The sequence below is a fragment of the Corvus cornix genome, chromosome 22 (assembly GCF_000738735.6).
Source record: "Corvus cornix cornix isolate S_Up_H32 chromosome 22, ASM73873v5, whole genome shotgun sequence".
Taxonomy (NCBI): domain Eukaryota; kingdom Metazoa; phylum Chordata; class Aves; order Passeriformes; family Corvidae; genus Corvus; species Corvus cornix.
The window spans coordinates 1-63087 of record NC_046351.1 but is presented as its reverse complement, the minus strand read 5'-3'; the positions used below and the strand labels follow the sequence as shown (position 1 = coordinate 63087).

Below are 63087 nucleotides of genomic sequence, written 5' to 3'. Positions count from 1 at the left end.
TCCATTGCCTGATATTTCATTGGTGTATTGTGTATGCTCAGTCCATTTATATCCCTCTGAGACAAATAAGTGGTATTTGAACTAAAGTGAAAGTGTGACTATGCTTAGGAAGGGAAAGAAAATATAGGCATCTGCATGAGCTTAAGATAGGGGTTACTTTCTCCCCTGAGGTTACAAGAAAGTTGCCCTTAACTCCACAGATGCTCAGGGGCCTGGGATAGTTTCTAAATCACTTATTAGTCTGACTTACTATACCAGCAGGGTAAATCCTAAACTCATTTGTTTTCTTCTGCTGACATCTGTGGCAATTTTGCACACAGAATGAATACAGAGCATACCTCTTAGACTTTCACTCCACATAAAGTGTCAGGATCCAGGAGCTGAAATGCAGTTTCTAATTTTAATGGAAAGTTGTATGTGGAATGAATAGAAAGTATTGCTTTACAATTTTACAGGTTAATTTCTTCCTAGCCTCTTTGTAGATATACAAGGGGGTTTAGTTTTAATTTTAATAGGGAAAAAACCCATAAGAGTGTCTTTCTGTTAGAGTCATGAGTACTTCTCAGTAATGAACAAAATCTCTGATTTTAATAGGCATATTGAGCAGTCATGGTCCACTTGATATAAAAGTTTTTTAAAATGTGACCTTATATAAAAGGATGTATTATCTTTGAATTAATCTTGCAAAAGAGTAAATGAAAGAAGAATGTCAAATTCTATAGAAATATGTAAGCATAAAAGAACATACAAAACTCTTCCTTTTTTCCTAATCAATTGAGTAGCATGCTTATTAACAATTATGAAACATTCTAGTACTTATCAATTAATATAATATTTATTGTTATTCATAAAAAACAAGCAACAATGCAAAAAGGAGCTTCAGAGTTTAAAATATTTCTGCCTGAATCACTTAATATATTGGCTCCTGATTGTTGAGGCAGTGCCTAAAATCCTGTTATAGAGTTGCCATAATATAATCATCCTCTGTGGCCTATTACTGACTTTCTCTAGCATCATGGCCCTATTGGCTTTGGTAATGCTAGGAAGTGGTTTACCACATGAATTTTTGTCTGTCATAGTAGATAATTTTAATAACTCTTTTTATAGTGTATACTTCTGTGATAGAGAAGCAGACACCATGTGGAAGCCACCAAATTTTCTGTTGTTCAATGCAAATTATCCACTGGAAGAGAATGCAGCACAGTAAAACCAACCTTAAACCTGCAGTGGAACTATTTAATAAGATTTGCCTCTTTATACAGTTGAGAAGACCTAGTATAACTGACAATTCACAAGTCATTCAAGGCTCTGTAACAATATACACTGGAACATATTGTAGGCATTCAAGCGTAGTTGAAAACTTTTTCAAGTTAATGAAACTGTTTAGAAAAGACTGAAAAAAAAAACCAAAAAAAGGGGTGACAGCCAAATAATTCTCTAAAAAGCTAGGTACAGTGTGTTGAATACAGGAGATTTCTTTTTCCAACCTGAACTGTGAAAAGGTATGTTGTTTTGAAGATAAAGCATAAATTTTCATAGAACGTGACTTTTCATTATGTTTTTATTATGTAAAAATAGAACATCTTGAGTTTATGGGCTTAAAATGCATGAAAAAAAAAATGTTAGCAGCCCACACTCATGTTTCTGAACATCGGGAAAGCCCTGAAACATTCACCTATTGCTCTTAGAAATGCATTTATATTTTAATAATTTTTAAGTAATCTATTTCTTATTTTGTTTGTAGTTAGTATAATGGACTTATGTTCTTTTCTCTCATAGGCATATGCTGTAATTTATAGATAGGGTCACACCAAATTAGACTGATAGTCACTGCTAAAGAGCAAATGAAATAACAATTCATTTCTGGAAAATGAATAAAATGTCAGTGTCTCGGTTTTGAAAGACAGGTGTCTGCTAAGGAAGGCAGAGGCCCCCCTTGAAGTGGCAGATATAACCCCTTTTCCCTCCAAGTTATTATATTTTGAAATCAAGGGCCTTTAGGCAAAGATGTGGAAAACAGGAATAACAGTTCTTTACTCTCTCTCTATATATATGTATATAACCAGTCAAACAAAACAACAACAACTATGGCAGTAACAGCAAACAATCACAAACCCAGTGCCAGCCTTCTCGGCTGTCAGGCCCTTTCCCCTCGGGTGCAGTTCCGCTCGCAGCCGGCAGGGGCGCTGGCGGCTCCCGGTGAGCAGGGCAGGTGCGATGGTTCCCCCGCGGCTGCAGGGGGCGCTCCGGAGCGAGCTCGGGGAGCACGCGGCACCGGTGCCCTGGGATCCCGGGAAGGGATGGAACAAAGGCTTCACAAACCGCTGGGCAGCCGATCCCGGACTCTCAGGAACAGCAGGCTGGAACGGCAGGCTGGAACGGCAGGCTGGAACGGCAGGCTAGAACGGCAGGCTGGAGTGGCAGGGACGAACGCAAATCCCGGGTGGCAGACGAGATGTATCCAGATGGGAAAAACCCACGGAGGCCCAGGCAGGCAGGGCGAGCAGGGCTACAGCGTAGCGAAAGCTCGAAGCAGCAGCGGAGCAGGGCAGCCACAGCCCGGTCTCCAGCAGGGCAGGGAAAGTGGCTTTTGGGGTCCCGGCATTGTTTCCAGCAGGAAGAAAGAACGGCCAAAAAGAAAGAAGCAGCAGCTCCTTTCTCTGCAGCTTCTCTCTCCGGACGCTCAGAGCGAACTGACCCCACACCCAGGTGTAGACAAAGGAGTAGCCAGGCCCGCCCCACTCCCCTTTTTGTCTTTCTTAAGTACAGCTATTTGTCCCCTAGCAACATGCATATGGGAGAAAATTCCTTTAACAGGAAAAAAAACTAAGACTAAACTAAAACCCCAACACAGGCCAAGCGGGTGAAGCCCCTGTGGTACGGTGGGCGATGGTCCAAATACAAGTATGGGGAGGCCTGGCAGATTGATTACATCACACTGCCTCAAACCCGCCAAGGCAAGCGCTGTGTGCTCACAATGGTAGAAGCCACCACAGGATGGCTGGAGACCTACCCTGTGCCTCACGCTACTGCCCGGAACACCATCCTGGGCCTGGAAAAGCAAGTCCTTTGGAGGCATGGCACCCCTGAGAGAATTGAATCTGACAATGGGACTCATTTTAAGAACAGCCTTATAAACACCTGGGCTAGAGAACATGACATTGAGTGGGTGTACCACATCCCTTACCATGCACCAGCTGCAGGCAAAGTGGAACGGTGCCATGGATTGTTGAAAACCACCTTGAAGGTACTAGGTGGGAGAACTTTCAAAAATTGGGAGCAGCATCTGGCAAAGGCCACCTGGTTAGTTAACACCTGAGGTTCCACCAATAGAGCTGGTCCAGCCCAATCTGAATCCCTGCATACAACAGATGGAGATAAGGTCCCAGTAGTGCATGTCAGAGGTCTGATAGGAAAGACTGTGGGGATAAATTCTGCCTCGAGTACAGACAAACCCATCCGTGGGGTTGTCTTTGCTCAGGGACCTGGTTGCACATGGTGGGTAATGCAGAAAGATGGAACAACACCTTGTGTACCACAGGAGGATCTGATTGTTGGGTGAAAACCATCTGTAATGTGGAATGCCTGGGTACCACTGCTTGCTGAGGGTCACTGTCACTGGTCGTACATAGCTGTATATATATATATATATATATATGTATATGTATTGATGTGTGTGTGTAGAGTTAGAATATCTTAGTTTGGGCATTGAGCCAATGATATGGGATAAGGGGTGGAATGTCTTGGGGTGACTTTGTGATGTGTATCCCGTATCACTGCCCTATGCCCAGAAATTAACTTTGTGCCTTTCTATGCCTCTAAACTGAGCCTGAGAGAGGGAAGGAAAAACTGAGCAAAACTTTTTCAAGCAGTTTGCAGCTTGTTCAGGGTCACACAGAGATAGGGACTTTCTTTTTCCCAGCTGCAGCAGGGGAGGGAGGAGGCACCCAGCTTGCTGCTTCCCTGGTCAGCTTTTGGCCAGTTCTTCAGCTTCTTTTTCTCCAAAGGGAGACTGAGAGCTGAATTTTTTTTCCTTCCCTGGAATTTTGGATTTTCTCTCTTTTCTGATGGACTGCTTCAATATCAGAGCACATCGGGAGGACTTTCCACCGAGCACAGAGGGCCTGGCCCTGGGCCAAGCCCCAGCTCCGAGGAGACCAAAGGAAGGACTCTAACATTTTCTCAGGTTTTTCCTCCACACTGAAAGATTTTATTATTTAGCATTATTTTCCTTTTCCCGTGTGTTTGTTAAATAAATAGTTTTTATGTCCTTCTCTTTCCTTTGAGGAAAACTTATTTTTTCCCAAACCAGGTTCGGGGGAGGGGTGGTTGTGCCTTCTCTCAGAGGATATCTTTCTAAATTTGGCCAAACCGGCACATATGCAAAGGAACCAAACTTACAAAAGTGTGAAGAACTCGTGACCTGTTGTCCATCTTGGGGTCCCTCTTGGCAGTAGCCTCTGGCTACCCTGGGTGTACCTTTGAAGGCCTTTCAAATAAATACCTACCTTTATTCCCTTATGCTGGTCTAGTCTGTTTTTAGGTGGCCTCTCAAGGCATCAGCAGGGGCTGCGATCCCACACTTGTGGAGACCAGAACTGCCCCCAGGATCCCAACACTGCCTGACAGCGCTCCGGACACCGGGATGGCCGCGCGTCCGAGTCTCGGCCACTGTGCTGCTGCTTCCTTTGCTCGTAGACGCACCCAGAGGCCACTGGTAAGCCCGGATGGTCTCTGGTTCTGCCCTCTTCCTGATCCCGTGCAGGGATGGAGCACTGCTGGGCTTTCAGGAAGCTGCTCTTGAAAACTTCCAGCATTCCAAGCTCCTTTGCCCTCCGTGGAGGCTTGCCACGGAATCCCTCACAGCTGCCTCCGGAGCATCCTCCTGTTGGCTGTTCTAAAATCCAGGGCCTTCAGGGTGCTCAGCAAGACCTCTGACTCCACAGTGTTGTGGAACTGGACCTTCAGGACAGGGACCTTTCCAGCCTGAGCTGCCCTCGTTCCTCTGTGTCTCTGCATAAAACACGGCACGGTGTGGATACAAAAATGCTGCTAGCAAGGATTTTCTGGCTGTTTTCTAAGCCTGTGAGAGACTTTTCTCTCTCACAGAAGAGGTAGCAGAGTTATGTAAACAACCAAGCCACCTGCACCCTATAAAAGTCTTGTTTATAGTACAGTAGAAAATATTTTGACAATGGATGCTTTAGGATTTTAGCCAATCACCCCAAGGGGTGGCTGATCCTTTGTCCAATTAGACTATGAAGAAAAAAGTTTATAAAAGAGTTTGTAAAATAATTAAATTAATCAATCTTGCTGCACAGTTCCTGCCTGCTGGATCTTCTCTCTTCCTCCCTACGGCTGCGGGACACGGTGATATACCCTAGGGTTGCAGTAATAGCACGGAAGAGAGAGGCAGGAGGGGCCTGTGTGTCCCAGGGCTCAGGTTTTGGGCCGCTTCAGCACCACAGAGATGCAGGTCAAGTGAAGAAGCCAAACTGTTTATTAATAGGAGGCGAAGCGAAGGGATGAGCTGGGAGGAAAAAAGGGGATGGGCAGGGTCTGAGGGCTGGAGGGATGGAGCTGTCAAAAGGGAGGGAGAGGGCAGGAGCTATGGGAGCTTTCCACAGGCTCAGCTGTGACCAGCATCAGCTGTGCCTGGAGGTCCAGCTGCTCTACTCCAGTCTCCAGATGGTCTCATCTTCCAGGATATCTGGAGGTCTTAAAGGGACTCTGGTTCTGAGCCAGCAGATGAACGTAGTTCAGCAGCTCTTTTGTTGAATATTTTCTGAACTACGATGTTTGTCTGGGAAGGGCTGTCATCTCTCCTCAGGGCTTGAAGGGCTGGAAGAGACAGGAACAGAGGCACGGTCAGAGCCTGGATCTGCGGGAATCCAAGCAGACCTTCCTGCCAGGGCCATCTCACCCAGCTGCTGCCATGGCCAGAAGACAGCAGGGGCCAAGGAGATCAGCCAGAAGGTGCTGGCCGTGAAGCTCCCCACCGTGTCCCTGAAACCTCTCTGTGCTCTGCCCACGTCACCCCGAGTCCACACATGGAGCAAAGCCCCCACAGCCAGGGCAGGGATTGCAGCTCCCGAGCCAGGCATTGCAGCTCGCCCCCGCCAGCCGCCGCTGCCAGCCCGCTGCCCTCACTCACCCTCACTGAGGAGCTGGAGCTCTTCCTTGTGCCCCCTCAAGAACACCCTGGCAGCCCCTGGGAGCACAGAGGCGGTCACGGCCCCGCGGCACAGCTCCCTCGCAGCGGCGCTGCCAGCCCCGTGGCCACCCGCTCTCCTGCCCCGGCAGGGCTCAGCCCGGGCCCTTGCCGCATCCTGACGCCCGAGGGCACGGCTGCGAGAGGGCGGCAGCGGCCCCGAGGGCAGGCGGGGCTCCACGGCCCCGGGCCCGGATCCCGCTGCCGGGGCAGCAGCCGGGGCTGGGGCCGAGCTGCGGCGGGGCGGGGAGGGGCCCCGGGCTCGTGGCTCACCCATGAACCTGACGGCCGCCTCTCGCAGGGACTCCTGCGGGCTCTCCACGAACGGCAGCGCCTGGTGCAGGCGCTCGGCCGCTCGGCTCCTGTCCTCTGCCAGCTGCAGAGAGCGCCAGGAGGGAAGGGTTGGCGCGGGCTCAGCCCCTCGGCCGGGCTCTCTGCGCCCAGCCCTGGCCTCCCCTGCCCGCACGGCCCCGAGGCCCGGCCAGCAGCCGCTGGCGCCGGGCTCTGGAGGGGGCCGAGGGCCGGCTGCTGCCCGGGGAGCCGCGGTGCCGCCCCGCGCCACAGCCCAGCGGGGCCGGGGCTCCATCGGCACCCGGCTCGGGGCCACAGGAGCCTGGAGAAGAGCCCGGGGAAGGGAGCAGCGTGTGGGGCGCAGGCTGGCACCCCTGGTGCAGCACAGCTGCCAGCCCCACGCACTGGGCACCAGGGGCAGGGGACTTCTCCAGGCTCAGCTTAGGCTTCCAGGCGGTCCTTACCAGGCACTCGGCAAACTTCGACAGCTGCTCCTTCTTCACCAGCTGCCCAAGATTTCTCCTCTTCAGGAACTTGGCCGCACAAATCAGCGTTTCCCGAGAAGCCTGGAGAGCAGCAGAGACACGGAGATGGCACCACAGCCCAGGGCACAGGACCCGCGTCCCTGTGCCAAGGCCAGGAGAAGGCTGCAGCCTGCGAGGCCCCAGGGCAGGAGGCAGCTGAGCCCCCTCCCAGGAGGACACATCAGCCCACAAGTCCTCACCTCTGCCACGTTCCGGTTCTCATCATGGCAGTGGAATAAAAGTGGGAGTAGGCTCTGGCACACAATTGTCTTAAGGGGCTTTTTTCCCTCGTCCACTACCAACTCCATCACCTTGCAGAAGAGGTGAATGGAGAGCATCTGCACATTGCTGTTGTCCTGGAGTAAAGGAAAAAACCTCAGCAGCAACTTCTCCAGCCCATGTGGGCAACGGCCTAAAATCCAGGCACAAGTGTTGCAGCACCAGTGCCTATGGGTGGGGGCACAGAGCCTTACATTTTCAAAGAGTGGCAGGAGCGCCTCAGCCAGTTTCGGGGCAGTGGTGCTGGATACCAGGATGTCTTTGTTCTCCAGCACATTCATGAACACAGAGAGGGACATCCTGACCACCTCTCCATCTGCATCGCCCAGCAGCTCCACAAGCCGTTGAGACAGGCTGCCCATTCTTCTGGCCTGTGTGGAACACAAGGCTGTGCTGTGAAGCCATGAACGGCTGCACTGCCTACACCACCCTGGCCCTGCAAGCCCACCCTGCTGCCGCAGGGCCCAGAGGCCAAAGGCCTGTCCCGAAGCACTGGGGCAGCTGAGCCGGGAGGCAGGAGAGCTGGGAGCAGCTGCCTCAGCTCCTGAAGCCCAGCCAAGCCCATGTGACTGCTTTCCCCAGCGCAGCTTCAGCCGCTGCCGCCTTCTCACCATGGCGGGATCCTTGCTGAGCACCACGAGGCCTCTGAGTGCCAGGCGACATCTCTGCCTGCACTCGCTCAGCAGGTACCTGGACATCATCTCCAGGACACTGTCACCACATTCCCTCAAGTCCAGGCACTCGAGGACCTGAAAGGCACAGGGCAGTGACAGGGGAGCCGGCCGGCAGGAGCCCGGAACCGCCCAGGGCTGGGCCCAGGCAGCAGCGCAGGGCGCGGGCACGTCCCAGGCAGCTGCGGCTACGAGAGGGCAGAGAGGCGGGAGGCAGCTCAGCGAGGCAGCGCTGGCCGTCAGGCTCACCTCCACAAGGAAAGCCAGGAAGGGCAGATCCCAGCATGGCTCCTCCCTGCTGAGTGGTTTGAGCAGGTGGAATGCAATGCGGGAGCAGAAGGGGATCAAGACCTGGCGCATCTCTCTGGTAGGGGGAAAAAGGCACCAAGACCCTGAGGCAGGGGGCAAACCTCTCCCAGGACTGACTCACACAGGTCTGGTCTTCCCCACCACGTTGCAAGGGGATCTGGGTGCTCTGGGAGGCAGCTCCTTCTGGGCACCCTCCCCTTCCAGCCTTTTCCAGTCCGCTTGGCCATCCCTCGGTGACGAGGCCCCACAGGGACTGTGTGGGGCACCTCGGGCACAGGGCACAAGTGCCGGGGGCAGTGGGGAGAAGGGGGTCTCACCTGGCCAGCAGACCCACTGCATAGTGCTGGGTGTCAGCACACAGCAGCGTGTCCCAGCCACGCTTGCGCTCCATAGCCACCACCTCATTGTCACAGCGCAGTCGACAGAGCAGAGCCTTCATGGCCTGCACTGCAAACCTGTGTGCAGAGCAAAGCCCAGGTCACACTGGGAGCACTGGCGCTGGCCACAAGGGCATGGGAAGGACAGGAGGACTGGGACCTGTTGGGGTTGGTGGGAAGGCGGTGTTCCTCCCGGCATGCTCTCCAGAAGTGATCAACTTCCTCTGGCACCTGCTGTGTGGTGATGACAACTTGGAAGAGCAGAGTCACAAACAGGCGGGCTGAATAAAGGATCATGCCTCGTGGCACCGAGGCACCTGGACAATCACCCACAGCCCCAGAGTTGCCTGCAAAAGAAGCAGCCCGAGACAGCTCTCAGTGCCGAGCTGTCCATGTGGCAGGGCCCGAGGGGAGACGCAGGGGGAGCACCGGGCCTGGTGCCCCCTGAGCCTGCCCTAGCCCAGGTTTCAGCCCAGCACCTGAGGCAAGGAGATGCAGTGGGGGAAGGATGGAGAGCTGGTGAGGATGTGACCTCAGGGTGAGTAAAGGCCAGTTCCAGAAACTCACAGCCAGGGCAAAGACATCTGTATCATCCCCATCAGAGGTGGACGTGCTATGCAGTGGCCATTCCTGCATCACACAGAGCAGCGTTGGCAACACCTTCTCCACTGCTGGTCCCAATGATCCTATGATTCTCCACATCATTGTAGCAGCTCTGTGGATCGGAGCTCTGAGTCAGGGGCGTCTCAGTCACAGTACCATGCCCTGTGCAGCTGTGGGGGCCCAGGTGACAGAGCCCCGGTGCCCTGAGGGGCAGGGAGGGAGCATGGCAGCAGGCTCAGGAAACAGAGGGGCCCGAGGGTCCTGCAGCTCTCCGCCTGTCTGGCAGACCCCATTGGACAGGCGGCACAGGGCGATGGGCCCTAAGGGCTGGTGAGCCCCGAGCTCTCAAGGCAGCTGGGCCCCGTACCTGTCGCACGATGGGGCACAGCGCAGGAGGGTCAGCACCACATCAGCGGGGTGCTCTTCAGCCAGCCTCAGAAGGTTAAAGCCCAGCCTGGCGCCCACAGTGACATGGGACCCGAGACTCTGGTGAATGTTCCTCACCATGGCTGGCACCTGGAGGAGGCATGGGGAAGACTTGGAGCACTGTCCAAGGGAGCAACTTCCCCAGCTGCCCCCAAGAAATGCTTCCCTTCTCGACTCACTGTTCTGGTCTCAAAGGCTGAGGGGGCCCAGAAGCCGTGGCTTGAGGGGGCACACGATCCTTGGAGTCTCCAGCCCTGGCCCCAGGCTGCTTACCTGCTGCTGAGAAGAATCAGCACTCTCTTGAAATAACCCAGTTCAGGAGCATGAATCCCAGTGGGAATGGGCGTAGTGTCAGTATTTGGGATGCCCTGAGTCTCTCCGGTGTCGGTGTTTGTGATGGCCATCCTCAGTCACTGCCCTGTCAGTCTTCACCGTGTGATCATTCATTGGACTGTCAGAGTCTTCTGAGGGTGCAGTGATATCTGTGCTGACATCAGGCTCTGCCTGGAGCTCGGTCAGCCCAGAGTCAGGCTCAGCTGTGCCCTCAGTTGCTGTGGTGCTGGTCTTTCCACGCCGAATGCATGAACTTCCGGAACATCTGCAGGAGAACAAAGGACAGGGAAGGGAGGGCTGTTCCAAGGGGTGCTCCAGGCGCGGTGCTCGGCTGAGCAGCGACAGCAGGCCCAGCCCAGGTGGGGATGGCTGCAGGTACCTGCACTGTTCTCCGGAAGCGGCCGTGGGCACGGTCCTGCTCTTGTGTCCGGTCCGGGGCTGCATCTGGCAAAGAGCGAGCGCAGCCAGAGCTGAGGGGCTGCAGGAGAGGCCGGAGAACGCAGCCCAGCCCTGCGCTCCCCAGGCAGGGACAGCCCCGGGATGCCCAGGGGATGGAGCACGGCTGCTGCGGGGGTCTGGCCCGGCCCCTCTTCCATCCTATCCATGGGCCTGTTCTCCAGGGATGCGATGGGATGGGATGGATGGGTGGGATGGATGGGATGGGATGGGATGGGATGGGATGGGATGGGATGGGATGGGATGGGATGGGATGGCGCCAAGCTGGCTGCCGCCATCAGCCCTGTGGCCCAGCTCTGTCACTCACCGTCCTGCCGTGGCTGGAACTGCTCCAGCTCTTCGGGCTGTTGTGCTGGGGCAGCTCCAGGGCCTTTTTTCCCCCTGAACACTTTGAACAGGCGACGGAATCTGCCCGCCATGCCACAGTCTGGCCTCGAGGGCACCTTCAAGAGAGATTCCTTGGGAAAGCTCTGAGTGAACAAGTCCTGCACTTGTGCCTTGAAGGCACCAGCAGCAGAGAAGCCTCCGGAAGGCTACAGGACAGCAAGTCCTGCAGCCTGGTCTCAGAGGGCTCCTGCCACAAGGACAGGAGACTCCTCGTCAAGGATTGTGGTCAGCAAAGCCAACGGTCTGGCCTTGAGGGCACCGGCCACAGGGATGGCAGATGCCTCAGAAAAGCTCCAGGGCACCAAGTCCCACGGTCTGCCCTCGAGGGCACCTGCAAAAGAGAAGCCTCGAGAAGGCCACAGGTCACCAAGTCCTGTGGTCTGGCCTCGAGGTCACCTGCAGGAATAACGCCTCGGAAAAGCTCCAGGTCAGCGAGGAACGAGTGCGCTGTGCGGGGGCTCCTCACGGCACCGCTCTGTCCCGTCCTGTCCCGTCGCGTGCTCCGAGCACTGTGGCGTGGCCGCGTCGCCGCCAGCCCCTATGTCAGCACGTGTCACAAAGGGCCCTGGGACACCCTGTCCCGTTCCACCCCACGGTGACCATGCTGCACCGTGTCACAAAGGGCCCTTGCACACGCTGCCACCTGCCCTGGGGCCACCCCCAGCCCACCCCAAGTGGCCCAGGTTGGAAGGAATGCCTTGCCCCAAGTGTCTAAGAGAGCCCAACAGGAACTTTAGCATCGGCTCCAGCCATAAGCAAACGCTCCCCTGCTCTGCGGGCTCGGGGCAGCACCAGGAGCCCCCACGGCTGCCGCCGCAGCTGCCACGGGAAGGGCTCGGGGTCTTCCACAGAAGCTGGCACGGCCTCCTTGGGACACGTCCCGGCCGGTGGCCATCCTAAAGCCGGGGCTGTGACACAGACAAGGAACGTGTGGGCCAGGGCGCGAATGCTGCTCTGAGCCCTGGGGCCCGGGGAGCGCTGAAATCAGCAGGTGTGGCAGAGTCCCCTCCGAAGCAGACCTGCCACCCCCGAGCCCTGGCAGCACCGGTGCCCATCTCCTGCCCCAGAGACCTGTGCCCCCGGGGGCTTCTCTGCCAGAGGGCAGCCAAAGCCAAGGTGCATTGGGGTCTGTGCTCCTTCCTACAGGGGGCTGTTGGCAGGAGCACCTGGAGTGACTGGGGGCAGCACTTGGTATCCAACAGGAGATGCTGCTCCTTCCTGGAGTGAATTTTTTCATGGAAGGGGTTAGCAGTAGCACCAGAACAGCATCAGCTGCAGAGTTTCACAGGACAAAGAGATTCTACAGAGACACTGTGACGTCTCCTTGTGCTTTTCTGTCTTTCTTGCATTCTGGAAATGAAAGAATCGGCCCAGCCTCTGATATTCAACATTCCCGTTGCTGCGTGTCTGGCTGTGGCAGCTCACGTCCAAACACAACTGCGTCCCTGCTGAGCAGGGCAGTGGACGGCCACAAACAGGGAGGTTCCCCAGGGAACATCAAGGGAGCCACCTGGGGAAGCGCAGAGGATAGGGATAGCTGTGGGAGGAGAAGCTGTTCTGTGTCTCTGATGATGGTGCCAGCACCCTGAAGGAGCAGCCAAGACAGGCGCTGGAAGCACACAGGTCCCACCCTTTCCTGCTGTCACAGGGACTCGGGACACACTTGTTGCCACAGGTCCAGCAGACGTGATGCAGGAACAATGGAGGGCCAGGCATTGGTAGGGAATGGCCTCCAGCAAGAGCAAAGCAGGATCCTCTGGCAGCAAAGCCTGAGCTTGTGAACCGGGCCATCTCCTCTGCACACAGCAAAGTGCTTCCCTCCGCCCCTGAACGTCTGCCAGCACTCCCTGCTTTCCTTCAGTGCCGGCTGCATCTTCCTTTGTTCCAAGCAAGTCCAGGATTTAGTTTGGAAGCTCATGTACGTGTCTTTAGGGGGCCTGCATGGAGGAGAGGGATGGCACCTGCAGTGCAGGGCTTGTGTCCATCAGAGTCTCTCTCTCACGATGGCACCAATGCCGCTGCCTTGGGACGCCTGACTGTGGAAGGCGAGTCTGCCCTCAAGCACGGCCACTGAAGTCAGTCAGGGGCACAGGCTGCAGCTGAAGCTGCCAAGCGTCGCTGTGAGGCTGGCAAGGCAAGAGGAAGCCATTGTGGCCAATTCTGCTGGAGCCTTTTGCCAAGCCACGTGCAGCTGTGCCCACAGCGTCGCCCCGTTTGGCGTCCCGGCTGGTGCGGATGCCTTGTTGAGCTGGTGCCGGCACTGGGGCTCCTGCTGTTCCTGTGCACACTCTGCTGCTGTTTCTGTGGCGTCCAGAGCTGTTTTGGCAGCAGCGACTCGGCAGCCCTGCTCGAGGAGACATCGCCGCCCTCCCCATGGTGGCAGCAGCTGTGCGGGCCCAGAGCTCTGTGTCAGGGGGGCCTCGGTCACAGCTCCGTGGCCTGGGCAGCCGCGGGGGCCCGGGCTGGCCGCCAGCCCTGCCTCTGCCCACGGCCCCTTCTTGGCAGCAGCCAGGGGCCGTGCCCCAGCAGGGCCCCCTGCCCTCCTGGTCCCCAGCCAGCCCAGCCTCAGCACCTCGGGGTGGTCCCCACCCTCGTGCTGAGGCCCGGCCGTGAGGGCTTCTGCCGCAGGCCTGGGAGATGCTCGGGGGAAGCGCCAGAGCAGCGGGCGGCAGGAACGAGGCGGCTGCCTGGAGGCTGCTTATGGCCTCTGACAGCCACTTCCTCGGGCCTTCCCACCACCCCAGCCCCTCAGGGGCCTCCTGTTGTTCTGCCAAGGGGCAGAGGCGATTTAAAGGACACAGACAGCACTGGAAAGAATGCTCTTATTTTACTGTGAAATTAAGGAACCGCAAATGTAAAACAATACATTCAGTAAAACTAGGGGCTTGGCTTTAGCAACAAGCAAAAATAAGCAAGGTAATGCACCTAATTATTACTATCCAAGAGAAAGGAGAGGGATTTAGAAAGATGCATCACCAATTGCCTAAATACCTTACCATCATCCAGATCTGCAGTCCCTGGGGAGCCCCGTTTCGCAGCAAGGAGCTGGAGAACCCTTCCCGTCAATTGGGAAAATCCTATGGGTGCATCTACCCGTATGTGAGGCCTCCAAATTTGCCCCAAACGTGGGTCCAGCTTTTATAGGCCCAAATCAGGAAGTCCAAGTGACCTGATTGTGTTTTTAGCCCGGAAACACCTGGATCTGATGGCACACTTTGCAACCAGCAGGGGCCACAGCTTGGCCAGTGCCCAGGCCTTGCCTGGGAGGGTTTCCCCTCAAACACCCTGCAAACAAACCTTTATTCATGTCAGCTGGGGAAAGCTTCTTAAATTATCCATTTCTTGCAGATAACTGTACACGGTTATGGGAAAGTTTCTAAAGCAGCCCGTTTGGCATTAAACAGCTAGCATAAGCATCTTTGTCATCTGTTTTTAGCTAAATAATACTGATGGTGTTAGTCACAGATTGGCCAGGGTTCATCTGTAGGTCAGCTCCGGCTGAGGCCTGCTGCTCAGGCCTCAGCACATCAGTCGCTCCTCTGACTTACAGGATGAATCATGGTTGTCACGCTGCCTCTGCAGTTGTTGCATGTAGGGTTGGTTGATCTTGAGGCGTAGCTGCGAGCTGCCTTCCCTGTACTCTGTGCTGGATGAGTCGTACAATACAAGGAACGAAACAAGGAATAAACAAGAAGGTAGCAGCTGCACAAAGGGAAAGGAGAAAGGGCCCCTTTGAGCCACAGACTCCCTGGCAGCCACAAGAATATATCTGGTTCCCAACATTCCCATATCTGGGTTGGTACATGGGCTAATTTTCTCATCTCCCTAGTTGTCTGTTTTCCTACTTTTCCATTGTCATCAATTTGTAAGCGACAGTTGGATTCATTTTCTTTCCTGCAAACTCCTCCTTCTTCTGCGGCAGTCTAAAACCACGCGATGCTGGAAAATCGCATTCCGCGTTTGCGTGGATTGGTCGGCCATAAGGTCAGGGGCGGCAGCCGTCTGGTTAGTTATTATCTCCGAGACAGCTTGCAGTCTTATTATCCAATTCAGATTATAGGCAGGTTCTCTGGCCCCTGACACCAACTGGCTAGGGCTCCATGGAGCCGGTCCATAATGTTGTGTAACTCTCTCAGGTGGCCGTTCATCATGTCCCCATCTTTGGGAGCTTCCCTTACTTAGGGAGGTGTCAAGAGACCATGTTTCTCTGACCAAATCATGATATGCTTTGACTCTGAGCCCCGTCCCCTGACTTTGTGTCCATGTCCCTGATGGGCCTATTGTTAAGGATGTGCAGTGCATCAGTGAGATGGCTTCTCCACCAGGACAGGTGTCCATCTCCCAGGTTTCTCACTGCTCTTTCAATAGCCCATTCATTTGCTCAGGTAATCCCACAGCTTGGGGATAATATGGTATGTGAAAACCCCACTGAATGTTTTTCTGCTCAGCGTACTGCTGAATGAATTTGTTCTGGAAATGAGACCCATTATCTGTTTGACTCGGTAATGGCATTCCGTAATACAGAATTATTGTGTCTATAGTACAGATGGTGCTATGCTGAGTGGCCTTCTCACAAGGATGGGCAATCAAATACCCAGGATATGTGTCTACGGCAGATATATTTACACCCTCGGTCCTGGGGTAAAGGTCCAATGTAATCCATTTGCCAAGTTGGTCCGGGCAATTTTCCTCTCCCCAGCGGTCCTTTTACAATGTTTGGCACCGGGCGTTTGTACATATGTTGGCACACGGGGCATTGAGCAATTCTAGTTCTACTCATATCGAGTGACATGGCAATGCCACGCTCTTGAGCCCACCTGTAAGTGGCTTTTTGTCCAAGGTGCACACATTTTTGGTGCGCACATTTTGCCAAGCCTTTGTGATCCTCCTTTGGAGGGAACTCTGGTCTGGCTTGGGAAATCTTTGCCCGGTTGCCTGCAACAGAGTTATAAAGTCGCTCTAAAGTGTCTGTGTTACTATGGGCATCAACATGAATCACAGTCACATCAGTTCTTTGTACCATTTCCCAAAGATCACTCCACAGTTCCTTTCCCCAGACCTCTTTGGAGTAGATTTTCCAGGCTCTGCCTACCCATGTCGGTAGCCACGGAGAGAACCCATTTAGCTACCGACCAAGAAGCAGTATAGGAAAGGCATTCTCCTAGATCTTCTTGTTTTAAAGCCATATCAGTTGCACAGAATTCAGCATATTGACTGCTTTTCCCCTCTCTGGTCATTTCTAAAAACTTTTCTGAATGAGGATGGTCAGCTACTGCTTTCCAAAACCTTTTCCCTCCTATATATTTAGCTGACCCATCCATAAACCAAGCATGTTCTTTTTCCTGTGGCGTTAGTTGATCTGAAGGCTTTTCCCACTTCCCTGGAGATTCCCTCTCAGCTGGGAAGTTGGCACTCACCTCTTGGTCCCTCCCGGGGGCAGCTGCTATTGGCTCATGAAGAGTGGCTATCTGCCCCGTTCCCAGCTTGGCCCTATCCCGAATATACCACTTCCACTTTACAATACCACACTCCGGAGCGTGCCCAATCCAATGGGCTTTCGGGGACCTTCTGACCCACTGCACAATAGGAATTTCCGGATGAAGAGCCACTTCATATCCTATGGTTAAGTTGTTCTGTTTCCATCAGTGCCCAATAACATGCCAATAACTGTTTCTCAAAAGGTGTGTAGTTGTTTCCTGCTTCTGGCAACTTCCTCCCCCAAAACCCCGGGGGAACCTTTTTCTTCCCCTGTTTCTGCCAGAGGCTCCCATCAGCATGTGACCCATTTACAGGTACATTTAACTCAACTTCTCCCTTTTGCATAGGCCATAGATCTAAAGGCCTTTTTGGCTAATAGCCTCTGGCTAATTCAAAGGCAGCCTGCTGCTCACTTCCCCATTCCAATTGCCTATTTCCCCTGGTTACTTTATGCAAAGGGGTTGAGATTTGTCTCAGATGCAGAATACGTTGTCTCCAAAAGACGAATAATCCAATAAATCTTGGTGCCTCCTTTTTATTTTGTGGCACTGCAAACTCTAAAATTTTCTGTCGGGCTTTGGGGAAGATTTCCCGATGCCCGCATTGCCACTGAATTCCCAAAAATTTCACTTGAATTTTGGTAGGGTTAATTTCCCAGTCTTTCTGTTTCCTATGATCCACAACTAATTCAAGGACTTGTTGCACTTCCTCCTCATTGCTGCCCTGGACCAAGATGTCATCTATATAATGAATGAGTTGCGTATGAGGAGTCAGTTTGATTTCATCCAAGTGCTCGGCCGCTGTTTGATGACAAATTGTTGGGCCGTGCACACATGCCTGGGGCAATGTGCTGAGTGCGCAGTGTCGTCCCTGCCACGTGAAGGCAAAGTGACGCCCCTGCTCCTCAGCAATGGGTACTGCAAAGAAAGCATCAGCCAAATCAATTACTGCATGCCAGGTTCTTCCAGAGTGTTCCTGGATTTTTTCTATTAAAGTAACAATATCTGGTACAGCTGCTGCAAGAGGTGGCTGTGTTTATTTGATTCTCTAAAGTCCACGGTCGTTCTCCATGACCTGTCACTTTTCTTGGCAGGCCAGACGGGGTTATTCCAAGCCATTCTAGTGGGTTTTAAAACATCCACTAAGTCTTTAATTGCCGGTGAAATGTCTTCATGCCCCCCGGGATTTGGTATTGCTTCACGGTTACCAATTTAGTTGTGGCAGGAATCTGCACAGGGGGCATTTTCACCTGCCTGACTAAAACTGGCCGGGCACTGATATAAGGCTTTGTCCCAAACTGATACAAACCGTTGGATAAATTTAAAGCCAGTCCCTTTAAGATACCAATCCCAACTATATATTCAGGGACCAGGACAATCATAACTGAATGCAATCATCTGGGGAGGTTCCCTAGTTTCATTTTGATTTGTGTTTGCACAGCTTCAATTTGTTTCCCCCCACCAAACCTGTAAGAATCACTGGTTGTCCTTTAAATTTCTTGGGATTCCCATAAATGTAAAGAGGCCTCCGCTCTGCTGTCAATCCAGGCTTTTACAGTTTGTGAGGACCAGTTTTTCCAAAGTATCTGAAGCTCCACAGGAGGCCGCCAGTCCTTTTGTGCTGATTGCACGGGAGCTTGGCCCTTATCTCATTCTTGTTTAACATGCTGAACTATTTCCCTAGTGTCTTTCCAGGGATACAGGTCAGAATAGGGTCCCCAGCCCTCCCTCTCCCCCGGAACAGCCGACCCGCTCGCGGTGGGCCCTCCGCAAGCAGATGTGAAGAAGTCCCGTTGAGGCTCCGGGGGTGCCATAGGCCGAGTTGTTCCCCTATTTTTTGCTTTAGCATTCTGCACTTTCTTGCTAGGTTTGTGCAATCCTCTCTGTTTCTGTGTCTTCCATAAATCAGGAGCTGGGATCCCATCAATTTTATCGTGAGACACGCTGAGGAGATTGACAGTTGGACTGACAATCTCTCCAAGAGCAAGGAGGACTGTATTGCACTGATATCCCTGCGATCAAGGGTATTGGCTTGCATTGAGATGCACTGGAGCCCAAATAGCAACGAATAACAAAAAAATGCAGGTGCCAATATGGTCCTTGTCAGTTTTGCTGAGCTTACTGCCTGCTGTTTCTGCTTGGCCTGTCAGTCAGCCGAGAACCAACATGTGAGTTACCCTGGCCAATGCGACAGGGCAAGATACTCTGTGCTTAGCCACTGCTACTCCTGACAATCCTCTTTCTACCTGCCTTGTTGGCTTGCCAATAGATGACTGGCCAAAGCCTAAGGCAGTTAACAAACTTTTACAATCACACAATCACGCTGATGCTTGAGATCAGTGGGTTTCATACCTTCCCTGGGCAACTCTTGAGCCGCAGGAAATAGAGCTTTTAGGATCTGTGAAAATAGGCCTTTGTGCTAAATTTATTTACTCTGGATCTGATCAATCCAAAGTATGGGATGTTTCTCCTAACCAACCCATATTTGCAGAGGAAATTGCCTGGTGCAATTCCAGTTCACCACATATTTCACACTCTACTACTGTTCATCTGGCTTTGCCTCCAGGGATGTTTTTTATTTGCAGAGACCGAGCATGGGCTGCGATTCCATCACACATCAAGGGACGTCCTTGCAGCTTAGGACGACTCTCACTGTTAACACCTAACACATAGCTATGATTTTACAGCATAAACTACGAAGAGGAAAATGCAGCACCCGTGCGTTTGCCCCTGATTGTGATGACAACACCAAATTTTGGCCACCAGGTGCTCGATGGGCTGTTTCCTTCCTTTCTCCACAAATAGCATCTGCTAAAGCACTGGGACTGTTAAACAAGTTAGGATGTTGGCTAGCTTGGCAGGCTAACGCTACTTCCCTTGCTTTAGCCGGATTATGAACAGGTGTTGGTTCAGTAAGGCACGCTACACTGTAAAATAGAGCTGCTGTTGATTTTTTGTTGCTAGCACATGGACATAGATGTGAGGATTTTGATAGAACATGTTGTATGAATTTGTCTGATCATTCAAAATCTATTCATGCCCACATTAAAGAATTACAAACAAGCGTGTCAAAATTGCATGAAGAATCAGAATCTGATTGGCTCAACAGTTTGTTTGGCAATTGGCAAATTGCAAGATAGATCAAAAATCTGCTTAAAATTAGATGCCTGGCCCTATTGGTTATTTTTTGCATCCTGCTCATTGTGCCATGTTTATTGTCTTTTTTGCAAAAGTATAGGAGAAAGGTTCACGAAGGATGTCTGGACTTCAGGCAGCTCTCTTGAAAGCTGTTTATTGCATAGGCAAAGTTACAGCATTTCAGGGAGTGGGTATCCAGAGCCAGCCCTACAGCTGCCAGCTCCAGCTGTAGGCATACCTGAAGCCGCTTGCTGTTCACGTTACAAAGCATTTTATACTTTTCTTTGCTGAGTATCTTAATACATAACAACCAATAAGCACCATACACAATACCGTTACATTTGCCTATAGCCTATCATAGTTACTACCATCACCATATTATAGTCATTATTATCCAATCACAGGAGTAAGTAAGTTACAATTTAAGCTTACAATGGAAAATTCTCAGACCTCTCTTCTTCTTCCTGCATCGACATTTCTTGTTTGACTGCGATATCTCTCTTGTTGGTAAAAACATGTTTTCTATTGACTTATGCTCTTCTTGAGACTTATTTACTTGGTGAAAAACATGTCTTTGTTTGTAGTCACATACCTTTGTCCTAATCATAAAAATCTCCTTCCAACTCATCTCCAACATTTGCCTTCTCAGTTATTCAGTGGTCAGTGTTTCAGCAAAACCGCTTTTATCAAAACTTGCTTTCATTTCTCTCTCATCCTGAGTTTCTACATTCAGAGATCTTTCTGCCAAGCCTACATATCTGTGAAACGTTCTTACCAAACTTTCATCCTCCCCAACACTCTGTGCCAGGAGCCCGGCCCAGCTCAGCAGCACAGCAGCAGCACAAGGACTTTAATGACCCTCTCGGGGCTTTGGTGTTGTTCACATCAGACTCAGTCCCTCAGAGTGTCTTCAAAAAACTTCTCAAGAACTCAAAGTCAGATTCAAAGTCCAAAGTTTCTTTAACTTTTAATGGGTCCCAGTGAGGGACACGACTCACGTGAAAGTGTCCCCAGGTTCCAGTGAGAGCAGAACTCTGGAGGCAGTGATGGCAGGTGGGGACAAGCAAGGGAAAGGTGTCTCTGGTGCTGAGCAAAGCTGGCTGTGTTCCATGAGTGCAAAGGGCCAAGGCCTGAGCCCCAGCCCCTGGCAAGGCAGATCCTGTCCCTCCCTCAGTGCTCAGGGCTCTTCCCGGGGCACTGGGATGTGGGGATGGGCAGTGCCCAGGGCAGCACCATGGGGTGGCCCCTGCCAGGCTGCTGGGCAGGGACAAGGAGGCCCTGAGGCCCCAGGGCTGCAGGGGTCACTTGTCTCCTCCTGGCCTCAGGGCCAGGGCCAGCAGCCGTGGCCAAAGGGCTGCACAAGTTGGCTCTGTCAGGGCCTTGCAGCTGCTGCCCATCCCTCTGCCCTCTGCAGCCCAGGCTGTCCCACGGTGTCCCTGCCCTGCGCCTCTGTCCCTGCAGGCTGTCCTCATCCCCCCGGCTGCCCCACCTGGCTGGCCCCTTCCTTTGCTGGCAGCTCTGTGTCCTGCCTGCCTCTGCCTTGGCACACAAAGCCTTGGGCTGCTCCAGACTCCTTCTGGGGGACACGTTGCACCCCAGCCCTGCCCTGGGAGGGAAATTCCTTTCTCCTGGTGTCCACTCTGGGCCTCCCCAGCTGCCCTTCACATTCATTTTCTCTTTCTCTGGCTGTTCTCTACAGTGCCAGAAGGATCCACCATCTCTGAAACCTCCCTTCAGTCCCTCCCAGGGCTCTCCTCTGCTCTCCTCAGTCTCCACTCCACTGAGCACAGAGCTCCTTTGTCCCTATACAGTGGTGTCCTGGGGTGACTTGATGATGTGTATCCCATGTCGCTGCTCTATGCCCAGAAATTAACTTTGTGCCTTTCTATGCCTCTAAACTGAGCAAAACTTTTTCAAAGCAGATTGCAGCTTGTTCAAGGCCACACAGAGATAGCTGTTTCTTCCCAGCTGCCGCAGGGGAGCGAGGAGGCACCCAGCTTGCTGCTTTCCAGTCAGCTTTTGGGTAGTTTTTCAGTTTCCTTTTCTCCGGAGAGAGACTGAGAGTTGAACTTTGCTTTTCCTTCCCTGGAATTTTGGATTTTCTCCCTCTTCTACTGGACTGCTTTCAACCTCAGAGCACATCAGGAAGACTTTCCACTGGGCACAGAGGGCCTGGCCCTGGGCCAAGCCCCAGCTCCGAGGAGACCAAAGGGAGGACTCTAACACTTTTTCCCAGGTTTTTTCTCCACAGCGAGAGATTTTATTATTTAGCATCATTTCCCTTTTCCTGTGTGTTTGGTAGATAAATAGTTTTTATCTCCTTCATTTTCCTTTGAGGAAAATTTATTTTTTCCTGAACCTGGTGGGGGAGGGGTGGTTGTGCCTTCTCTCAGGTGATGTATTTCTAAATTTGGCCAAACCGGAACAAATGGTCAGGTGCTCAAGGCCGAGAGCACCCGGACAAGAGGGACGGTTCTTTTCCCCAGGAAGGAAACCACAGAAGCCCAGTATTGAAAGATGAAAGGCGGCCACCAGAGGCCAAGGCCAGCCAGACCTGTTTGCCTTGGCAGCTTTTGTCTGGCAGCAATCCTTGGATAGATGGAATTTTGGAGGCCAAATTGCAATTTTGGCCATGGGCAGCTGGAGGAGAAGGATGGTTCTGTTCCACAGGAAGAAAAGCACAGCCCCAGTGTTTCAAAGGCAGCTGAGAGCTGGCCCTCAGGAAGCCAAGGGAAGCTGGACTTGTCAGTCCTGGCAGATTTTGCCTGGGAGCTTTACTTGGATATATGGAATTTTGGAGGTGGATTCCCAGTTTTGGCCATGGACACCTGGACTTGAAAGATGTTTTTTTCCATGGAAAGAACAGCACAGCCCACAGTGTTTCAAAGGCAGATGAGGGTGGCCCCCAAGAGGCCAAGGCCAGCCAGAGCTGTCTGCTCTGCCAGGTTTGTCTGGGAGCAGCCCTTGGATATTGGGAATTTGGGAGGTGGAATCCCAGTTTTGGCCATGGGCGCCTTGTCAGGAAGGATGGTTTTTTTCCATATGAAAGAAAAGCACAAAGTCCAAGTGTTTTGGAAGAAGATGAGAGGTGGTCAACCATGGGCGAGGGCAGCCAGACCTGTCTCTCATGGCAGCTTTGGTCTGGGAGCCATCCTTGGATATCTGGAATTTTGGAGGTGGATTCTCAATATTGGCCATGGATGCCCGGACATAAAAGATGTTTAATTCCATGGGAAGATGAGAGGTGGTCCCTGGGAGGCCAAGCCAGGCAGAGCTGTCTGTCCTGGAAGGTTTCATCTGGGAACAATCCTTGGATATACAGAAATTTGGAGGTGGAATCCCAGTTTTGGCCATGGGCACCTGGACGGGAATGATGGTTCTTTTCCACTGTAGGGAAAGGGTGGAGTGTTTCTCTTGGGACGGACACGACACACACAAACCCCACCAACAACCCCAGGCAAAAGGCTGTTGTAGTGGATTGGGCTTGTAACCAGGCAGAAACACCAATTTAGTGTAGTGGTTTGGTCCAAAATACTCATTACTGTTTATCTGCCGTGAGATAAGAATTAGGAGAAATGCAAAGCAGGTACCAAACTTGAAAGAATATAAAGAAGTTTATTACCAGACCTAAAAGAGGGGAATAAAAAATTATGCCATACCTTCAGAACTCTCCTCCTCCCCCCACCTTCCTCCCTTCTCCCACTGACAATGTAAAAAGACAACCCTTGAGATGTTCAGTCTGTTTACCACTTCCATAATAACCTTGTTCCATCCATTTAGAAAGAAGAGTCTCTCACTCGTGCTATGAAAACATTATCACAACGAAACAGCTGCCCACTTCCAAATATTGTTCAGTCCATTCAGGAAGAGGAGTCTCTCTGCTCGCATGGGAGTCCCTTCCCCCGACTTGAAGCTTTTCCCGCAACTGCTTTCGAGGGTCCACTCTTGAAGTTTTTGGGGTACAATTTTAAGGTTGAGCCGTTCAGAAACAAAAACAGAGGCCCTTCTCCTTCCCTGGGAGCAAAGGGTCTTCATCTTTAGGACTATCTCTGGGAGCATCTCTAGGAACTGAGGTTTCTCCTTTCCCATTTGGAGCCAAAGTCCTCATCTGGTTCATCTCTAGGAACTGAGGTTTCTCCTTTCCCATTTGGAGCCAAAGTCCTCATCTGGTCCATCTCTCCCTGTCCAAACTTCTCATGAAATTACAGCTGCATCAGCATCTGCCTATCTCAGCGCAGGTGCTTTTGCTTACAAGTTGAACACTCCACCCCCCATATCTTCATGGAATTACAACGGGATACTCTGATATACCATAGCTTCACAACAGAATTTCAGCTTTAAGCATCTCCTCTCTCTCTTCCCTCAGGTTTTCAGCTCTTCACAGCAATAAAAGGGTTAATCTCACCTCAGCCTTGCAGCTTTGCAGCTGGAATGTTGAATGTTGCTTATCGAAGTGGAGAGGGGGAAGAGCCGAGCCGCTCTGGCTGCCCACGGCAAAGCAGTGGGGGGGGGTTCCATGGATAGAACAGGTCCATCAGCTCCAGGGTGGCCGTGGCCCAGCCCGGCCTGGCCCGAGCAGGGCCTGGCCAGGCCCACTGGTCCCCACACGGGGCCCGCAGCCACCTGTCCCAGCACCGGAAATGAGAGAGAGCTGTGGGGGGTTTGTCTATTCTTAAGTGTGGATCACAGAGGCAGTCACAATTTTAAGTGGCTTAAAGAATTGTCCATATTCAAACTGGCCAGCTGATAGGTCCTGTCAGGTCCGAGAGGAAGCTGTAAGCACCCCTTAGGACATCCCTTCCGGGACTATGCTTGCTAACCTATGACAGGTGGCTACCTTCAAAATGCGTTCGCCCTGACCTACAGCACCAGGGGCAGAACAGGCAACCTCCAAATGATGACCAGAACACCAACCATCCAAATGGCGACCAGAATGTAGATCATCAGCCTAATGACCCTTCTGATGATGACCAAGATGTCGACCATCAGGCAGATGGTACTTCGACAAGCAGAGACTGGGATGGTCCCGCCACAAGCAGAGACTGAACTTTAAATTTCTTGTTACGGAGTCAGATAGTTAAAGCCTAAAAGACATATTTAGAATTCATAACTAATGTAGATTTCTATTTAGGATTAATAGTAGAGTTGTTATCTTAAAAAACAAAAAGGGGGAATTGTAGGTACAAAAATGCTGCTAGCGAGGATTTCCTTGCTATTTTCTAAGTCCGTGAGAGACTTTTCTCTCTCAAAGAAGAGGCAGCAGAGTATGTAAACAAGCAAACAACTGCAGCCTTGAAAAGTCTTGTTTATCGTATAGTAGAAAAATATTTTGACAATGGATGTTTTAGGATTTTAGCCAATGACCCCAAGGGGTGGCTGATCCTTTGTGAAATTAGACAATGAAGAAAAAAACCTATAAAAGTTTGTAAAATAATTAAATAAATCAACCTTGCTGCACAATTCCTACCTGATGGATCTTCTCTCCTCCTCCCCCTATAGCTGCGGGACACGGTGATATAGGCTAGGGGCCCAGACCTGCGGAAACAGCCCTGGGGCTGGGGGTCTTGCACAGAAAAAAAGGAAATGCAGCTGCTGAGGCATTGCGAGGCTAAAGAGCATCTCCATGGCCTGAGCAGGAGTCACTGAGCAGGCTTTGGTGGCATCGCTGCAGGGGCCACTCATGTCCAACCCCCCCCTCTGCTGGTGACAGCTTTGCTCTTGGGGACACTGCTCTGCCCCAGCCCAGCAACACGAGCAGGGCCCAGTGCTGGGACTGGCACCAGTGGGACCCCCTGTGCACAGGGACCCCCAGCCCGGGCGGCCGTGCGGCACCCCAGGAGCACCAAGATCTGCAGCACTTTGCTCAGCTGTCCTTTCCAGAAACGGAAACCATCTCCTTCCCGAGAGAATTCAACCTCTACCCAAGATCATTTTCTACACGCTGCTGATCAGAAATGTTCCTCTGGACTTCCTCCACCACAAACATGCCCACAGCCCTGGAAGAGATACCAGGGCATCATTAAAGCCTCCACAAACACTGCACAGGCACCCAGGATCATCAGCTTTCCTTCTTTGGCATTCAGGCTCCTGCACTGCTCCTGTTCATGTCCTCCTCCTCTCTCCATAACTGTGGGAAGCGCAGAGCTCCCAGGCAATGCCAAGGCCAGTGCCTTCCATGGGTTGTTGGACACCGCCATGGCTGCTGCCCCTGTTGTTCCCAGGGAAGCTGCTGAGTGCCAGCAGGGACCATGAAGTTGCTGAGGGCACTGGAGCACCTCCCTTGTGGGGAAAGGCTGAGGAAGCTGGGGCTCCTGAGGCTGGAGAAGAGAAGCTTGTGTGGAGACCTCAGAGCCCCTTCCCAGTGTGTGAAGGGGCTACAGGGAAGCGGGAGAGCGACTCTTCCTCAGGAACTGTAGTGACAGCACAAGGAGTAATGGGATGAAAATGAAAGAGACTTGGAATAGATTTGATGACGGGAAGAAGTTCTTTACTGCCAGGGTGGTGGTCCCTGGCACGGGCTGTGCAGAGAGGCTGTGGACGCCCCATCCCTGGGAACATCCAAGGCCAGGCTGGACAAGCTCCGCAGCAACCTGCCCAGGTGGGAGGTTGTTCAGGTTGGAAGCAGATGATCTTTAGGGTCCCTTCCAAGCCAAAGCATTGAGGATTTGATCATTCTATGATCCCCATGTCCCACCGTGGAGTGGCCCTGAAACTTCTGTGACATCACAGACTGTTCCAGATGGAACATGCAGGACCTGGAAACGAATGCAGTGGACAATCCACCCGCTGCCAGTGGTCAGTTCTCACTCTCTCTTCGCTACATCTGTCGGTGCTGAGCTGTTCCTGCTGCCTGGACTTCTCCTGCCTGCACTGAAGCACCAATCGCAGCAGGATGTCCACTCCTGTCCCAGCAAAGGTACAGTGCCATTCCAGGGAGGTGGACACCCCCTGACCGAGTGGGTGGACTGCAGCCCTGTGGGGATGGTGTGGGACAGGGACCCCACTGAGAGGTTGTGCTCCCTGATGCAGCGTGCCAGAGACAGCGTAGAGGACGTGGAAGTGGACATGGGGGTGGATAGGGAAGAAATGATGGAGGTGGATGTGGAAGAGTCTATTGAGGATATGGGGGTTGATGTGGAGGACGACATCGAGGATATGGAGGTTGATGTGGAGGATGAAATTGAGGACATGGAGGTTGATGTGGAGGACGACATCGAGGACATGGACGTTGATGTGGAGGATGAAATTGAGGATATGGAGGTTGATGTGGAGGACGACATCGAGGATATGGAGGTTGATGTGGAGGATGAAATTGAGGACATGGACGTTGATGTGGAGGACGACATCGAGGATATGGAGGTTGATGTGGAGGATGAAATTGAGGATATGGAGGTTGATGTGGAGGACGACATCGAGGATATGGAGGTTGATGTGGAGGATGAAATTGAGGACATGGACATTGCTGTGGAGGACAGCATCGAAGACATGGACATTGATGTGAAGGACAACATCAAGGATGTGGAGGTCAATGAGAAAGAGAAGGAGCAGCCCATGATCCTGGGATGAAGATGGACCCTCCAGCAGCAGGACTGGCAGATGTTTGCCATGCACTGCCCACAGGCAGAGTGGGTCCCCTGCCGCCAGGCTGGGGCTGGGCTGGCCGGCCCCGCTGGCACACGCCAGCCCTATGCCAGTGCTTGGGGCCCAGCTGCCAGCCCCAGCCAGGCTCAGTGCTCAGGGGAGTCCTGCTCTGCCAGCGTGTGCCAGCCTGGGGACACAGGGAACAGCCCGCAGTGACCATGCTGCTTCCTTTTTACCAGGACTGACAGGGCCTATGGCCACAGCTCTGTAAATACGTTCTGAATGTTAGAGGTTTTCTGTAAATATGTTTTAAAGATTGTTAACTCGATAGGCTCCCATGTAAATGCGTTCTATAGATTGTTGCTGTTAGAAGGATGTTCCTAATGAAAGATGTTGTGTTGCTGATGGTCTCTTAAACTTTGTTTATTTTTAAAACCCCACTTGTCTTTGCAATTCCTTTGAGCCCTGGCAGCCTTTGAGAATTGTTGTGGCTTCTACTTGCTCCAGGTTCCCAGGGCTGGAGGTCCCTGGGGGTGCTGGCACGGCCGCCCTGGGGCTGGGGGTCTTGCACAGAAAAAAAGGAAATGCAGCTGCTGAGGCATTGCGAGGCTAAAGAGCATCTCCATGGCCTGAGCAGGAGTCACTGAGCAGGCTTTGGTGGCATCGCTGCAGGGGCCACTCATGTCCAACCCCCCCCTCTGCTGGTGACAGCTTTGCTCTTGGGGACACTGCTCTGCCCCAGCCCAGCAACACGAGCAGGGCCCAGTGCTGGGACTGGCACCAGTGGGACCCCCTGTGCACAGGGACCCCCAGCCCGGGGCGGCCGTGCCGGCACCCCCAGGAGCACCAAGATCTGGCAGCACTTTGCTCAGCTGTCCTTTCCAGAAACGGAACCATCTCCTTCCCGAGAGAATTCAACCTCTACCCAAGATCATTTTCTACACGCTGCTGATCAGAAATGTTCCTCTGGACTTCCTCCACCACAAACATGCCCACAGCCCTGGAAGAGATACCAGGGGCATCATTAAAGCCTCCACAAACACTGCACAGGCACCCAGGATCATCAGCTTTCCTTCTTTGGCATTCAGGCTCCCTGCACTGCTCCTGTTCATGTCCTCCTCCTCTCTCCATAACTGTGGGAAGCGCAGAGCTCCCAGGCAATGCCAAGGCCAGTGCCTTCCATGGGTTGTTGGACACCGCCATGGCTGCTGCCCCTGTTGTTCCCAGGGAAGCTGCTGAGTGCCAGCAGGGACCATGAAGTTGCTGAGGGCACTGGAGCACCTCCCTTGTGGGGAAAGGCTGAGGAAGCTGGGGCTCCTGAGGCTGGAGAAGAGAAGCTTGTGTGGAGACCTCAGAGCCCCTTCCCAGTGTGTGAAGGGGCTACAGGGAAGCGGGAGAGCGACTCTTCCTCAGGAACTGTAGTGACAGCACAAGGAGTAATGGGATGAAAATGAAAGAGACTTGGAATAGATTTGATGACGGGAAGAAGTTCTTTACTGCCAGGGTGGTGGTCCCTGGCACGGGCTGTGCAGAGAGGCTGTGGACGCCCCATCCCTGGGAACATCCAAGGCCAGGCTGGACAAGCTCCGCAGCAACCTGCCCAGGTGGGAGGTTGTTCAGGTTGGAAGCAGATGATCTTTAGGGTCCCTTCCAAGCCAAAGCATTGAGGATTTGATCATTCTATGATCCCCATGTCCCACCGTGGAGTGGCCCTGAAACTTCTGTGACATCACAGACTGTTCCAGATGGAACATGCAGGACTGGAAACGAATGCAGTGGACATCCACCCGCTGCCAGTGGTCAGTTCTCACTCTCTCTTCGCTACATCTGTCGGTGCTGAGCTGTTCCTGCTGCCTGGACTTCTCCTGCCTGCACTGAAGCACCAATCGCAGCAGGATGTCCACTCCTGTCCCAGCAAAGGTACAGTGCCATTCCAGGGAGGTGGACACCCCCTGACCGAGTGGGTGGACTGCAGCCCTGTGGGGATGGTGTGGGACAGGGACCCCACTGAGAGGTTGTGCTCCCTGATGCAGCGTGCCAGAGACAGCGTAGAGGACGTGGAAGTGGACATGGGGGTGGATAGGGAAGAAATGATGGAGGTGGATGTGGAAGAGTCTATTGAGGATATGGGGGTTGATGTGGAGGACGACATCGAGGATATGGAGGTTGATGTGGAGGATGAAATTGAGGACATGGAGGTTGATGTGGAGGACGACATCGAGGACATGGACGTTGATGTGAAGGACAACATCAAGGATGTGGAGGTCAATGAGAAAGAGAAGGAGCAGCCCATGATCCTGGGATGAAGATGGACCCTCCAGCAGCAGGACTGGCAGATGTTTGCCATGCACTGCCCACAGGCAGAGTGGGTCCCCTGCCGCCAGGCTGGGGCTGGGCTGGCCGGCCCCGCTGCGGCACACGCCAGCCCTATGCCAGTGCTTGGGGCCCAGCTGCCAGCCCCAGCCAGGCTCAGTGCTCAGGGGAGTCCTGCTCTGCCAGCGTGTGCCAGCCTGGGGACACAGGGAACAGCCCGCAGTGACCATGCTGCTTCCTTTTTACCAGGACTGACAGGGCCTATGGCCACAGCTCTGTAAATACGTTCTGGATGTTATAGATTTTCTATTATCGCAGGCCTGTGCCCTAGGGTATATCACTGTATCCTGCAGCCATAGGGAGGAGGAGGAGAGATGATCCAGCAGGCTGGAATTGTGCAGCAAGATCGATTTTTTTAATTATTTTACAAACTCTTTTATAGACTTTTTTCTTCATAGTCTAATTGCACAAAGGATCAGCCACCCCTTGGGGTCATTGGCTAAAATCGTAAAACATCCATTATCAAAATATTTTTCTACTATACCATAAACAAGACTTTCCAAGGTTGCAGGTGGCTTGGTTGTTTACATTCCCTGCTACCTCTTCTGCGTGAGAGAAGAGTCTCTCACGGGCTTAGAAAATAGCAAGAAAATCCTTGCTAGCAGCTTTTTTGTACCTACTATTCCCCCTTTTTGTTTTATAAGATAACAACTCTACTATTAATCTTAAATAGAAATCTACATCAGTTATGAATTCTAAATATGTCCTTAAGGTTTTAACTCTCTGACTCCGTAACAAGGAATTCAAAATTCAGTCTCTTCTTGTGGGAGGACCATCCCAGTCTTGCTTGTCGAAGGACCATCTGCCTGATGGTCGACATCTTGGTCATCATCAGAAGGGTCATTAGGCTGATGATCTACATTCTGGTGCCATTTGGATGGTTAGCGTTCTGGTCATCATTTGGAGGTTGCCTGTTCTGCCTCTGGTGCCGTAGGTCAGGGCGAACGCATTTTGAAGGTAGCCACCGTACCCCAGTATCTGTGGAAACGCAAGCATACCCACGACCCCAAACGATAAGCTCATGAGGGCCTTCCCACTGGTTAGTGAGTAAATTCCGCACCCAGACTTTTGCCCGGGGCAGTTGTCTCGCCTGCAGACTGCAATGAGAGAAAATGATTCAGAATAACAGGATTATTTGAATTTTGTGGTACTGTAAGGTGATTAATTGTATACAAAGCTTTTGCTAGTCGGCTTCAGTAACCAAATTCAAAGGTTCCTGTGAGAATCATTGAAAAGCCATGATAACAGCCCTTAATTCAACTAACTGAGCAGAGTCTGACTCGGATTGGTGTGTTAATGAACCACCACAAAGGCAGTGTAGGATACTGTGTGCCCTTGCGCACAGTGACCCCTGCTAAAAATTTGTCCCAATCCGTACACCCCAAGCTGCCAACACGTCCCGTCCCCAAAGGTTAAGGGAAGTGGTAGCAACATAAGGCCTAATTGTAGCTGTGTGCCCTCTGAGTCCTTCACCACACAGGCGTTCGCTTAAATAGCTCTGTGTGGTTCCTCCTAATCCTGCGATGGCCGATCCCACGGGGCTAAAGGCCATGAGGGAGGCCACGCAGAGAAGGAGATGATAGTTACATCAGCACCCGTATCAATCAAACCTCGAAGCTGAATCCGGGGTGGACGGCGTTCGGCAGGATCAGGGTACATGTCATCTGTGGCCTTTGGTCAGAGATGTCTGCAGTCCAGAAGGCCTGCGGAAGTCCCGTAGATCCACTGCCGTTATCTTCGTGAGTTTGTTGTTCTATCCTGGGGACACAAGACTTAAAAGGCACTAATTTAGCAAGGCAGGTCTTTTCAGGAATAGTTACAGGGGGTTTTTGCGTGGAGACCATAGCGCAAATCTGACCTTTAAAGTCAGTGTCTGTAACTCCTGAGTGCACTAAGATTCCTTGATGGGCAACATCAGGTTTTCCCACCAGCATTGCACTGGATCCCTGGGCTAAGGGTCCATATGCATCCAAGGGAACCTTATAAATACCGCTAGAGTCTAAGACGACTGCGGCTGCGGTGTGGATGTCAAACCCGTCTTATCCCTGGGTGCCGTCTGATCCCTGGGTGCTGTCTCTAGGATGGCTGGGTAGGCCTGTGCCTGTACCTGTGCCACTCTCTGAGGGAGCGACTGCATTGGAGAGCAATTCCCCCTCCTTGCACCCCGGCGGAAGTTTCCCGACAAAGGGACCATCGGCATGAGTCGGGATCTACAATAGTCCGAGCAATGCCCTGGCCTGCCACACCTCTTGCACTGGGGGATCGGTGTGTTCTCTTTTTGGCTCGGCTTAGGCCGCTTCCGTTTTTTCGCCTGTTTTGGTTGCTTTGGTTCACGACCAGAAGATGCGTGAACAGGCTGCAGGAACGCAGCCAAAGCAGACCTTCTCTGGTTCCCAGATCCCACCTTAGCGCAGGCTTCGACCATGTCTGTTACCTCAGGATCCCCTGGTAAGGCATCTATGATTTTTCTGCACTCCTCGTTTGCATTATCTCTCACTAACTGCCTTAACAACAACTGTCTTAACCCGTCATCCTCAACCTGCTTCTCGAGAGAAGCAGCGACTTTCTCTACAAAAGAGAGGAATGACTCTGATTTCCCTTGAACTATTTCAGTATATCGCTTTCTGGGTGCTGACAACTCTATGGTTTTCAACAGGGCAGCCATGCCGACCTGTTGATTGCTGCAGGACACTAGAGGACAAGGTACCCTGTAGGCTGGGATCAGAGAAGGGACCAGTCCCCATCAAAGCATCCATTCCTGCTGTCCGTCTAGGATCAGCAGCAGGGAGCTGCATATTCCCTAATGCAGCCTTGTTGGCCAGCTTTCTCCAGGTTTTCTCAAAAACTGTAAATTGTACAGGTTGAAATAGAATTTGACCTAAGTGTCTGATATCAAATGGAGAAAGCAAATCTGTATTTATCACCCTTATTATCTGCATAACCTCAGCAGAACCTAGCCCATATTGTGCCACCTTGGATTGGAGGTCCTGGGCAACTTTCCAAGCAATTACCTCATGCTTATCACGCTCGCCTGAATTTGGGAGAGCCTTATACACTGGGAAAGCTTGGATCTCCCCTTTTGGGGAACCAGTACCATCCTGAACTTCTGGCACAGCCTGCGGATGGAGTGTAACAGCTCCCGGTTACCCCAGAATCCTCAGATCTATTTGGCATTCCAAGTGTTTCCAATAACCTCCAGTCACCCTCCTCCAATGCTCGCATCTTAACTGACTCTAAGAAGCGACTGTAATGGGTTGGACGCACTGTTACCGTGCAGTCCTGAAAGGTCCAGGGGCGAGACCGGCGCAGCCTTTTCCTTCGCCGTGCGGCTACAGCCACCTGACGACCTGGGGCCAGAACCTCATCTGCCTCACTGCCTGACAGTGAGTCATCAGGCAAAGCCAACTCTGAGGTGCTGGGAGTGAACAGAAATGGACAGGGAGGGGCACTTTGGCTAAGTTCGCTAGAGGCAGAACAGACAGCACAGACTGCAGTTGGCTACGCTGCAGTTTGAACAGCAGCCTCTTTATGGGATGCTATCTTGGCCAGTCCCGGTCGAGCCGGTACTGGAGCTGCTACTGCTGTCTCTGGGGTTACGGCCGCGCTCGGCACCGCGCTTGTCTCTTGCACTGCAGCCGTGCTCAGCGTGGTCACTGCCGAAACCGCTCCTGTTTCGCGCTCCCGGCCGCAGTTGGCGCCATGCTCCCCGGCTGCCGCTCCGCGGCCGCCGCCGCTTCCGGGTTTTCCTGCGGCAGCGCTGCTTCTGGGTTCGCCACTGGCCACACGGCCTCCTGGTTTGGAGCCGTGGCTCCCGCTGGCGGCGTGGGCGGCGCTGGCGGCGCGGGCTTGGCGCGTCCCGCACGGCAGGTGCCTCTGGCATCCACTGCAGTAGCAAGCTGAACAGGTCCTCCAACCTTTGGGATATGTTCGGTGACTCTGTCAGCAAAGGCAGATGCTGTATTAAAAGGTCGATGGCTCAGTTCTGCAGTGGTGCAGAACAGTCCAGCGCCAAGGAGGGCAGCGGACCACACCCAGGCAGTGTCGGCGCAGTCTCACCCGGTGCTACGCCAGCTAAGAAGTTAGATCCAGGTGCATTTGCAACCGAGCTAGGAGCCGCTCTGGGGGTCCAAGTTGCTAAACCGCTAATTCGCGGCCCTGGATAAGCTATGGCTGCTGCCGAGCTGAGCGGTAAGGCAGGCTGTGCACCCTCCCACTGCCCCGACCCCCCGCCTCTGCCGGCACTGGGTCCCTGGGGGCCATGGAGTCCTGCGATTGTGCAGGGCTAGGCCGCGCAGGCTCTGCCTGTGGAGCCGGGGGGGTTTTTCCAAATCCACCATCATTTGCCCCGGTAGCCTGGTCCGCGGGGTCCCCCCCAGACGTTCCTCCATCAGTCATCACCGAAATAGGCGAGCCAGCCCTGCTGTCACAGTCAAGGTCTGTCAGCAGGATAAATAACGAACGCCAGGTTTTGTATAATTCTAACGCTGCCGGCTCCCCTGTCGGGAGCTCGTGTTGGACAGCAGAGCCGAGTTCCTGCCATAAGGCAAAGTCCAGGGCAGTATCTCTGTCCATGGAAATCCCTTTTAAGGTAGCCCAGTCTAATAATTCCCGAACTGAGTTTTCAGGACTGGAGGTGTGCATTATACTAAACACACCTTTCCAGACCAGTACCACAGCGTCGGTTTGTGAGCCGCTGTTCGCCATTTCTCAGTCCTGTCGGACCTCCCCGTCCCAAGGGGGAAGGGGAACAGCGTACCGCTAGAGGAATTCGGCTTGGCTCGCAGCATGCAGGACACATCAGAGAGTGCAGATCACATCAGGCAGCACCAAATATTACCGCAGGCCTGGTTCCTACGGTATATCACCGTGTCCTGCAGCTATAGGGAGGAGGAGGAGGAGAAGATCCAGCAGGCTGGAATTGTGCAGCAAAATTGATTTATTTAATTATTTTACAAACTCTTTTATAGACTTTTTCTTCATAGTCTAATTGCACAAAGGACCAGCCACCCCTTGGGGTCATTGGCTAAAATCGTAAAACATCCATTGTCAAAATATTTTTCTACTATACCATAAACAAGACTTTTCAAGGTTGCAGGTGGCTTGGTTGTTTACATTCTCTGCTACCTCTTCTGTGAGAGAGAAAAGTCTCTCACGGACTCAGAAAATAGCAAGAAAATCCTCGCTAGCAGCTTTTTTGTATCTACAGGCAGTGATGATTGCGGGCATTGCTGAGCTGCTCCTTCTGTGATTCTTTGCTAATGATTATGTGCTTTGCTGAGCTTATGCTTTTGTGATTCTTTGCAGATTTGCATTCTATAAATTACACAATTCCTTCAGTTGGTGTCTGTGCCTTTGGTGCTGACCCTGCCCACCAGCAAATCAGGGCCCCATCCTGCCTGATTGTTACCTGGGAAGACAAAAACCCTCACTCCAAATGTCCCCCCTTCCTCCATGTTTCCCCCACTTTTTACACTGGCCATGATGTCCTGTGGTCTGGGATATCCCTGGGGTCAGTTGGGGTCAGCTGTCCTGGCTGTGACCCCTGCCAAGCTCCCCCGCACCCCCAGCCCCTCCCCAGCGTGGCCGGATGAGGGGCAGGAAAGGCCTTGGCTCTGTGCAAGCTCAGCAAGAACAAAACCATCTCTGTGTGAGCAATGCTGTGCTCAGCACAGAGCCAAACACAGCCCCAGAGAAAGGCCTGGCAAGGAAATTCCCTCTGACCCAGCCCACAGCAGCACCCATGGCCACCCACCATCACCACAGCTCCACGGGTTCCTTTCCATGCCCCTGACCTGGCCACGGGACCTTGGGCTGGTGGCCACGGCAGCCGCCTGTGGCCCAGGGCTCCGTGCCCGTGTCCATGGCAGCAGTGCCCCGGCCACGGGCCCTGAGTGCAGGTGACCGTGCCAATGCCCATGGCAGCGGGGCCAAGCGTTGGTGTCCGTGGCACAAGTGAGGAACGGGTCCCTGTGGCCGCTGCCGTGGCACCTGAGGGCATCAGTGAGTGTCACTGCAATTGTAGCTGGCACCAGCCCCGGCACCGCTCTGTCCTGAGGGCTGCCATGGCAGCCGAGGGCAGCCACAGCTCTGCGGGCAAGTGGCCACGGAGCCTGACTGCAGCAATGGGTCCTGGGGGGGTTTCCAAGGGAACTGGAACTGCTGAGGGTTGCCATGGCATCCAACCCCCTGGGATGTCACACAGCCACCCTGGGATGTCACACAGCCACCCTGGGATGTCACAACCCATTCTGTGATGTCACAACCACTCAGTGATGTCACAGTCTGCTCTGTGATGTCAGACCTATGTACTGTGATGTCACAGCCACATCTGCGATGTCACAGCTCACTCTGTGATGTCACACAGCTGTTCTGTGATGTCCCCAATGACTCCGTGATGTCATACAGACACCCTGTGATGTCACAACCCACTCTGCAATGTCACAGCCTGTTCTGGGATGTCACACAGCCACTCTGTGATGTCACACCAGCGCCCTGGCATGTCACAGCCTGCTCTGGGATGTCACAATTGCTCTGTGATGTCACAAATCTGCTAGATGATGTCTGACCTCTGCCCTGTGATGTCAGAGCCCATTCTATGATGTCACAGCCTACTCTATGATGTCACAGAACTGCTCCATGATGTCACAATAGAGTCTGTGATGTCACAACCCCCTCTGTAATGTCACAGCCTGTTCTGGGATGGCCCAGCCCTCTCTGTGACATGATACCTATACCATGTGATGTCAAAGCCCACTCTGTGACGTCACACAGCCCCTTTCTGACATCACAGCTGCTCTGTGGTTCTATGACACAGACACAGGGGTTGTGAAAAACGAGGCTCATTCTTTAAAAAATTTTAAGAAAGTTTAATAAAAGGGACAATTAGGAGACAATAGCAAAAAGGGTATTACGGCCGGGTGCTTTGGCAGAGAGCCAAAGGCACACCTCTACATCCAAAAGATCGTCTTTAAAAGTACATCTCTTATTGCATATTCATCACAATCATGCATGATTCATAAAGTCTTTGGAGTTTCTGTGTATCATCCCATCAGCCTTATCCTCCTCCTTGGCTCCACTATGTCTCTGCTCTCTCCATAAATGGCTCTCTCTTGTTTCTGGTTTTCTTCTTCTGATAAGATACTCCAGGAATGTGAAGACTTTCTCTGCCTATCTTTTCTAAATTGACTACATAAACAATAGACATTCTATGTCGTGCATTACATTACAGAACCTAGGTAAAGTTTTTCTAACATTATGTAACATGTGAAAAGCCAACATCACAATATATTCATAACAATCCCTCACTTTTCCTATTTTTGACAGATCATTTGGCTTGAGCAGTATCCCTTGTTTTTTAGCCTTTATTATTTGCTCATTTTTTTCACAAATCGCTCTTGCTTCTTCAAAGAGGTCTTTGGTATCATTTCTTCTTCAACACCATGATCTTTTGTGCCGTTCCCGATGCAGCCAATTTTGCTTCCACAGGTATTGGTACTATTTCCATGCCTTGGACCACGGTAGATAATAATTGAATAAAATAGGGGACCAAGGAAGGGAGAAATATCAAGCCTGCAGTGACACAAAAAAGGAAGAAGCTTCTTCCACACTTTTATTCCCAATACATTATCCCACCAGCTATGTTTTAGTGCAGATTCCCACTTTTGGACCGGTACATGGGCTATTTTCCTGATATTTTTGGCTATATCTAGGACTGCATCCCCATGGTCATCTATCTTCAAACAACAATCTGATGTATTAAATTTTCCACAAACACCTCCTTCTTCAGCCAATGGATAGTCTAAAGCCAACCTATTCTGATACACCACAGCTCTTGTTTGGCTTTGTTGGCTAGCTAGTAATTCCAATGCCTGACCAGTTTGGTTCGTCACTATTTCTACAACTGCTTGGAGTCTTATAATCCGATTCAGCATGTAAATTGGGGTTCGATATCCCCGACTCCCATCTTGTGCCCAGGTGGCTGACCCATAGGTTTCAATTATGCGCTCAGCAGGCACTCCCTCGTCTCTCCATTTTTGAGATCCTCCAATCAATTCTCTTTTATTCCTTTTTAGATCCTCATATAACGCTGTCTGTGTCATTAATTGTTGTCTTCCCTGATGGGAGAGACGTTCAGATTTTTGCCAGGAGAAAAAAGGAGGCGAATGGGACTTCATGCTTCTCAGTCTCCAGAGAGGTGTTTATTAATTCTTATCTAAGGAGTACAAGCCACTGGTGTGGCCTAGACATAGCACAGAGCAGAGAATGCAGCAAGAAGACAACTTCTCAAGATTTCACAGCCTTTTTAAAGGTAAATTACCCCATGAAAACTTAAGACGCAAGATATTTCCACTTTTTTACCAATGTCCAACAAGTTCCTAAATCACATAGACAGGAACTGCGGAATTCTGTATCCAATCATCCCAGACCACTATTGCTGCAAAATATGGAGTTAGTGAAGAAGGAGAAAGAAGCTTTTAACTACAACTTATCCTCCATTTTGAGGTTTTCTACTTTTATCTATTTACTATGCAAATAGACCTAAAAACTAAAGTTTTCACCCTGTGATAATCTCACATAGTATTCTATCACCTAATTCGCACTACTGTAGATTCAAATTCTTCCCAGAGGTAAGGCAAATTTTCCTGTGGACAAAGGCCAAAACCAGTACTGTCCAGAGGGATAAAACTCTTCAAAACAGGCAGAGAAATATTCTCTGCATTCTGGGTTCCCACACTCATACACTGGTATTCCTAGTGGATCTCCATCTGGCTCTGGTAAAAGAAAGAATCCTGGGTGTATGATTCCCAGGGTACAACTCCCTTTCCACCGAGAGGGGAGCTTTGCATATGCCCTTTTTCCACATATCCAAAATAGGCCATCTGGTGCCTTCCAGTAATCAAATTTTTGTTGACTTATATTTCCCCAAAATTTTGATATGTCTGGGATCCCAAAATAAGGGTTTTTGTTTGCATTATTGCATTGAAAGTGTTTGATCTTATTGCTCTACTTACAATTCTCTTCCTTTGTTTTTCTCTGAGTCCAATACAGAGCTGGTTTCTCAGGAACCCACCAGGTAAAAGTTCCATTACTGACTTTATATCTCTTACAGGGAGTATTTCCTACTTTGTAAAGGAAATTGTTCCTGGTACGCCAGAGACACTCTCTCCTATCACCGTTGAACTCAGTACCCACCCTTCAGGTCTGTTGTCTCCCCTTATCTTTGTCTGATTCCACTTAAGGAGTTCTATTGGGCTCAAGCTACTGCCTTTCCATGGCCATTCCTCTGTCATCAGAGGCCCTCCACAGACCCAGCAGTTGGTTACATTAAGCTCCTTACCTATCCTTCCCCTAATTCCACAAACAGGTGTTTTCCAAATTTTGAGATATCCTTTTCATTTTCTAATTGTTGCTTGAGTTTCACACACATGTCTTGAATTGGGGTCAATATAGAGTTAGACTGCTGTGCTAGCTTTGCCTTCTTGTTTACCAGTTGTTCTTTTACTAAGCCTGAGACTTTATTCCCAACAATATACGTGAAACAAATCCATCTTTCCCTTTATGGACATTTACTTCCCAACCTGCTACAACTTGTTCCTAAATTTTCTATAATCCAGTACTTTTTCCCATTCTGTGTACAGTTTCCTACTTTGGATGGGTTGTAACAGTGACTGTTGACATGGGTATGTGCAACGAAAAAGGAACCTTGGTGTTTTCCATATCCAGCTTTGGGTAACGCCTATGGCATGGCTGTGTCGGTATCCCCAGAGGGAAGAGACAAAAAAGGAGTGACAGGTAAAGGAATAACAGAGCTCCGATATGGCTCATACCTTCCACCTCCCATGCCTATGGGGTTGCTACCCACAGCAGGGGTATATGATCTCCTTGGTGGCAGCTACAGTGGTCAATTCGGTCTTGCCTTTTATTTCCTCATCACTTCCTTTTTGCTAATTTCCAGGCAAATTGCTTTTGACACTTCTTAATTGCAGCTTCCCACCGTTCCTCAGGTATCTCCCATTCAACAGGCACTAGTAATTCCCATCAGCAAAGCAAGGTTACTATTTCAGCTGTTCTTTGTTCTTCCTGGATGGGGAATAGATTTGGCGTTCGACACTTCATGCAATGAGAGCGTCGTTTTTGTGAACTACTACACCAATATTTATTACACTCTAGACATTTACATTTAACCCAGCTAGCATGTCCAGTATTGGGATGAATCAGACAGGGTATATGGTATGGCACTGTTGGAAGTGACAATTCCTCCTCCTTTTTAAATAAGTCACAGGCTAAGGCCAGAATATGGGAACTCTCTGACTGAAATAGTCCTGATCCTCCTGTTTGGAGTGGAAGTATTCCTCCCCAAGGAGGGTATTGGAGGTGTCTCAGGACTTGTCCAGGCAACACTTGAAACCACTGATACAAGCTTGGCCTTATTTCCCAATCAGGTGGGGTTCTTGGTGTATCCCTTGGATCATTTGGGTCTTCCCAATGCATTACCACCCAGTTCCCGCTTAAGAGTTAACTTGGTATCACCAGACTTAGATGTTATAGTCCACTCCTTGGGTTCTTCCTCGGGTCCTTTGATTCTGCTGGCATGGATCCACCCTCGCTCCTTGGTCTGGATCGCTGCCTCAGTCGTCAGTAGCACTTGAAAAGGACCTTCCCCTTGTGGAGTTAAAGATTGCTCTTCCCACGTTTTTACTAGTACCCACTCCCCTGGATGGATATTATGGATTTTGAAGTCTAAAGGTGTGGTTTGAGGGATTATCCCTTTCAACCGCAAATCTTCAAGGGTCCTTGCAATTGTGTTGACATATCCTTTAACACTCATTTCCCCTACTTCATAGGTAGCAGTTTCATGTTGGGTGGTCAGAAAGGGTAACACAAACATCATTTTGTAAGGTGACACTCCCAGGTCTCACCTGGGTTGTGTCCGAACCCTCAATAAAGCCAGAGGTTGGCATTTTACCCACAACATTTGAGTTTCTATTATTAATTTAGTTAAGGTTCTCTTTAAAGTTTGGTTCATCCTCTCTACCTGTCTTGAACTCTGTGGGTGCCATGGGGTATATAGTTCCCACTTTATTCCCAAGGCTTGAGTTAGCTGCTGTAGAAATTTGATGAAAAGTGTGTCCCTCTATCTGAGTCTATCCTATTAATCTTTGCATACCTGAATGAAAAAATGACACCAAAAACCCCTTTAAAGAAGCAAGAGTGATTTGTGAAAAAAAAACAGCAAATAATGAAGGCTAGAAAACAAGGGATACTGCTCAAGCCAAATGATCTGTAAAAAAAGGAAAAGGGAGGTACTGTTATGAATGTATTGTGATGTTGACTTTTCACATGTTACTTAATGTTAGAAAAACTTTACCTAGGTTCTGTAATGTAATACATGACATAGAATGTCTATTGTTTATGTAGTCAGTTTAGGAAAGAGGCAGAGAAAGTCTTCACATTCCTGGCGTGTCTTATCAGAGAAGAAGAAAACCAGAAACAAGAGAGAAGAATTTATGGAGAGAGCAGAGACATAGTGGAGCCGAGGAGGAAGATAAGGCTGATGGGATGATTCACAGAAACTCCAAAGACTTTGTGAATCATGCATGATTGTGATGGATATGCAATAAGAGATGTACTTTTAAAGACGATCTTTTGGATGTAGAGGTGTGCCTTTGGCTCTCTGCCATGGTCTGCTATTGTCTCCTAATTGTCCATTTTATTAAATTTAAAAAAAAATTTACTAAGAGTGAATCTCGTTTTTCACAGTGACTCCGGTTCAGACCCGGAGCGGAGCGGCCCGTGCTGCCCCGGGGCGCGCGGGGCTCGGCCGTGGGGCGCGCGGGGGGGAACGGACAAACGGGCACCGGACACACGGACACGCGGACAAACGCTCCCAGCGCTTCAGCGGCAGCGGCAGCAGCGGCAGCAGCGGCAGCAGCGGCAGCAGCACAAGAGCAGCACAAGAGCAGCGAGTCCACGAACCCTCTGCGTCCCTTCTCCTGCTCCTCCTCTCCCTCTCCCAGTGTCTCGCACCCTCTCCCGCTCTCCCTTTCGTTCCCCAACCCCGCCTCCCGCGGCCTCCCTCTCCCCACGCCCGGCCGGGCCATGCCCCCGGCCCGCCCCCGGCCCCGGGCGGGGCTGCGCCCTCCCCGCCCCCGGGCGTCCCGCCGCGGTCTCGCCTCCGCCCGGCTCTTGCCGTACTGGCGGTGGCGCTGCTGGGCGGGCATCAGTGCCTGCCTCCTGGGCACCATCGCCAGCCCCTGGCTCCGGCTGGCCCGACCCCGACCCCGACCCCCCGACCCCGGCCCCGGCCTCGGCTCCTCCCGGGGCCCGCCGGGGACACAGGCGGCGCGGCCGCTCCCGCCGCCTCCGCAGCGTCTTCCCCGCTCCGAAGTCCGCCGCTCTTGAGCGCGGCCGCCGGCCCCGAGCCGCCGGTGTCCGCTTCAAAAGAGCCAACATGTGGGGATGGCCGGCCCGGGGCGGTTGAGCGGCGCTCGGGGGCCGTTCCTGGCCCCGGGCCGAGCGCTGACGGCCGCGTCTCGCCGGCAGGGAAGGCGCAGCAGGGCCTGAAGGAGCGCTACCGGCTGGGTTCGCTGCTGGGGCGCGGCGGCTTCGGCAGCGTCTTGGCGGCGACGCGGCTCTCGGACGGCGCCCCGGTGAGTGGCGGGGCCGGCGGCGGGCGCAGGAGGCGGGGGGCAAAGGAGGAGGAGAAGGAGCATGGGGCTCGGCACGGCGGGCGGCGAGCTCAGCCCGCTGCTCCCCTTGCCTTGCAGGTGGCCATCAAACGGGTGCCACGGAACCGCATCCACCATTGGGGCCAGCTGGTGAGTGAGCGAGGGGCAGCGGGAGAAGCCGGGGCGCGACGGGCGGGGATGAGCCGAGGCCCGGCAGGGTGGAAGCCGCCAGAACGCCTCGAGGGAGAGCGGCCGTGGGGCCAGCGGAGCGCGCAGAGCGTCCCCGGCTGGCTGAGGGCTTGCCGAGCCCCGGCACGGCATCGGCCCCGCTGACGGCATCGTGCTCCTCCCACAGCCCGACGGCACCCGAGCACCACTGGAGATCGTGCTGCTGGACAAGGTGTCCGCTGGCTTCCCTGGCATCGTCCAGCTCCACGAGTGGCTGGAGCTCCCCAGCAACGTGGTGATGGTGCTGGAGCGCCCGGAGCGGTCTCAGGACCTCCTGCACTTCATTTGGGCACGGGGCTTCCTGTGCGAGGAGGTGGCGCGGCACCTGTTCCGCCAGGTGCTGGAGGCCGTGCGGCACTGCACCAGCTGCGGGGTCCTGCACCGGGACATCAAACCAGAGAACATCCTGGTTGACCTGGCCACCGGGCAGGCCAAACTCATCGACTTTGGCTGTGGCACCTACCTGCAAGCCGCAGCCTACACCAGCTTTGCAGGTGAGCCCACGCAGGGGGAGGCTCCTGGTAGCGGCATCTCAGAGCCCAACAGCTCACAGCCCAAGCCGGCTGTGGCCCGGGGGATTGTCCCTTTTGCTGCCAGTCATGGCAGCCGGAGTCTTCAGCTGAGCTGCTTTTGAGCGGCGCTGGCTGAGGGCCCATCTTCCAGCCCTGCTGGCAGCCTTTGCCAGCCACTCTGCCCAGGACTGGCGCTGGGGCTGGGGCAGCCAGCGCCACAGAAACACCCGTGGGTGGGGGTAGCAGAGAGGGGGGGCCAGAACCTGTGCTCCAGCCCGTTTGGTGTGCAGGCGAGACAGGGCTCAGACTGCTCTGCTGCCCGTGCTTGCCTTGGCTTAAGAATGGTTTCTGGAGCAGTGCAGGCAGGGAGGATGAAAGCGTGGTTTTTCCCCAGCACCACCAAGTGGGTTTTTCCTTTGCATGGAATGCTCGGGCCTTGCCAGGGCTTCCGCTGCCCTCTTGCGACACCAGCGGCTTCTTTTCCAACCCCCAGTTTGTACACAAGTCCCCGGTGCTGGCGAGAGGGCAGCGGGTGCGGCCCCCGCAGGCCCAGGGATGCTGGGGCGAGGCTCTGGGAGCAGGCAGCGTCCCCCTGAAGAACTCCATCTCTATTCCATAGGAACACCGTCCTACAGCCCCCCGGAATGGACGCACCTCGGCTGGTACCACGGCGAGGCAGCGACCGTCTGGTCCCTGGGCATCGTGCTGCACCAGATGGTCTGCGGGGAGCACCCTTTCAGGAGGGGCTGGAACAGCACCTGGGGCCGGCTCTCGCTCCCACGACGGCTCTCTCCAGGTGGATCCTCGTCTCTGCAGCACGGGGGGAATAGCAGTGCTGGGAGACAGCAGCGGGCTCAGGAGCATGCCACACTGGCAGCTGCTGAGGAGGTGGCAATGTCCTGCTCTCCTCCAAAAGAAAGAATTGATGGCAAAGTTTAGGCACAGCCCTGAGCACACGCAGCACGGCCTGGCCATGGCAAGAGTGGGGCAAAGCGGACAGGAGCCTTCTGCAACTGACTGGTGCTTTCTGCTTTCTCTGCGCAGAGTGCCAGGATCTCATCCGACGGTGTTTATCCGTGCTCTCCTCGGAAAGGCCCTCATTAGAAGATCTGTCCTGTGATCCTTGGATGCAGGATATTCGCGTGCCGTAGGAGAAGGGAGAGAGCCACACGCACGCTTTGAGCCAGGGAGCCGGTAAGTTCCAGCTGCACACGTGCCTTGGCAAGAGGCAGCAAAGAAAGGCAGAGTTTTTGTCCTGCCTGAATCGCTGCGCAGGGCTCCTCAGCTGGGCACGCGCAGCCCTGCTGCTGGAGCTGAGCTGCTCTTCCCAGCACTGGTGGCCCCCATGCCAGCTGCTTTTGCTTGTCCTGCTTCAGCAACAGCCGGGGCCCTGGGCAGAGCACTGACAGCCTGCTCCAGCCCCAGGGAAGAAGAAGCCCCTGGAGAAGCTGTGCCAGGTGCGGCTGCTGCTGCTGGAGACATGGAGGGTGACATCAAGGATGACAAGCTCTTCCTCCACCTGGCAAGCTGAAGATGATGGACTTCAATTGTGGCACCTTCTCCAAAGCCAGGCTCCACGGCGAATTTGCAGATGAGTCCACACGCAGGGGGATGCTCCCAGATTTGTGCATTGCACAGCCTGGCCGGGAAGCAAAGGTTCCCCCCTTTGCTGGGGCGGATGCAACCAATTCTTCAGTCGGCTGCCAAGCTGCTTTTTGGCAGGGCTGGGGGGATAGGCTGGGCTGGTTTTGAACTGGGAGTCTGCTCCTGGCCCTGCCAACAGCCCCCAGCACCCACCGTGCCCCGTGCTGGGGCTGGGGCAGCCGGCCCGACACAAAGCAAGCCCCATGGTGGGAGCAGAGGTTGGACAGCAGAAGCTGTGCATGGGCTGCTTTGCTCTGCAGGCAAGGAAGGGCTTGGGCTGCTCCACTGCCCTTGTTGGCTTTGGGCTCAGCATGACTTTTGGGGGCAGTGCAGGGGGAAGGGAGAAAGCGTGGGCTGCCCTGGCCCGTGGGTGGGTTTTTCCCTCGCATGGCGGGCTTGGGCCTTCCTCAAGGCCCCAGCAGAGAGAAGATTTTTTACCTTTTTCCTTGTTTCCCCTTTTTGTCTGTAATCTCTTTTCATTGATTTATGGTTTGTTTTTCCAAAGGAAGCGTTCTAGGTGCTGTCGGGTCCGGATGGCGAAGTGCTTGGGAGCAGCTGCGGCGTGGGTGGGACGTGCCCTTGGAGAAGGCTGAGGACAGCGTTTGGGAGCAGCTTTTCTTCTGGCGGTGGCAGGCGTGAGGTGGGTGCCCGTCCTCTTGGCACGGCTGGGATAAGGGCTTTTGGGAGACGGCAGCGAGCACAGCAGCATCCCGCTCTGGGCAGCTGCTGAGGAGGTGGCTGTGCCACGGCCGGCTGCAGGCTGGGCACGTGTCCTGCCCTCCTGCTCTGCTCCCAAAGGCAGCAATGCTGGGCAGCTTTGGGCAGCGCTCTGAGCACGGCCAGCACGGCCTGGGCACCGCGGGCGGCTGGGACAAGGGGGACAGGAGCCTTCAGCTGACGGGCGCTTTCTGCTTTGTCTCCTTGCAGCCGGGCTCTGTGGATGCTGAGGCTGCTCTGGGCTCCGCCAGGGCTCTGCTGTGGCTCAGGCCCGCGGCCACGAGAAGCCAAAGAAGAAACGCCGTGACCTGCAGCAGAGACGTGCTTGAGCAGCTCGGCAGTGCAGCTCAAGTTTGCAGAGCGTGCACCTCCAGGGGAAAATAATGACACCCCCCAATAACAAACTTGTTCAGTAACTTCTGAAATGAAATCAGTCTGGGATGACCCCCAATGACATTTTTCAGCTTGCTCAAGCTGAAGCTCAGCCCTTCTCTGAACAGTTCTCTCCCCCACCTGCCTTTTGCTCCACAAGTGCTCCCTCTTTCCCCCAGTGAGTTCCCAGCTCACTGCAGTCCCCATTGCACTGTAGCCTTCCTTGATGCCCCTGGCCACGAGGAAGAGTGAGCCCCAGGTTTAGGGACTCATGTTGTCACTGGCTGAAGAACAGCAATGTCTCAGAGGTCTGGTGAGATTTGGGTGTCATTCAGAGCTGCTCTCCAGGCCTCAGCTCTGCTCACTGCTGGGTTCCCACTCCCTTTTCCTCGTTCTTCACAGAGCAGCATGAGCTCTGTGAATGCCCTTGACTCTCGCCACTCTTCCCAGCCCAGCCACCCAGCCCAGTCAGGCTTAAGCTGGAGCTTCTCTGTCTCCTCTGGCACCCCAGTGCAGTCCCCTCTGCGGGGAGCAGCAGCCCCAGAGCGCAGCACACAGCAGTGCAGGCCGCACCTGGAGCAGCTCCCTGCAGCCATGGCCTGGCTCTTTGTGGCAACCAAATGCTCCCTGTGTGCAGCTGTCCCTGGAGGATGGTCCCAGGGCAGAGCCCAGCCGGGCTCCCACTGCATCCCCTGGAGCCTGGGGCAGACAGCGCTCGCAGAGCTGAGGTTCATGGTGAGCACCCAGAGCTGTGGCTCGCAGTCGGTGTTTGCAAGCATTGTGATCTCATCTCCTGTGACCTGTGGGGAAAAGGAGCTGTGCAGCCAGGCCAGCGCTGCTCCTCTGGGCAGGGACGAGGCTGAAGGCCTTTCCTGTTGCCGAGGAGGCGGCATTAAGCCTTAGCGGGGCCTGGCAGCTGTGGAGCCGGATCTCGCCCGCTGTCCGGGACTCGCTGCCCACCAACCGCCCCCACCCGCCGCGCTCCGTTCTGCAGGGACAGAAGGCTCTGGCTGTGCGAGGGTTTCCATCACGTCTGTGTACCCGTGGCTCTGCAACGCACACGGAGAGGGAAAGTGTCAGTCACGGTGCTGGCACACTCCTTCCTTTCCATACAGGACACGTCCCTGCGCACCCCGTGTGCGGATCTATTCAAAGGAGAGGCGTGGATAGAGATTTCCCACGGAGCTCTGACTCTGGCGGAAGTCACCTTGTCAGCCAGCAGCCAGGGGATTTGTTTCCAAGCTCTGTGTCGGTCAGGGCCCAAGAGCTGAAGGGAGCAGCATTTAGAAGCAGTTCCCAGATTTCTAGGCAGCCAGTGGAGCTGACAAGCATCCGCGTAACTCGCCGTGTTCATCGGGAGGGGCTGCTGCTTCTTTGGGAGTACGGCACAACGGAGACACGAGACTTGGAAAAATCCCAGCTCCCTGTGGATTTGTGCAGCAGGGCTGGGGCTGCTCCCAAAGTTCCCCCGCTCCAATGACACAGCCGGACATGGGCTGAGGAGGGGCTGGATCAGGCTTTCTTGTCCACCTGCATGCCAGGAGTGAGCACAAAATCTACCTGCATTCTCTGCAGCATGCCATCCTGGAGCAGAGCCATTCCCAAAGGAAGCCGTGAGCCCGTGACAAGCCAGTGCCGCAGTGGGATCCTAGCAGCACCTGTGGAAGCCGGGAGAGAGGAGCCCACCTGCAGCAGGTTCCTGCCAGGATTAATCATCCCGTGGCTTCCCACCAGGGTCTCGTTGCTTCCAAAAGGCCCCACAGTGTCACTGTGGCCCCTCGGTTCCACCAGGTTCCATAGCGTCACTGTGGTGCCCAGGCTTCCGTCAGCTTCCCTAGCATCCCCACGGTCTGCAGGGCTCCCCGAGCTTCTGTGCTGGTGTCACAGTGGAGCCAGGGTTCCGTGTAGGTCCCCAGCATCACAAAGGCTCTCCTGGGAGCCACGGGTCACAAAGCACCGTGGGTTCAGTGCAGCCCCGCTGTGTCACAATGGCCGCTGGCTTCCACGAGCCCCTGCAGTGTCCCAGTGGGCCTGTGGCTTTAGGAGTGGGTGGCTGGGAGTTGGTGCCCCGCCAGCGGCTGGGGGAGAAGCAGCAGGGACAGCCATGGCCACTTCTGTGGCCACTCGTGCCTCTGTCCCAGGCACAGCCGTGGTGTGGAACACCGGCTCCTTTGGGTGTGCAGGCTGGCAGTCACGGCCTGGAGCATGGCTGCTCCCGGGGGACACCCTGGGGCAGGAGGCTGCTGGAGATTCATTCCCCACACGCTGCAGCTCCTTGTCATGAGGTGCTCGGAGTGATTCTAAAGGCTGTTCCCACCAGGCACTTGTCTGGCTTAGAGCTGTTGAGCTGTCAGCGGGAATGCAAAGGCCAAGCTCGGGAGCCTTTTGTCCTGGTGCCTTTCGTGTGTGAGCAGTCGCTGGTGCCGTTGTCTTTGGATCCTGACTCTGCGAGAGGGAAGGCTTAGGATGGTGCCTAGAGCTTAGAAGGAAAGTGCAAGTTAGGGCAAAGGAGTTCATCTTGCTCTTGGAGTGTGGGTGCAAAGAGGAGTCTGCACTTGCAAGGGGAAGATGAGGGAAATCTTTTTGTCCTGACACCGTTGATTTGAGAGCAGGGAAGTTTCCAAGTTGCCTCTGCCCTTGGGCTGCTTTCGAGCTGGGCTCGCAGTGATTCCTTCTTCTGCAAGTGGGCAGCGCTATCGTGTGCTTGTTTCCATGAGCGCTGACAGTGCCCAGCAAAAAGCCAAGCGCTTGGCTGGCGCGGCCCCAGTCGTGTGCGAGCAGTGGGTGGAAGAGCTCGGCTGTGCATCCTGCCTCTTGGAGACATAAAGGAATGTGATGCTGCATGTAGCGGGGAAGGAGCAGGAATCGTTTCGCTGTTGGCTGTGCACTTTCTAGGCTGCAAAAGAAAAGGCAATTCCAGCAGGGCCTCTTTCTTTAGAACCTTTTCTGTGCCATCAGCTGCTCAGCATGGAACTCACACCCTCTGAAATGCATCCAAATCCCTGAAGATATGCTTTTGCTCTCAAGCTCAGTGGACCAGCTTACCCTCTCATTTCTGCATAGCCCAAACCCCCTTGCAAACATCCAGCAGCTGCTTGTCAAGAAAAAGTCCTAGAACAAAAAGCCACTGCTGGCTTTCATAGCCCCTTTGCTGTCTAGCAACTAGAGGCAACAAGCTAGTGATACGCACTTTCTTTCTCAACTCCATAGAGCGCATCCTTCTCTCAAAGTGGCACAGTCCTTGGCAGAAGTGAAGCATCTCCAGCTGCAGTTCAGACCGAGACATGTGCCAGGACAGGAAACATTTGCTGACCTTCCCTCTTCCCTGTGCAACAGGATTCTCGCAGCCCACTCACTTTCACACACCTTCGCTATCCCTGAGTCCAAGCACCTAAAGCTCCCACAGACAGACGTGTCAGGAAGGAAAACGTTCCAAAAGCACCCCCTTCTCTTATCAGCAGAGAAATTGTGCACAACACGCTGCGGCACTGAACCTTCCTTCTCAGATAGACATGCCATCACACTTTTCACTCCTGCAGCTCGGTTGAAAAGGTCCACCAGCTGCTCCCGCAATAGCAAAAGCTTCTAGAAGTGAAAGCCAGTTCTGGGCTGCACCTTCTCCTTGCCGCATGGAAGCCACACCCAACTCACTGATGCACTTTGTCCTCCCCTTCTCAAACGAGTACACGGGGGCACCAGGACACACCTGTGTCCCAGCAGCTGCGTGCCCAGCCGGGAGCAGGAGCAGGGCTGGGGCTGCTCCCAAACTTCCCCCGCTCCAATGACACAGCCGGACATGGGCTGAGGGGGGGCTGGATCAGGCTTTCTTGTCCACCTGCATGCCAGGAGGGAGCACAAAATCTACCTGCATTCTCTGCAGCATGCCATCCGGGAGCAGAGCCATTCCCAAAGGGAGCCATTCCCAAAGGAAGCCGTGAGCCCGTGACAAGCCAGTGCCGCAGTGGGATCCTAGCAGCACCTGTGGAAGCCGGGAGAGAGGAGCCCACCTGCAGCAGGTTCCTGCCAGGATTAATCATCCCGTGCCTTCCCACCAGGGTCTCGTTGCTTCCAAAAGGCCCCACAGTGTCACTGTGGCCCCTCGGTTCCACCAGGTTCCATAGCGTCACTGTGGTGCCCAGGCTTCCGTCAGCTTCCCTAGCATCCCCACGCTCTCCAGGGCTCCGCGAGCTTCTGTGCTGGTGTCACAGTGGAGCCAGGGTTCCAGCAGGTTCCATGGCGTCACCACGGTCTCCAGGGCTCCCTGAGCTTCTGTGCTGGTGTCACAGTGGAGCCAGGGTTCTGTGTAGTTGCCCAGCATCACAAAGGCTCTCCTGGGAGCCACGGGTCACAAAGCACCGTGGGTTCAGTGCAGCCCCGCTGTGTCACAATGGCCGCTGGCTTCCACGAGCCCCTGCAGTGTCCCAGTGGGCCCGTGGCTTTAGGAGTGGGTGGCTGGGAGTTGCTGCCCCGCCAGCGGCTGGGGGAGAAGCAGCAGGGACAGCGTGCGGACAGTGCCATGGCCACTTCTGTGGCCACTCGTGTCTCTGTCCCAAGCACAGCCATGGTGTGGAACAGCGGCTCCAGGTCCTTTGGGTGTGCTGGTGGCAGTCACGGCCTGGAGCATGGCTGCTCCCAGAGGACACCCTGGGGCAGGAGGCTGCTGGAGATTCATTCCCCACACGCTGCAGCTCCTTGTCATGAGGTGCTCGGAGTGATTCTAAAGGCTGTTCCCACCAGGCACTTGTCTGGCTTAGAGCTGTTGAGCTGTCAGCGGGAATGCAAAGGCCAAGCTCGGGAGCCTTTTGTCCTGGTGCCTTTCGTGTGGGAGCAGTCGCCTGGTGCCGTTGTCTTTGGATCCTGACTCTGGGAGAGGGAAGGCTTAGGATGGTGCCCAGAGCTGAGAAGGAAAGTGCCGAGAGCAGCGTGTGTGCTGCTGGTTTGAGGGCTGCACTTGAAGTTGTAGGCAGCAAGAGCTTTCTCAGCTGGCCCTTTTGTGAGCTCTGCTTTTGCCAGATGGCTTCAAGTTGGTGGCGGGACTCTGCATGAGGGAAAAGATTTCTTAGGGCAAAGGAGTTCATCTTGCTCTTGGCGTGTGGGTGCAAAGAAGAGTCTGCACTTGCAAGGGGAAGATGAGGGAAATCTTTTTGTCCTGACACTGTTGATTAGAGAGCAGGGAAGTTTCCAAGTTGCCTCTGCCCTTGGGCTGCTTTCGAGCGGGGCTCGCAGTGATTCCTTCTTCTGCAAGTGGGCAGCGCTATCGTGTGCTTGTTTCCATGAGCGCTGACAGTGCCCAGGAAAAAGCCAAGCGCTTGGCTGGCGCGGCCCCAGTCGTGTGCGAGCAGTGGGTGGAAGAGCTCGGCTGTGCATCCTGCCTCTTGGAGACATAAAGGAATGTGATGCTGCATGTAGCGGGGAAGGAGCAGGAATCGTTTCGCTGTTGGCTGTGCACTTTCTAGGCTGCAAAAGAAAAGGCAATTCCAGCAGGGCCTCTTTCTTTAGAACCTTTTCTGTGCCATCAGCTGCTCAGCATGGAACTCACACCCTCTGAAATGCATCCAAATCCCTGAAGATATGCTTTTGCTCTCAAGCTCAGTGGACCAGCTTACCCTCTCATTTCTGCATAGCCCAAACCCCCTTCCAAACATCCAGCAGCTGCTTGTCAAGAAAAAGTCCTAGAACAAAAAGCCACTGCTGGCTTTCATAGCCCCTTTGCTGTCTAGCAACTAGAGGCAACAAGCTAGTGATACGCACTTTCTTTCTCAACTCCATAGAGCGCATCCTTCTCTCAAAGTGGCACAGTCCTTGGCAGAAGTGAAGCATCTCCAGCTGCAGTTCAGACCGAGACATGTGCCAGGACAGGAAACATTTGCTGACCTTCCCTCTTCCCTGTGCAACAGGATTCTCGCAGCCCAGTCACTTTCACACACCTTCGCTATCCCTGAGTCCAAGCACCTAAAGCTCCCACAGACAGACGTGTCAGGAAGGAAAACGTTCCAAAAGCACCCCCTTCTCTTATCAGCATAGAAATTGTGCACAACACGCTGCGGCACTGAACTGATGATGTCCACCAGCTGTTCTCATAGAAAAAGGCTCTAGAAGAGAAAGTTAGTTCTGGGCTGCACCTTCTCCTTGCCGCATGGAAGCCACACCAAACTCACTGCTGCGCTCTACTCTGCATCGTGTTCTCTGCAGCTCAGAAGCGAAACCTAACCACATTTGTTTCCACAGAGGGGTGGAGGATCAATGGGTAGCAGCACAAACAGCTGTTGTTGAACTTTCTCTTTGCAACTGCTGAAGTGAATTCAGCAGGCAGGCGAGTGGCAGGCACACTCCTCTCTCAGCCTGTACACTGCGCACACAAGCGCGGTGCCCTGCTCCTTTGTTCCTTCCCTTAGGTGCCCTGGACACAACTGAAGCCTAGCAATGGCATTCAGCTGACACAACCCCTGTGTGGCACCCGCCCATACGGCATATGAATCAACATATACCATTCTCACATTTTCTTTTACTGCCAGTGATACAGCATTCGATTGTCCTACCTGTGCACTTCCCAATCCTTCGTCTATCACTTCCATTCCTGTTTCAGTATCTAAAGCCACTGCTCTGTATTTCCACTTACCATTAATGCATTTGGCTGAGGCATTAGTAAAACTGCCACCTTTTACTTTGGAATTTGAGGTGAAGGCAGGGGCTGCCAGTATAGGGCTAGGTTTGTATGGTTGTTGCAGAGCTAACATGTCTGGAGTTAGAGTTATTTGCAATTCTGTAGGCTTTGTTGGCCCCTCAGAAACATCCATTTGGTCTGATATCTCTGAAAGGCACGCATGCCACTTGTGAGCTGTGGCTCTCTGAGCTATGCCCTCAGGGGGAGCCGAGCCTTTCTTAACACTGGTTAACAAATTGAAAGGTCCTTGGATTTTCACAGGCTGCTGCTGCTGCTGATGATAATGATGAATTTTTTCTCCTTGTTTGAGGGCTCTGGTCAGAGATAATAATCCCTTTTCCCAATCAGTGTACCTCTTTTTAGTGTTTCTTAGTGCTGTGGAGCTAAACCCCAGGGGCCGTTTTGGCCTGTGTGGTCCCTTTTGGGACAAATGACAGTAAGTTCTGTGCTCAGTGAAACCCCACCCATCTATTATAGGATGACTGGGGTGAACTGGCCCAAGTGATTGCTATGTTTTCAATTCTTCTATTAGTGTTTGCAAAGCCTCTTTGTGGTTATCAAGCCACTCCCACTTTTATGTTTCCTCATTACTGTGTATAAGGGTCTTTATTATTTAGAGATGCTATTCTAGAAAGCCCAGGGACATGATTTCTCCAGTATCCCAGAGTGCCCTTGATTTGCTGCAGTTCTTTTTTTGTTGTGAGGGTAGGTTTAGCATCCAATTTTGTGATGGTTTCATCTGGAATCAAACTTGGCCTGCGACCCACCAAGTGCCTAAGAATTTAACTTCTTTAGAGGGTCCCTGACACTTGCCTGAGGGCACTTCTCTCCCCTCCTCACTCAATTTATTACAGAATGTCATGGGTTAGCAAGCATAGTCCCGGAAGTGATGTTCTTGCAAAGAGGTGCTTATAGCTCCTCTATGACCTGACAGAACCAATCAGCTGGCTAGTTTGAATATGGACAATTTTTTGAGCCACTTAAAATTTTGACCACCTCTGTGATCTACACTTAAGAATAGTCAAACCCCAGGCAAAACTCGCTCTCACTTCTGGTGCTGGGACAGGTGGCTGCGGCTCCCGTACGAGGTCCTGCGGGCCCGGCCCAGGTCCTGCTCAGGCCGGGCCAGGCTGGGCCACAGCCATCCTGGAGCTGTGTGGCCCTGTTCCACCCGCGGCCCCCACAGTCCTGCTACGTGCAGACAGCGCGGCCCAGTTTCTCCATCCCTCTCCAGTGCGGCTGAAGATTCAGCTGAAGCTGCCCCGCTGCCCGGCAAAGATCATGTCACCAACAGCTATAAGTGAAATTCCAGCTGCAAGGCCCGGGTGAGATTTACCCTTTTAGTGCTGTGAAGAGCTGAAACCCTGAGGGAGGAGAAAGAGGAGGTGCTTAAAGCTGAAATTCTGTTGTTAAGCTATGGTGGTGACAGACTATGATATATCAGAGTACCCATTGTAATTTCGTGAAAGCATGGGGGGTGGAGCGTTCAAACTGTACTTGTGAGCAAAAGCACCTGTGCTGGAATAAGCAGATGCTGAAGCAGCTGTAATTTGATGAGAAGTTTAAACAGGGAGAGATGGAAGTGATGAGGACTCTTGCTCCAATCGGAAGGAGAAGACCTCAGTTCCTAGAGATGCTCCCAGAGACAGTCTTAGAGATGAAGATGATGAGGACTCTTTGCTCCCAGGGACAGGGAGATGAAATGCTCCCAGAGATGGGTGAAGAGAACTTTTGTTTCTGAACAGTTCAACCTTAAAAAATGGTACCCCAGTAGCTCAAGAGTGGACCCTCGAAACCAGTTGTGGGAAAAGCTGCAAGTCGGGGGAAGGGTCTCTCACATGCAAGCCGAGAACCAACATGGGTGGCTGTCTCGCTGTGATACTGAAGCCATGAGAGAATTTCTTGTGGAGATGTCTCCACAACATGAGCAAGAGAGACTCCTCTTCCTAAGTGAACTGAACGAGGTTATTATGGAAGTGGTAAACAGACTGAACATCTCAAGGGTTGTCTTTTTACAGTGGGAGAAGGGGGAAAGGCAGGGGGAGGAGAAGTGTTCTGAAGGTGTGGTATGATTTTATTTTTTTTTCCTTCTTTTAGGTTTGTTAATAAACTTGTTTATATTCTTTCAAGTTTTGTGCCTGCTTTGCTTTCTCCTATTCTTATCTCACAGAAGGTAAATAGTAATGAGTATTTTGGAGCAAACCACTACAGGAGGCCACAGCAAACGATGCTCCCTCCCCCACACCCTCCCCTCTCCGTGTTCCAGAAGGAATTGGATGAACTGTATTCTTCTCTCTGAGTCGTCTTGTTCAGCATGAGCAGCTCAGCACCAGGAGCTGAAGGAGCTGAAGCCTTAGGCCACAAGAGCTGAGCAAGAGGAGACTTTTAGAGCCAAGTAATGCTGCTACCATGGGCCTGGCTGAATGCAGCAGACAGAATCCTGGAATGACAGAATCCTGGAATTACAGAATCCTTCCTGTTGGGAAAGACCTCTGAGCTCATCAAGTCCAACTGTTAACCCAGCACTGTCAAGCCCAGCACTAAACCACGTCCCTGAAGTGCCAAGGCCTGAACAAGAGGCCTGACTGAGGCCTGAACAACAGGCCCTGAGCCAAAGGTGACCTCCGGATGAACCTTCCAAACAAAGGTTATCTTTGTACCTCCTCATTACCAAAATATGCATGGTCATTAGCGTTGTGATAGATGTATCCACTCATTAGTGAAACATGTATTGACCTTTCTGTGTTTAGAAGCAAGACAAGGCCATGAAATCCGACATCTGGCCTTGTTTGGGGCTGTATGGTCAAAGTCAGCTCCCTTGGCTCCTCCTTGAGCCCTGGCCAGGCTTAGGAGGAAGCCAAGAGGAGGATGAAAGCAGATGTTCCCGCACTGGAAGTGCTGTCAGTTTGTTTCTCCAGCACTGTCAAAGCTGGGCCCTCTCCCAGCGGGGTTGGAGCCTCAGCTGTGGCTGGAGGCAGCTGCAGGAATTCCCAGTGTCCGGGAGTGGCTCTCTAGTCCTTGGCTGGGACAGCTTCCCCCAGCTGATGGGTGGCTCTGGGTGATGGTAAAGTCTGAGGGGAACTGGGGCTGGATCTTGGTTAATCACTGCAGGCAATCTTTGGTAGGATTTTTTATGTGTATTGCCTACCTTATCCTTTTGCAATTCTTTGCAGATTTGCATTCTTTAAATGACACAATCCCTTCAGGTGGTGTCTGTGTCTTTGGTGCTGACCCTGCCCACCAGCAAATCAGGGCCCCATCCTGCCTGAGTATTACCTGGGAAGACAAAAACCCTCACACCGAATGTCCCCCCTTCCTCCTTGTTCCCCCCACTTCATACACTGGCCATGATGTCCTGTGGTCTGGGATATCCCTGGGGTCAGTTGGGGTCAGCTGTCCTGGCTGTGACCCCTGCCAAGCTCCCCCGCACCCCCAGCCCCTCCCCAGCGTGGCCGGACGAGGGGCAGGAAAGGCCTTGGCTCTGTGCAAGCTCAGCAAGAACAAAACCATCTCTGTGTGAGCAATGCTGTGCTCAGCACAGAGCCAAACACAGCCCCAGAGAAAGGCCTGGCAAGGAAATTCCCTCTGGCCCAGCCCACAGCAGCACCCCATGGCCACCCACCATCACCACAGCTCCACGGGTTCCTTTCCATGCCCCTGACCTGGCCACGGGACCTTGGGCTGGTGGCCACGGCAGCCGCCTGTGGCCCAGGGCTCCGTGCCCGTGTCCATGGCAGCAGTGCCCGGCCACGGGCCCTGAGTGCAGGTGAGCGTGCCAATGCCCATGGCAGCGGGGCCAAGCGTTGGTGTCCGTGGCACCAAAGTGAGGAACGGGTCCCTGTGGCCACTGCCGTGGCACCTGAGGGCATCAGCGAGTGTCACTGCAATTGTAGCTGGCACCAGCCCCGGCACCGCTCTGTCCTGAGGGCTGCCATGGCAGCCGAGGGCAGCCACAGCTCTGCGGGCAAGTGGCCACGGAGCCTGACTGCAGCAATGGGTCCTGGGGGCGTTTCCAAGGGAACTGGAACTGCTGAGGGTTGCCATGGCATCCAACCCCCTGGGATGTCACACAGCCACCCTGGGATGTCACAACCTGCTCTGTGATGTCACAACCACTCAGTGATGTCACAGTCTGCTTTATGATGTCAGACCTCTGCTCTGTGGTATCACAGCCTTATCTGCGATGTCACAGCTCACTCTGTGATGTCACATAACCACCCTGTGATGTCATAGCCACTCTGTGGTGTCACACCACCCATCTGTGATGGCACAGTCCTCTCTGTGATATCACACAGCTGTTCTGGTATGTCCCAGCTGACTCCATGATGTCATACAGCCAGCCTGTGATGTCACAACCCACTCTGCAATGTCACAGCCAGTTCTGGGATGTCACAGAACCCCTCTGTGATGTCACACCAGCACCCTGTGATGTCACAGCCTGCTCTGTGATGTCACAATTTCTCAGTGATGTCATAGTCTTTGAGATGATGTCTGATCTCTACCCCATGATGTCAGAGCCCATTTTGTGATGTCACAGCACCACTCTTTGATGTCACAGCACCACTCTGTGATTTCACAAAACTGTTCCATGATGTCACAGTAGACTCTATGATGTCATACAACCACCCTGTGATGTCACCACCCCCTCTGTGATGTCACAGCCTGTTCTGGGATGGCCCAGCCCTCTCTGTGATGTCACACCAGTACCCTGTGATGTCCAGCCCACCTGTGATGTCACACAGCCCCTTTCTGACATCACAGCTGCTCTGTGGTTCTGTGACACAGGCACAGAGGTGTTACCAAAACTTCAGTGAAACAAAACCTCCTCAGCACCAGCGCAGCACGAAGCAGCAGCATTCTTTATTGGGCCGATGCACGAGGGGAGAGCCCCTCCCAAAGTCGTGTGTGCCGAGTTCAGGAATGTTCCTGTTTGCAGACTGTGTTTCACAGACACATTCCCAGATTGTCCCACCATAAACACACACACGATAATCATTTCCCCAAAATCATTGCATATTTCCCCCACCCCTTTGCACATCCCTTCTTCTGCCCTGGGGGTCTCTTTGGGGGTCCCTGGTGGTCAGTGACCCCAAAGCCAGCCCTGACTGCCCGGTGAACTGGTGAAAGTTGGCACACCTGGGCTGGTTGCTGCCCACAGAATCAGCCTTGTGCAGTTCCATGGCCAGTGGCTTTTGGAGAAGAAGCATTGTATGAACCCACCAGGTGCAAACGATTTTCATCTGGCAAATTTCCCCCCTTGGAGGGCTGGGAAGCTTCTCTTCCCTTCAAGCCTTCAGAAGCCTCACTCTGCTCCTTTACTCACATCCCATTCTTTCCCACATGCTTTCACAACCATGTTCTTTACACAGCTCAAAGCAAGTGTCATAAGCACAAGTAGTGCTGTGATCCCAGTTAGACTTTGCAAAAGTGAGGCCAACCATCAGTCAGGGAAAATCCAGGTCCCTTAAATATTTTATTCAACCACTTATTTTATTGTGGGGGGTTCAGAGTGTTGCCACGGAGAATGGCTCTGTCTGGCGTGGGGCCTTGGGAGAGACTGGCGGGCCGCATCTGGCAGAGGCAAGACAAAGAGCAGGAGGCAAAACAAGGAGCAGGATAGTTAACGGGAGATTGGGTGAGGAGATTGTAATCCGTGGTCCTTGGACATGTAAAACATGTAACCCTAGACACCGAATTTCTGTAGCTGCTGGACTGTTAGTTTGTAAGGTATACAAAGATGTGCCTTGTACAATAAAATTCGTCATTGCAGGCACCCGGCGAAGTCCGTGTTCAATCGCTGACGAACGGCGTCTCCATGTGAGGAGTTTATTACGCGCCGATCTGCGCGTCCGTCGGCGAGTGTTGTGAATGTATTGTGATGTTGGCTTTTCACATGTTACTTAATGTTAGAAAAATTTTACCTAGATTCTGTAATGTAATACATGACATAGAATGTCTATTGTTTATGTAGTCAATTTAGAAAAGATAGGCAGAGAAAGTCCTCACATTCTTGGAGTGTCTTATCAGAGAAGAAGAAAACCAGAAACCAGAGAAAAGAATTTATGGAGAGAGCAGAGACAGAGTGGAGCCAAGGAGGGAGATAAGGCTGATGGATGATACACAGAAACTCCAAAGAATTTATGAATCATGCATGATTGTGATGAATATGCAATAAGAGATGTACAGACAATCTTTTGGATGTAGAGGTGTGCCTTTGGCTCTCTGCCAAAGCACTTGGCCGTAATACCCTTTTTGCTATTGTCTCCTAATTGTCCCTTTTATTAAACTTTTCTTAAAATTTTATAAAGAATGAACCTCGTTTTTCACAATAGTAAGAGAGGCAAAGAGAAGGGAATAGAAAAGAAAGAGAGAAATGGAAGAAGAAGTGTGCGTGGGGGGGTGGGGGGCAGGGAGGGGTGACAGGGGTTAGGTGGAAGCACATCACCCACGCGAGGGTCGCGATGACACTCGTTGCTCCCCTCCATCTGCCCTGCTGGTGCTGAGGGTCCCCCGTGGCCGCCGTGGCCACACCACCACACGCCACACGCCACGCCACCACACCGCACGCCAAAGAGTACAGAACTCTGTGGATTAATATACACTTCGGGCCAGTTGGGAACGCCCGCGTGTCTCCCCTGCAGGGGCCGGCTCGGCGCTGTCCCCGGCAGCACTGAGGGTCCGCTGCATCATCTCTGGTGCTCTGGGGCAGGGTCTGGGGATCCTCTGAGGGGCCCCTGTGACGGGCCATGTTACCCCTTCTGCTGTGGATAAGCTCCCCCCCCGCCCCCCGTGAGGACCCCTCGGCTGGGCTCCTCTGCACAGTGGAGGATGGGAGGTCACTGCGCCTCTGACCAGAGGCGTTTCCAACACACCCAAAGCCTCTCCTCCCCCCGCCCTTTGGTGGAGGGTCTGTTCGAGCCTGGCAGCTGATAGCCCTGGGGCTGCAGTCTCCACTTTGGAGGTGTTAAGCCTGTGCTCCGTGAATGTCCCCAGCCCTGAGTTGTTACTTTATCTTCATCAGCGAGCGATGTAAGGCCTCACTCAGGGCCCCATTCAGGGTTCGACAGTCTTCTCTGCAGCTTTTGTAACACAGTTTTAAAAGTCCTTCAAGAAAATGTTTAAGTCATAATCTATAATATTTCAGTCTCTGACACCGCCTCAGACCCGCCCCAAAACCACCCCAAAATCAACCAAAGCCTCTCAAATCTGCCCCAAAATGCCCCCAAATCCCCCAAACTGCCTCCAAACCCCCCAAATCCCCCAAACTCCTCACCCACGACGTCCATGTGCCCTCCCCGGGACCCTCCCCAGGTACTCGGCCACGGAGATGTCGCTGGTGACGTCGAGCCGGAGGATTCGCAGGGTGGCCCCAAGAGATACCCTGGGATTGTCCCCCACCGCGACAGGTCCCGCATGGTGGCCAGGACTGCCACCCCAAAATCCCATCAGGGACCCCAAAAACCTCAAAATCCCATAGGGGACCCCAAAATCCTGTCAGAGATCCCAAAAACCCCACCAGGAGCACCCCCAAACCCGCCAAACCAGGTGGCCAGAACTGCCACCCCAAAAAATCCAAAAAATTCATCAGAGGGTCCCAAAACCACACCGGGATGGGTCCTGCATGGTGGCCAGGGCTGTGACCCCAAAAACCGTCGGGGACCCCAATAAACCCAAAAATCCCCCAAGGACCCCAATAACCCAGGGGGTTATAATGACCCAATATAATAAACTAAATAACCCCCCAAAAACCCAATCAGAGACCCTCCCAAACCTGACGGAACAGGTTCTGTGCAGCCAGGAATGTGACCCCAAAAGCACGTCAGGGACCCCAAAAATCCCATCAGGGTCCTCCCCAAACCCGGCAGCACCAGTCCCGCATGGTGGCCAGGACTGCGACCCCAAAATCCATCAGGGACCCCAAGACATGTCAGAGACCCCAAAACCTATCAGGGACTCTTCCCCTCCCGCCTTGGGGATATTTGGGGACACCCTCCTCACCCTCCCGCGTCGGGGACAATCCCGGGGTGTCCCCTCCCGCCTTGGGGACATTTGGGGACACCCCCGTCACCCAGGTAGCCGCACGGCCACGTCCCGGCCGATGCCCGAGGAGCAGCGGTGACAGGGACAGTGCGCGCCGGGGGGCGGCCATGGCTGTCACCCCCCCGGGCAAAGGCTCTTAACGGGATCAGCGCTCACGTGGCACCGGGACCGGGATCAGGATCGGGATCGGAGTCAGCCGCCCCCGGGAGGAGAGAAAAAGGGGAAAAGGGGGAAAAGGGGGGGGGAAGAAGGGGGGAAGAGGGGACAAGAGGGGCAAAAAGACGGGGACAAAACGGGAGGGAAAAGGCGGGGGAGGGGAAGGGAATCAGGGACAAAAAGGTGGGGGAAAGGGGGGAAAAGCGGGGAAAAGAGCGGAGAAAAAAGCGGGGAAAAAAGCGGGGAAAGGGAAGGGACCCTCCCTGAGCTGTCCCCGAGGGTGGGGGAGATTTCGGGACATTCTTGGGGACAGCACAAAGCGTGGGGGGAGCTCAGGGGGATGCCCCCCCTCACCTGGGGACCCTAAATCCACCCCCTTCCCTTTCCAGGGGACTTTGGGGACCCCAAATCTTCCCCTCTTCGAGCAGCCAGAGCGAGCTCCGGGATCAGACAGCGGAACTCCCCGGACCAAGCTCCGGGCTCCGGGACCGGACACCAGGAACCTACCAGGGACCCCCAGAAACGGCTCCGAGCTCCGGTACCGAGCACCGGGGACCCCCCCAAGACCCTCCGGACCTACCAGAGACCCCTCGGGCTCACTCTAAGCACCAACACCGGACCCTAGACTCACCGGGGACCCCCGGACCGGGCTTTGCGCTCCGGTACCGAGCACCAAGTTCACCCCGGGTCCCCCCAGGATCACCCTCCGACCCCCGCCGCGCCCCTGGCCCTGCTCCCCCCGGTCCCAGCAGGTACCGAGCGCTGTGGGGGGTCCCCACGCCCACACCCCCCCGAAAATCATCCCCAGGGAGGGAAATTTGAGGCCACCAGAGACCCTGGAGTGGGGAGGGGAAGGTCTGGGGTCCCCAGAGACCCCTGGCAAGGGGAAATTGGGGGAGTCCAGGGGGGATTTCGAGGATCCTGAGGGTTATTTGGGGGGGGGCGGTTCCCAAAACTTCAGGGAGGTCCCCAAACCCCCAGGTGGATTCCCAAACTTTCAGGTGGGTGCCAAATTCACTGGGTGTGGCCCCAAATCCTCAAGAGGGTTACCAAAGCTCCATAGGGGTTCCGGTGGGTCACCAAGCTCTGGGGGAGGGGAGGATCCGGATTGGGGGGTCCCCAAGTCCCCGGCGCATCCAGGAGGAGGCTCAGGAAGGCTCGTCCGAGAACCGCGCGAAAAGCGCTGTTATTTGCATAACCCCGCCCACACCCCACAACAAGCACAGATACCGCCTTGTTATTTGCATAACCCCGCCCACCGCCGTGGCCACGCCCAGCGCCGGCTGCAGCCGCCTCGGGTCCCCGATTCCTCCCAGTTCCCTCCCAGTGCTCCCAGTAAGAGCCGTACTGGGAGGGATCGTGCTCCCAGTTCCTTCCCGGTGCTCCCAGTATCGCTCCCAGTGCACCCAGTATCGCTCCCAGTGCCGCGCGGGGCGGGGCCGCTTTGGGAACCCCCCCAGGGCACAGCGCGGCTGCTTTGGGGTGTCGGAACCTGCCCGGGCCGGGGCGGGAGCGGAGGAGCAGCGGGAGGAAGAGGAAGGAGAGAGGAGGAGGAGGAGGAGGAGAGGAAGAGGAGGAGGAGGAGGAGAGGAGGAAGAGGAGGAGCAGCAGCAGAAGCGCGCGGTTCCCCCGCCCGGCCGCTGAGGCCGCAGCTGCCCCGGCTCCGGCAGCATCGCCCCCCCCGCATCCCGAGGTGAGCGGGGAGGGGGAGCTCGCCCCAAATCCATCGGGCTCTCCGGAGGGGTTTTTTTTGGGCAGGCGATGTTTGGAGCTTTCAGGACCCCAAAGCTGAGCCGGAAATGCGCCTTGGGGGGGTCTTGGGGTGTCCCAAGTGGCGATTGCCCGGTCCCGGAGGGGAGGGGGCGATATCGGTTTTGGGGATCCCCGGGAGAGGCGGGGGGTGGAAGGCGGGAGCCCCGGAGTGGGGAGAGCCGAAGGGGCGATCCCGGAGCCGGGGGACCCCCGGCAGCCTGGAGGGGTGGGGGAGGCTGGAGATGAGCGGGGTCCGGGCCCCCCGACGCTGAACGGGGCGGGGACTTCTCGAGCTGGGCTTGGGCTTGGGCAGCACCAAACCCAAGGCGCTCAGGCCTTGTTTTCCCCCCGAGCAGGATTTGCCATCGCCAAGGCGCGGCCGGATGGAGGAGGAGGAGGCCGCGAGGAAGAGGAAGATGCCCCGGGAGCCGCAGGCAGGTGAGGAGGAAGTCAGTGGCCCTTTCCCCTCTGTCCTGCTCCATCTCCCAGCCCAGCATCGCCCCCGGCTGCAGGACAACCCCGCTGCCGACGCCGTTGTGCCGGGGACGGACTGGGGGGATCTCCCTGCCCTTCCCTGTGGCACGGAGGCAAATGCCATCCTCTGCTTGTCCTTCCTCCCCCAGACAAGGAGCTGAGCACGGAGCCCAGGGAGGACAAATGCCCACGGCAGAAGCTGGTGGGAGAGGCCGTTTTGAGTGGCTCCACGGCGCAGGAATGCAACGGGGAGGAAAAGCCCCGGAGATGCCGCACGAGGAGGGGCTGCAAACGCAGCCCAAGGAGCTCCGAGGAGGAAGGACCCTCGCTGGGCCGGGAAGGCGGCCGGAGATGCGGCCGGAGGTCGGAGCTGGGGGTCCATGAGCAGCCCCACGCTGGGGAGAAGCCCCACAAGTGCTCAAAA

General features: G+C 53.7%; 2 protein-coding genes and 1 long non-coding RNA gene across 6 annotated transcripts; 1 reads left to right on the top strand and 2 right to left on the bottom strand.

Annotated features, from left to right (window-relative positions):
• Positions 1-5477: 5477 nt before the first annotated feature.
• On the bottom strand, positions 5478-13253 carry LOC120411183. 4 transcript variants are annotated; one of them, XM_039564470.1, is made up of 16 exons: positions 12034-13253; positions 10788-11405; positions 10404-10468; positions 9965-10289; positions 9633-9781; positions 9230-9377; positions 8823-9009; positions 8603-8740; positions 8226-8340; positions 7917-8054; positions 7500-7676; positions 7227-7382; positions 6967-7068; positions 6485-6587; positions 6155-6211; positions 5478-5841 (listed from the first exon to the last, which is right to left on the bottom strand). In XM_039564470.1, the coding sequence occupies exons 7-16, from the start codon at positions 8957-8959 to the stop codon at positions 5720-5722; spliced, it is 1245 nt and encodes a 414-aa protein (XP_039420404.1). In that variant the 5' UTR covers positions 8960-9009; positions 9230-9377; positions 9633-9781; positions 9965-10289; positions 10404-10468; positions 10788-11405; positions 12034-13253; the 3' UTR covers positions 5478-5719. The 4 variants fall into 4 exon arrangements, with proteins under 4 accessions (XP_039420404.1, XP_039420403.1, XP_039420405.1 ...); XM_039564469.1 differs by having other exon boundaries at positions 10788-13253; XM_039564471.1 differs by lacking the exon at positions 6155-6211 and having other exon boundaries at positions 10788-13253.
• Positions 13254-33135: 19882 nt separating this feature from the next.
• LOC120411129 (serine/threonine-protein kinase pim-2-like) lies at positions 33136-45884 on the top strand. Its single transcript, XM_039564146.1, has 8 exons — positions 33136-33303; positions 41211-42086; positions 42204-42254; positions 42460-42826; positions 43464-43640; positions 43889-44038; positions 44221-45128; positions 45416-45884. The coding sequence occupies exons 1-6, from the start codon at positions 33136-33138 to the stop codon at positions 43993-43995; spliced, it is 1746 nt and encodes a 581-aa protein (XP_039420080.1). The 3' UTR covers positions 43996-44038; positions 44221-45128; positions 45416-45884.
• A 4809-nt stretch (positions 45885-50693) lies between these two features.
• Positions 50694-51566, bottom strand: LOC120411174. The gene is made up of 2 exons (XR_005603565.1): positions 51329-51566; positions 50694-51034 (listed from the first exon to the last, which is right to left on the bottom strand). It is a non-coding gene; the product is annotated as an uncharacterized LOC120411174 (long non-coding RNA).
• Between the last annotated feature and the right edge of the window lie 11521 nt (positions 51567-63087).

Excerpts from the sequence above, each read along its gene's own strand:
- LOC120411183 (XM_039564469.1), bottom strand. The coding sequence starts at position 8,959 with ATGATCCTTTATTCAGCCCGCCTGTTTGTGACTCTGCTCTTCCAAGTT. Across the intron at positions 6,212-6,484 it reads GGCGGCCGTCAGGTTCATGG|GGGCTGCCAGGGTGTTCTTG; the intron begins GTGAGCCACGAG and ends CTGTGCTCCCAG. Across the intron at positions 5,842-6,154 it reads GCTCCAGCTCCTCAGTGAGG|CCCTTCAAGCCCTGAGGAGA; the intron begins GTGAGTGAGGGC and ends TGTCTCTTCCAG.
- LOC120411129 (XM_039564146.1), top strand. The coding sequence starts at position 33,136 with ATGCTCCCCGGCTGCCGCTCCGCGGCCGCCGCCGCTTCCGGGTTTTCC. Across the intron at positions 42,827-43,463 it reads AGCCTACACCAGCTTTGCAG|GAACACCGTCCTACAGCCCC; the intron begins GTGAGCCCACGC and ends TCTATTCCATAG. Across the intron at positions 43,641-43,888 it reads CCCACGACGGCTCTCTCCAG|AGTGCCAGGATCTCATCCGA; the intron begins GTGGATCCTCGT and ends TTCTCTGCGCAG.